Here is a 68,948-nt window from a genome sequence, read left to right on the forward strand (position 1 = left end):
AGTCGGGGGCATGTGCCTGGGTTGCGGGCACATCCCCAATAGGAGATGTGTAGGAGGCAGCTGATCGATGTTTCTCTCTCATCGATGTTTCTGGTTCTCTATCTCGCTCCCTTCTTCTCTGTAAAAAATCAATAAAATATATTAAAAAGAAAAAAAAAAAAGAAAAGCAATTCTAGGCCTCTCAGCCTGGGATAGCCAAAAAAAATCCTAGAAAGGGTAGGGGCAGGACTGAAACCCATCCTTCCCTAACATTCATATTGTTTCTTTAAAGTCACTGAAGCCTACAACATAAGCTGTCAAACAGAATGGCTTGTTTTTTTTTTTTGTTTGTTTGTTTTTTAATTAAATCTTTATTGTTCAGATTATTACATTTGTTCCTCTTCCCCCCCCCCCCCATAACTCCCCTCCTCCCAGCTCCCGCCCCACCCTCCGCCCTCACTGCCCACCCACTGTCCTCATCCATAGGTGCACGATTTTTGTCCAGTCTCTTTCCGCATCTCCCACACCCCTTTCCCCCCCAAGAATAGTCAGTCCATTCCCTTTCTATGTCCCTGATTCTATTATGATCACCAGATTATTTATTCACTTGATTCTTAGATTCACTTGTTGATAGATGCATATTTGTTGTTCATAATTTGTATCTTTACCTTTTTTTTCTTCTTCCTCTTCTTAAAGGATACCTTTCAACATTTCATATAATACTGGTTTGGTGGTGATGAACTCCTTTAGCTTTTCCTTATCTGTGAAGCTCTTTATCTGACCTTCCGTTCTGAATGATAGCTTTGCTGGATAAAGTAATCTTGGTTGTAGGTTCTTGGTATTCATCACTTTGAATATTTCTTGAGAATGGCTTGTTTTTATCTCTATTTCTGCATCTAGGAAGAGGTAGTGGCTAGATTTTATTTTATTTATTTATTTTATTATTTTTAAAAAATATATATTTTATTGATTTTTTTACAGAGAGGAAGGGAGAGGGATAGAGAGTTAGAAACATCGATCAGCTGCCTCCTGCACACTCCCCACTGGGGATGTGCCCGCAACCGAGGTACATGCCCTTGACCGGAATCGAACCCGGGACCCTTGAGTCCGCAAGCCGATGCTCTATCCACTGAGCCAAACCAGGGTGTGGCTAGATTTTAAAGTTGAGGAGTTAGGCTTATGGAATTCATGGCTAGGGTTCCTATAGGGCCTTTATAACCATCAGCACAATCAAGGCCTGGGGGACAGTGTCAAGTTTTCAGCTCTAACACTTACTGTGTGCCAAGCTATCTTAACCTCCTTAAAACAACAAAACAGAAAACAAAAAGCTTTTATTATAGAAATGTTCATATATGTACATAAATAAAGAGAATATTATAGTAAACCCCGTGTACCCATCACCCAGCTTCAACAGTAATCCACATTTGGCTAATCTGGTTTCTTCAAAACTCACACTCACGTATTGCCCTTATTCCCTTAAAAATTGATTTTTAGAGAGAGAAGGGAAAGAGAGAAACATTGATTTTTGTTGTTCCACTTATTCATTCATTAGTTGATTCTTTTAATCCTCACCTGAGGATACTTTTTTTTCTTTTCTTTTTTAGAGAGAGTGGAAGGAAGACAGAGAGAAACATCGATGTGAGAGATACATCGATCAGTTGCCTCCTGTACACGCCCTGACCAGGAATTGAACCAGCAACCTAGGTATGTGTCCTGACCAAGAATCGAACCTGCAACCTTTTGGTGTACGGGACAATGCTCCAACCAACTGACCAACTCAATTAGGGCCATGGGTAGATTCCTGTATGTGCCCTGATGGGATCAAACCTGCAACTTTGGTGTATCAGGACCATATTCTAACCCAGCGGTCACCAACCTTTCGGACCTCATGGACCATCAGTGGTCCGAGGACCACCGGTTGGCAACCGCTGCAGGGCAACATTATTTTTAATTAAAATTTTTATTGAGATCATTGTAGATTCACATGGACTTACAAAACATAATACAGACAGATCACTTAAACACTCCCCAGTTTTCCCCAATGGTAATTGCTATAGACTGAATGTGTTCTCCCAAAATTCATATATTGAAAGCTAATCCTCAAAGTGTTGGTATTTGGAGATAGGGCCTTTGGGAGGTGTTTAGTGTCATTATAAAGAGACTCCAGAGAGCGCCCTTGCCCGCTTCCACCAGGTGAGGACACAGCCATCCATGGGCCAGGAGGAAGTAGGTTCTCCTCAGACAGTGACTCTGCTAATGCCTTGATCTTGGACTTCCCAGCCTTCAGAACTGTGAGGAATAAACTTCCGTTGCTTATAGCCACCCAGTCTACGGCATTCTGTCATAGCAACAGGAATAGACTAAAACAGTAATATTTTGCAAACTATCTTATATACTGTCACAACCAGGATATTGACATTCATATAATCCACCAATGTGATTCATATTTCCCAGTTTTGTACTGATTTTTGCATATGTATGTATTAAGTTCTGTAAAATGTTATAACCTGTGTAGGGTCCTATATCCACAAGAGTAAAGGACATAAACAGCTCCAATACCAAAAGGTCCTTGGTATTGCCCTTTTATGACTACACCCATGTCACTCCTTCCCCCTCTTCCACTTAGTCCCTACCATTTGGCAACCACTAAATCTGTCTTCCATTACTAAACTTCTGTCACTTCTAAAATGTTATATAAATGAAACCACACAGAAAATAAGCTTTTGGACTGGATTTATTTTTTCAGTATAACCTGGCAACTCATCCATGTTGTTGTATGTATCAACAGTTTGCTCCTGCTGCCTAGCAGTATTCTATAATATAGAAGTACCATAGTCTATACCTGTTCACGGACATTTGAATTATTTCCAGTTTTTGGCTATTATGAATTAAGCTGCTATGAACATTTGTGTATAGATATTAAAATGCCTATATGGAATTAGCTACCACAAACTGGGGGCTAGGAGTGCTTATTGAGTCCATCATTGTTTCTAAGGGCTTTTCAGTGGAATTAGGATATGCTTTAAAAAAAATCCTCACCAAAAAAAAAAAAAAAAAAAAATCCTCACTTGAGGATATGTTCATTGATTTATTTATTTTTAAACATGATAAACTCATTTTTTAAAGTATTTTTTTTATTGATTTCAGAGAGGAAGGGAGAGGGAGAGATAGAAACATCAATGATGAGAGAGAATCATTGATTGCCTGCTTCCTACACGCCCCCAACTGGGGACTGAGCCTGCAACCCCGGCATGTGCCCTTGACTAGAACTGAACCTGGGACCTTTCAGTCCGCAAGCCGACACTCTATCCATTGAACCAAACCAGCTAGGGCTGTTCACTGATTTCAGAGAAAGAGGAGGAGAGAGAAACATCAATGGGCTGACTGTTGTACACACCTCGACTGGGAGTTGAACCTGAAACTTAAGTATGTGTCCTAACTGGGAATCAAACCCGCAACCTTTTGGTGCATGGGACGATTCTCCAACCAATTGAACCACGCTGTCAGGGCAGGACATGCTTTTTATTTTTATTTTTTATTTCAGTGAGGAAGGGAGAGGGAGAGAGAGATAGAAATATCAATGATGAGAGAGAAGCATTGATCGGCTGCCTCCTGCATGCCCACTACTGGGGATCGAGCCCACAACCCGGGCATGTGCCCTTGACTGGAATCGAACCTGGGACTTTTCAGTCCGTAGGCCGACACTCTATCCATTGAGCCAAACTGGCTAGGGCAGGATATGCTTTTTAATTTAAGCTAAAATATGCCATGACTTCATACAGTTACTTCCTAATTAAATCAAGACTACAGGGAATTGCATAAATCACTGATTTTAGATTTGCATCTTTTTTCCTGTTATAATACAAATCTACATAATTATTTCTTCCCATTTTTTATTATGGTAAAATATGCATAAAATTTAACATCTTAACCATTTTTAAGTATACATTTGTGTTATTAAATATATTCATAATGTTGTGCAACTATCACCACAATCCATCTCCATAACTTTTTTTTTTAAATCCTCACTCGATATTTTTCCATTGATTTTTAGAGAGAGTGAAAGAGAGAAGGAAAGACAGAAAGAAATATTGATTGCACACACCCTGACCATGGCCCAGGCTGGGGAAGAGCATGCAACCCAGTACGTGCCCTTGATTGGAATTGAACCAGGGACCGTTAGGTCCACAGGTCAACGCTCTATCCACGGTACCAAACTGACTAGGGCTCCATAACTCTTTTCATCTTGTAAAATTGAAACTCTATACCAGCAATTTTCAACTAGTATGCCACAATAATTTTTAAAACATGCAATACCTACTTAGTCAGGGGCACTGACCTCTTTTCCCTTATATTGTCAAATTAAAAGAAATGGCAATAGCTGTCCAATGTGAGTGAATCAAAATTATACCTACTTTTTTGTCAGACTGGCAAAAAATATATATTTTGGCATGCTGCAGAATTTTAGTAATTAACTTGGGTGTCATGAGATGAAAAATGCTGAAAATCACTGTTCTATACTCATTAAATAACTTCCCATTTCTCCCTCTTCCTCCCCATCCCTTGGTAACCACCATTCTACTGTCTGTCTTTATGGTTTTAACTAGTCTAAATACCTTATAAAAGGTATTTAGTTGTCTTTTTTTGACATTCAATATTATTTTATATTAGTCTCAGGTGTACAGCATAGTAGTTGATTATATATTTATGAAGTGATCCCAACGTAATTGTTTTAGCCTACACACTTTCACCTATTCTCCACAATATGACTACTGAATACAATTTAAGATTTTATGGCAGTTTTTTGTTGTTAATCCTCACCCAAGGGTATTTTTCCATTGTCTTCTAGAGTGGAAAAGAGAGGGAAAAACAGAGAAACATTGATATGAAAGAAACACATCGTTTGGTTGCCTCCTGCATGGGCCCTGACCAGGGCCTGAGATGGGAGAAGCCTGCAACTAAAGGATGTGCCCTTGACCAGAACAGAAAACGGGACCCTTTGGTCCACAGGCCGACGCTCTATCCACTGAGCCAGTGATGACGAACGTTTTGAGCTCGGCGTGTCAGCATTTTGAAAAACCCTAACTTAACTCTGGTGCCCTGTCACATGTAGAAATTTTTTGATATTTGCAACCATAGTAAAACAAAGACTTATATTTTTGATATTTATTTTATATATTTAAATGCCATTTAACAAAGAAAAATCAACCAAAAAAATGAGTTCGCGTGTCACCTCTGACACGCGTGTCATAGGTTCGCCATCACTGCACTGAGCCAAGCCAGCTAGGGCTGGCAATTAATTTTGTCTTTTAGGTAGATCTTCAGATGTATAGTTAAATCAGTGTGTTTTGAAGTCATTCAGTTCCCTTCTGTGCAGTTAGGCCACCAACTAGATACACATTTAGGTTCATTTTACTTTTGACTTTCAGGGATTGATTTTTTTTTTAAAATATATATTTTATTGATTTTTTACAGAGAGGAAGGGAGAGAGATAGAGAGCCAGAAACATCGATTAGCTGCCTCCGGCACATCTCCTACTGGGGATGTGCCCGCAACCCAGGTACATGCCCTTGACCGGAATCGAACCTGGGACCCCCCAGTCCGCAGGCCGACGCTCCATCCACTGAGCCAAACCGGTTTCGGCCAGGGATTGATTTTTTTAAAATTAATTTTTATCATACAATCATGTAAAACATAGATTTCTGAAGTCAAATGCACAAAACAAAGTATATTCAAAAGTCTTGCTTTTTCCCTTCATTCTATTCTCTCCTTTCCAAGCTAAATAACCATTAAAAATTTTAAATGTATACTTCTACTTTAAAAAAATGTAAGTATTCATTTATTTACATTTGTACCTCCCTACTTCCTCTTACAAATAAAGAGTAGAGGGAGCCCTAGCTGGTTTGGCCTGCGGACTGGAGGGTCCCAGGTTCAATTCTGGTTAAGGGCACATGCCTGGGTTGCAGGCTTGATCCCCAATGGGGTGTGTGCAGGAGGCAACCGATCAATGATTCTCTTTCATCATTGATGTTTCTGTCTCTCTCTCCCTCTCCTTTCCTTTCTGAAACCAATAAAAATATCTTTTAAAAAAGAGTAGAGGAAATGGGCATACTTTCTTATTCCCAACTTTAACAGGTAAGCTCTTGGTGTTACGCCATTGAGATCCTCAAAAACTTTTTTTTGTAAAATGAAGGCAACACTATCCATTCTATCTGATCTTCCACACCATTTCTTGGGAAGATGAAGGATGTGAAAAGTGGTACACAAACATACCTGTTTACTTATATTGAACCATTTTTGGGAGAACCTTGAGTCCTGGATCCAATTTAGTACGTTTAACACAAGAACAAACAGAGGCTCACAGAGTCCAGAGGCCCTGCCCAAGGTACGCAGGGAATAAGAGAGAGCTCGTCATCTGCCTTGCAGCCCAGGGGTCCGATACATCCACCAAGCTCTTCTTTTTTAAAACTGTATGTACTCAAGCCTTCTCTCTCTTTCTCCACCACCGAGGTGCGTGCAGTTCGCTTCTCCTTTGCCATGTCTTCCCACAGGACTTTCAGATCAAGAGGTTCCTGGCCAAGAAACAAAAGCAGAATCGGCCCATCCCAAAGGATTCTGATGAAAACTAGTAATAAAATCAGGTACAACTTGAGGAGGAGACAGTGGAGAAGAACCAAACTGGGTCTATGAGGAATCACACATGAGAGATGGCTCACATATTTATGCTGTATCCAGGTTGCCTGCACCCTTAAATGATTGAAAAGATCACTACTGTCGGGATAGTTGGGGCATTTTAATAGGGAAATTACTGGACTCATGATTTTGCTCTGTTGATTTTATTTTCTGCGGTAGGTTGATTCAGTAATAAACGTGAGACCTTTTAAACTGCAAAAAAGAAAAACTGTAATCCACATATAAATACCTATTTTTATAGAAAGGAGTATTTTAGGAGACCCTCGAAAAGGAAAAAGTAATAAAAAGCCTCAAGGCTGAGTGAGGCAGTTGATGCTCAAGCAAACACTAGCGCCCGGAGTCGCAGGCGGGAGCGGGCGGCTGGTGAGCGAGCGCTGCCCTCACTCAATGGCAGCTCCGGCCGGAGCGCGGAGGCGACGAGGAACCTGGAGACGCAGTGACGGCGCCGCGTAGGGGGCCCAATGCGAGGACGCTGGGCAGTGAAGTTAAAGTTGCCCCATTGGCACCGGGACAGGAGGGCTGACATCCTCCGGACTCCAGGGGAAGAGTCCGCCGGGAAAGGACGCCATGTCGGAGCTTCCGAAAGGAGAAATGGCACTGATGAGGATCCGTAGGGCTTCCACGGCTCCGGCTCTAACATCCCGGCCTAGGGGCGGGGCGGGGCGGGGAGGGGCGGGGCTGGGCGGAGTCGGCCCGCAGGGGCCGCCGGGAAACCAGGGGAGGAGCAACAAGGATGACGCTAGGGAGCGTAACAGGGCGGGGCGAGGGCTTGCCTCCCCGCCCGCCTGGGTCGGGCTAACGGCTTCCGGTCGCGATGTCTGGGAGGGGCCGGGGAGAGGCGGTGCCCCGCAGCCGCTCCAAGATGATGGGCTGCGAGGAATCAGAGCTGAAGTCGGGGGAAGGGCAGGCGGCCGTAGCGGCCCCGGGGCCACCCCCGGAACCCCGCGCCCCGGAGCCCGGAGCCCCCGTGCCCGAGCCTGGCCTGGATCTCAGCCTGAGCCTGAGCCCGCGGTCCCAGAGCCCCGAGCCGCCGAACTGCAGCCCGGGGCGGGGGAAGGGGCGGGCAAACCGGCGGGGCGGGGCCCGCAAGGAGCGGCAGGTGAGCTGGCGGAAGGCCTGGCCGGCGGCCCGCCGACCGCCCCGCTCCCCCTTCCTCACCGCCCTGCTCTCTGCCCCCAGGTCCGTTTCCGCCTGGCGCCACCCTCCCCGGTCCGGGCCCAGCCGCTGGCCGTCCCTGCCGCCCCGGGCGAGAAGCCCGCGGCGTCGCAGGACCTGGGTGCGCCCGCGCCGCACAGCAGCCTGGCTCTGAGCCTCGAGCTGCAGGCCGCGCGGGCCGCAGCCGCGGGCCAGTTCGATGCCGCGAAGGCCGTGGAGGAACAGCTGAGAAAATCGTTCCAGACCCGCTGTGCCCTGGAGGAGAGCGTGGCCGAGGGTGAGGGGGGGCAGCTGGCAGGCCGGGCGCGGGAGTTGGGGTGAGAGGCGCGGCTCACCCCCGCTCCCCCTGCGGTCTCAGGACTGAACGTGCCGCGCTCCAAGCGGCTTTTCCGCGACCTGGTGAGCCTGCAGGTGCCCGAGGAGCAGGTTCTGAGCGCGGCGCTGAGGGAGAGGTTGGCGCTCCTGCCCCCGCAGGCCCGAGCCCCGCCTCCAAAGGTGAGGGCCTGGGCCGGGGTCCCCTCCCGCGCCCCCTGCCCTTGGCCGCCGCGGCTTCTTCCCTCTCCTCGTGTAACTGGCTTTGGACTTCATTTCCGACAGGAGCCCCCTGGGCCAGGGCCGGACATGACTGTGCTGTGTGACCCAGAAACGTTATTTTATGAGTTTCCACACCTGACCCTGGACAGTCTGCCCGCTCTCCGCCTTCAGCTCCGGCCCCGCCCTTCAGAGGATACCTTCCTCATGCATCGAACACTAAGGCGATGGGAAGTGTAGCCCAGGAGGCGCCCAGAATTGCTTGTATTTTTGTGTTGAAAGTAACATAATAAAGTGGTTTTGCTAACAAATGGGACTTTTCTCGGAAGGCTTAAGTTGGAAAGCTGTAGGTTAGAAGCTGCCTGGAAGCCAAGTGTTTTGGCCCCTTCTTTAAGGAACTCCGTAATGACCAGTAGAAAACACTGGTCCAAGTAAGAGGTTTAGTTTTCATTCTTTTAATCCTCACCTTAGGATGTTTATTGCTTTTTAGAGAGGATAGGAGGAACATTCGACTGGTTGCCTCTAGTAAGCGCCAGACTGGGAGTGAACTCACCACCTTTCAGTGTAGGAGTCCCCAACCCCGTGAGCCACACTAGCTGGAGCCCAGTCAGGGGTTTGGGTACCCTCCCCACATCGTCCTGATTGCAGTCACACCCACCACCTTTGTTTTGTATGACACCACACTTGTTTCTTTGCACCACTTATTTCTGATCACTTCATGTGGATCTCAGCCTGCATGTTACCTGACTCAGGGAACCTGGTAAGGCAGCTACCGGCATTTATTTAAATTATCTCCTTGTTTTGCCTTCAAGGGCCTTGCCCATCTTTACACCTGACCAGAGTAAATACTTGACAAGCCACTGAATAGCTACATGTTAAGTTAAACTGCCTATTAGCTGGTTCCTCAGCATCAAAAAAGGAGGGTGGATGGTAGGGAGGTCCTAGAGCAGGGAGTCTGTCCGGTCCAAAGTGTCTTTTTCTAGCTCCACTTCAATTCTACTGTTAAATCCCAAAGTTAGCCTTCTGCCAAAGCTTCCACAAAAAAACCTGTGTCAGTGGTTTTTGTTGTTGTTTTTTTTGGGGGGGGTGGGGGGGTGGGATGGGAGATAGATGGGCTCTTCAAGTTTCACATCAAAATTTGCATCATACCCCTTCTTCCTGACTAGGGTCCTATATAGTTGTGTGTAGATGTAGCAATCCACAATCTTCCCAATCATTGAAAAACCTTGAGAGTAGTTTAGAGGAAGCACAGGTTGTGCTGGGAGGCACCATCCCTTCCCACCAGTTAAAAAGTGCCAGACAGCCTGGCCTGTGGGGCCCCGTGGTTGAGCATCGAACTGTGAACCAAGAGGTCACAGATCGATTCCCGGTCAGGGCATATGCCTGGGTTGCAGGATTCCCTATGTAGGGTGTGCAGGAAGCAAGTCAATCAATGATTCTCATCATTGATGTTTCTCTCCCTTCCTCTCTCTGAAATAATATACACAAAAGTGCCAGACATAGGTGTGGGGGCCATTGCCCTAAACATCAAGTTTATTGTGCTGTTCTTACATTCCAAACCCAACCCCCTCTCCCAATGGGGGACAGCAGAGGGATTTTCACAGTACCTGCATGCCTCCCCATCAAGCTTCCCCCTCTTAAGCCTCAGTCCCTCTATCATGTGGTCCACTGAAATGAAGGCAGGGACAAGGGCTGAGGAGAATGGGAATTTCTCCTTGGAAGGACAGGAGGAAGAGCCCAGAGAACTTGATAACTCCCCACCTCCTGTGCCCTAGGAGAACAGAGATCAGCAAACAGTCCATGCCATCCAGCCAGTGGGCTGGGGGAAGAGGAAGATGGCGGTAACTCCAGAACAGCTGGGCTTGCTGCTTAGGTACCAGAGGTATAGGGAGGAGGCTGGGGCAGCAACACAGGAAAAGCTTTCTATGCAGATCCAAGAAAGGAAACTTTTGGAGCCAGAAAGGAAAGACTGCGGGATATTTTCTTTCCCCAGGTCCTTAAGAGCAGCGGGCAGCTTCTTCACACTTTCTGTTCAAGGGGCCACTCAGTGGCTGGGGGAACGGGCCTTGTGGAACAGGTACACAGGACGCTGGAAGCCTAAGAGGAGAGTGCAATCAGGAGGGATGGGCAGGACCTCAAGACTCCACAGGGTCTGTACCTTGTCCCTCAGGGCTGGTCTCCCTCCCCCACCAAAATAAGCCAGACTTACCTTTGAAGGTGCTGTGGGGTGTGGCCACAAGCTCATAGCTGGAAAAGCCCACTTCTGGGGATGTCAGGTAGGAACTGAACTGCTCTGGCTTCAGCTGGATTCGATAATAGTTCTTGTAGGTTGTTTCCTAGGGAGAAGAGCAGGGACCACTTCAGCTTGCTGCCTTCTCCCTGCCAGAGAATGATGCCCACCCAGGAGATCTTTTCACCTTGTTCAGAAAGTCCTCTTTCCACTTCTTTGGGGTCTTTCTTGCCTTAACTAAAGGACATACCAATTTCCACTTAAATACCAACTCACTGTGAGAGTCTTTCTCTTGGCGTAGGTTGACCAAGGTTGGGGTTCGAGGATCAAGATGCCCCCAGGGTGTAGGTGCCGGTAGATCCGTCGAAACATGCGCTTCAGTCCCTCGTCTCCCCAGTTCAGATGTACCCACTTGGTAAGGCTGAGGCAGAGCACCACATCATACTCAGGTGTTTGGGCGTCCACCAGCTCATCTCGATCCAGCACATAGTTACCCTGAGGGAGAGGGCAACAGCGGCATTAAAAGAACTATGAACCCACACATTCAATCTGCAGCCTCACTTTATAGCCCTTGGCCACAATCATCTTTGATACCGTCAGTATCACTTTTTTGCATGCTATTGGTGGTAAACCAAACAAAAAGAAGCCTCACAAGATCTCCAAAGTTGGGGTGAAAGTGCCGAGAAAGAATGCTAGAGTTCCTCTAAGATGCTGTCCATTAAGCCGAGCGACCCAACAGGACCTAACCCAGATTTGAAAGGGAGACCTGTGGTTCCTTCTCAGTAGTTGGGGCTGGCAAAGTTTTAGGATTGTTCTTTCCAGAGAAGTGAAGAGACCATCCCTCAGGAAATTTTTTTCTAGATAAGCTAGAAAAAAGTCCATTTTCCAACACTACTCCTGCAGATGGCGAATTGGAGTGTTTCATGAGGAGCTATGTGCAGGCAGTCTGGACAGACGCTGAAGGCATGTTACCCTCCCCTCCTGCAGAGGACTCTGACTCTTCTCCATCCTATTATCTAGTGTCAATGTGGAGATGATCCAAGGCCAAGCACTTGAGTTCCTGACCACGGACACTCTTCAACTCTATATCATATGCAAACTAAGTCCCTATCAATGGAGAGAAACTGCAAATATTAGCCACTATCCTAATCCTCCCTCCCCCCTGAGACATTCCATGTCTGATACCCATCCCTTCATGCACCTTCAGTAGGTTAGAAGACAAGTTTCCATGTGGATCAGATCCCCAAGTGAGCATCAGCAGTAGCCCCCTAGAGAAGGTGGACTGGCCTGGATTACAGTCCAGGTAGGGAGGAGGGCAAAAGGGGTCAGATCCCATTTTGGGGCCAGGAGTCACAAGAAAGGAACCCAGGTAGAGCTTCCTTCCACCTTTCCAGGTTATAGGAAGGGACACCCAGTGGATTCAGACCCTTCTCTCGAGGACCTGGTTCTCCCGGTGTGGACTGCATACACAGAAATCCCTCTGGCTCATAGCCTCCCTGTCACATTATTTAACCTCATCCTCAGACTTGGGCCCTATCCCAAGACCCTCTTACCGTAACGAAGACAACATTGTTGGGGAAGACTGATGTGTCTGCTCCATCCAAGGGCACTTGGGGTGCAGCAATGGGACCCCGGCTTGCTGTCAGTGAGGCTGGGAAGCAGCTCCTCTTTCGAACGGTTTTGATCCCTTCCTCACTCTCTGCCCCTGGGTCCCCCTCAGCAGTCTGGGGTTGCAGACGCAGCTCCTCTGACAGGTAGTGTCGGATGTTTTGGCGGGCCGAGTGGATGAGTCGGGCATCAATATCCAGGCCTACCATGCGGGATGGGCCCCACTTACAGGCAATGCTCAGGGTCACATGGCCCACATTGCAGCCCAGATCTAGGACGTCCCGACCCTTAAACCACTCAGGCTTCAACACCCGAAGGCGCCCATCCTCACAGGAGGGATTTCGGTACCCATAGTACTTGCAGTAATTCCCATACTGGAACTTGCGCTGTTGCTTTTTGAAACCTGCTGCAGGTAGTGGGTGGAGGTGGTGGCGGCCTCCCCCACTCCCTCGGCCCTTTTCCTTGGGACCCTGGCTTCCTCCACTCCTAGCCCCTGCCTCTGACTTGCTGGAAGTCCTGCGACGTTTTCGATGTCGTGAGGAGGAAGACGGGGGTGCAGAGGTAACTGAGGCAGCTGAAGAGGCTGAGAGGGAGCCTGAGGGACCCGGTAGGGCAGACGGAAGGGGAGACACGACCTCATCCCTGCAGTTGATGGCCGTGTTGAGTTCATAGGGCTGGGGGGCATCACGGTTTTGGTTCTGGCCCCTATGCCGTTGCTGCTGTGTGGTGCCCTCCCCATGGAGTGAGGGAGTGGGGGGAGCTGTGGGCAGCACAGAGTGGCTATCAATCCCTCCAGTTGCCTGCTGCTGCTGGTGGTGCTGTCCCCGGTGTCTATGTCGCTTCCGACCAGTCTTGAGTGGTGAAGCAAGAACTACTTGGGCCTCATCAGTGCAAGTATTGAGACTCAGTGGGTCAGTAATATCTTTGGGGATGAGAATCTCCACTGGATCTCGCCCCTTGGCCGGAAGCGGGGATGACTTAGGGGTCTCGGCATTGAGTGCGCGGCTCACTTCCTCATCCAGGAGACTATTCAGGTTCAGTGGATCAAAGATATTGCCCCCCAGGAGGAAGTTGGAAGGTAACACAGAGTCACAGTCCGAATTAACCCGCCTGCGCCTCTTGAAGGCCGGATGTTTGAAGCCTCCACCACCTCCCCCTACATTGCAGCTATTTCTCCTCTTGCCCCCACCTCCCCCAGGGGGCCGGTGGGGCTGATAGCCGTTCCGGGGTCGAGGCGGGGCAGGGGGTCCCAGTTCTGTTCCACCCCCTCCCCGTCGCTCCTCCCCCAGGTCCGGGGGAGCGGCTCGCCCGTGGGGATCCGACAAGCGGGCCTCCCCGGGCGTGTGGAGGCCGCCCCCTCGTTGCTGCTGCGACTGGCTGACCCGAGGCTGGGCAGTAGCCCCGGGGCTCTCCTTGCCCGCTCCAGAAGCCAAGACCCCGGCTGGGTGTGCTCGCGGGCCAGGCCCACGCTGCGTACCGCCGCGGAGCTCCCCGGAGGCGGGCTCTTGGTGCGGCTGCACCGAGGGGCTGCCCCCTCCGCCTGACTCCTCTTTGAGCGGCGGCGGCGGGGCAGGTACCAGAAACGGCTCCTTCTCCGCCGCCATCTCTATCATTTCCTCCCCTTATTCCGTCCCAGTCGAGGGCTAAGGGGGCTTACCCCCCCCTCCCTACACCCGCTCCCTTCCCCCCTTTCCTGGGCGCGCGCGCAGCTGCTCTCGCTAGTCTCGCGCCCTAGCGCCTCCCCCGAAGCGCGGCCCCTTCGCCTACGAGACCAAAACAAGATGCCCGCGAGACCCGAACTCCAGGAACCAACCGCGCGTGCGCCGACCCTTCTCCTCCACCACTACCGCTTTGCCGCGAGCGCGCACAGCCCAAGCGCGTTCCTCTCGTCCCAGAATCACGCATGCGCACTCCGCCGCCACCCTGGTCGCGCGCGCATCCGAGTACGAACCAACTTAACGGCTCCGGGAGTTTAAATATAGCTCCCTGTAATCCCCCCAAAAGCCCACCACCCCAAACTGACACCCTACTTCCCTTCGCAGCTATGTTCGTCCCTACTGATATCCTTTGTCTCTGCCGCGCGAACCCACCCACCGTAGGCGGGGACGGGGAGCTGGTGTGAAAAGGTCTCCTTGACACCCGACCCTTGTTCCTGAGGAATGAGTCTCAGCGGTCTCCGCCCGGCTCTAAACCCAACAAGCTCCCTACCCCGCCTCCTTCCTCCCCCTAGCGGGGAGCGCCTGCGCACATCCTTTTGGGCTTGCGCGGGTTGCTGCAGCACGTGCTGAGGGTGGTGCCCCGCCCTCCGTCCTAGGGGCGGGGACTGTTACGTCGCTTCCCCAGGTTTGGTACACGTAACGTGCGTTAGCACGATTGGGAGGGGCGTGGCTAAGGAACGTAGGCCCTCATGAATTATTCATGACTGGTCTCCGTTTGCCCACCTACTTAGAAGGGCGGGGGGGAACAAGAGGGGGGAATCTTAAAAGTAGATGAAGGAGCGAGTGTACTGACCGTCTTCCTACGAGCTGTTCTCAATAAAATACGATAAGTCATTTTAACTCACCCCCCTGGGAAATATTCACTGCTGAACTGAAAAAAAAAAAAGTCACCAAAACAGCTGATGCCCAACTTCCTCTTCCAACGAAATGGCCGAGTAGTCCTCTCGCTCCTCAGCCTTCCCCTAATCGCGATCACCTGAGGACACCACGCCCTTCCCTCCGTCTCCCAAAGCCCCGATACCAACGTCCCCGTAACCCACCGGACTCCTGCGCGCTCGATCCCCTAGCCCGAGGACTGCGACCCTATGCCCACCACAGCCACCAAAAGCAATACATTCACCACTACCACCAGCTCACACGCAGGCCTTCCCGAGCGCACGCTGCGGCTTCTCGCCGCCTTATAGATAAACGAGTGTGGGTGGGGAAGAGGTTTAGGCTTGGTTGCCCCTGCCTCGGCCAATGAGGAGGAAGCTATTCGACGCCCATTCTACTGGGTGCAAGGCGGCCCGTTCTCCCAACAGTGCTGGGGTGCGGGCCCTGTTGCACCCCAGAGGGTGGGGAGAGTCGAGAATGGGGAGGAGAGTCTCAAACAAAATATTAAAATACGGGTGCGAAGGAGACTAAAAGGAATAATAGGAATCAGGGAACGAAAAGGAAAAGACAGCTTGGGGCAGAGAAAAATTAGTAAAAGAAAGATGTGGTTCATTAACGATCAGGCACTGCTGTGGACGCCTAAAGGAAAAAGTGAGGCCATCTAGGATTGTGGGATTTGTAGTTTTACAGGGCGTTAGCGTGGAAGATGGCGACATTCACCTGCGCAAGCGCAAACGCATCTTCTGGCTGCGCATGCGCCTCAGCACTGAGAGTTCGCCGCTGGAGGGAACTGTGGAGCTTACGCGTGGCCTCGCGCCTTTTCTTGGTGGCGGGAAAAGTGGGTCGAGGTTGGAGGGGCTGTTGCAGTAGTTCTATCTGTTCCTCGCTCCAGAAGGTAGCTGTCTCTAATCTGGTTGCAGATGAAGGTGTTAGGCGCAGCTAATCCTGGGATCTTCCGTCTGAGTTTCCTCGTCAGGGTGACAACTCTTACCCCTGCTCCTTAGAACCTCTAACCTCAAACTCAACCCCAGCCGACAAACAAAAGTAACCCCATTCTTTCTTACTGGCGGGCAATGACGGTCCGAGCGAGAATGAGGATTCTGGTGTCTCCGCGGGAGGGGCAGCGGAGGGGGAATTCTCTCATGATGGGGTTCTCGATGCGGGAAGAGAATCTAGAAAGACGCCGTTTTCCTCTTGGAGGGGCGTCAAGAACTTTTGTCTGTGATACCTCCGATCTTAAGAGAGGCTTGGTGAAGGAAGAGCGAGGAAAAATGGGGATCACCAGAAAGTTCTTCCCTCAAATGTTAAAGGTGGGATTAAGGCCTTTTACTGTTCCAGACCTAGGCAGCCTGAGAGGAAAAAACGGTGCGGCGCCGTGCTGCTCTCGGCGAAAACAACACAGAACAGGCCGGTGGCGGCCGGTCGGCAGCGAGGGCCGCCGGGAGCGCCTGCGGCGGCAGGAGCAGGAGCCGGAGCGCAGCCCCGGGAGGGCGCCTTCTTGTGATAGCGGCCCTATCTCTGCGCCTCCGTGCGCTCTCTACCGAGAAGCTGTAGTTCGCCATTTACAAGATTCTGTAGGAGTTTTAGGTGAACTGTGGTAGTGATGACAGGAATGGCTTGTCAGGTAGTCTAGTGTCGGCAGCAGGGGAGCTGGAATCTTCTTTTTCCTTCTGTCTTGTTAAATGTGAATCATCCTCTCTGAGGAGAAAAGAAAAGAAAGAAAGCAGCTGTTACTGATGGAGGCATGAAAATAAGCAGATTAGACATTAAAGCCAAAAGGGAATCCAACTCCAGCTTAAAGGAGATTTTAAATAGAGTCTTTAAATACAGGTTTTTGAAACTTGCAGAGTTTAGGTTTAAAATAGAGTATTTTTGATCAATCTAAAAATGCACAAATTTTAGAGTATAATTCTAAAGGGTTGACTTTTATTTTCTTAAGACCAAGGATTCCAGAAACAATATAGAGGGAATAATTGGATAGTTAGGAGGGAGAAATTTGTGAACACATTTTAAATGGGGGGAGCAGGGAAGAGAATGAATGCTGTTTGAAAAGTATTTACAGGACTGAATTAAGTTATTTAGCTACACCAGTTCTCAAACATGTTATACTCTTTTGTATTCTTGAAAATTCTGAAGGGCTTCAAAGATTGGTTTATATCCATGGCAGAAATTAAACAGAAAAATTTAAACATTTATTAATGTTAAAATAACAATAAACTAATTACATGTTCACATTTTTATGAAAAATATATTTTCCCAAACAAAAGGAAAGTTAGTGTGAACATGTTGTTTTACATTTTTGCAATATCTTTCATGTTTGGCTTAATAGAAGACAGCTGGATTTTCATCTGTTTCTGAATTCAATCTGTTATGATACAGGCCCACCTTGTTTTATTGCATGTCCCTTTATTGTGCTTCACAGGTGTTGCATGTTTTTTTTTTTTTTCACAAATTAAAGGCAAGACCCTCCATTAGCAAAAGATTACAGCTTGCTTTATTGTGATACTCACTTTATTGTGGTGGTTTGGCACCAAATCTGCAATATATCCAAGGTATGCTTGTATCTTGTTTCGGTTGAAGTATATGAGAAAATCCAGCCTAACACAGATAAGTAGTTGGAAAAGGGAGAGGACCCCCAGGAGTCTTTGGATCACACTTTGAGAACTGCTGAGCAAGGTGATTTTTTTCTTAAAACCAATGTGATGATTTTCAGTGTTTAAGTGAAAGTCATTTATTAGCTGGTCAGATGAAAGTTGGTGGTACTTTTTTGTATATTTATTAACTATTTAGAAATATGTCTCTCTCTGAACTAGATTTCAGTATTTGTTATTGTGGGAGAAAATAATTAGTCTGGAGCAGAGGAGCAGAGACTTGAGTTGTCAGTTACTTCCTGGCTTTCCTTTCTCTGTTGATCAGGTTAGAGAGTTTCTTTAAAGGTAACGTTCTTCATCACAAACCCACTCTCGATTAAGGGGAAGTGTTACACATCATTGCTTACTAGTATAGATTTACTAGTTTGTTAACTCAATAATGATCCACAATTTTAACCAGTTGGTTGGGGCTCCAGTAACACACTTTTGCCTACAGAGGTCAGTAGAGGCTTAAATAATTATTTGAACCTAACTTGGAAAATTTGTGCATTTTTAGATTGATCAAAAATACTCTATATTTTATTTAAAGAATTTAGAATTTGAAAAAATAACTTTTGAAGTGATAATATGTGTATGCTATAACATGTTAGAGATGCATAGGGGGGTACAGTAAAAAGCTCCGTTCCATACAGTTCTACTCTCCAGGGGCACATTATAAAGAGAGACATTTTTAAATTTTATTTATTTATTTTTCTTTTAAAAGATAGACATTTAAAAAAAGAAATGTTGTCATCTCAAATCTACTACTTTTCATTTTTCATTTAGTATAGCTCTTCTTGAAATTTATATTACCTTCATAGGGACTTCTAATGATTATTTTTGGGATTCTGGAATCTGAGAGAAGGTGTTTGTCATTTGTGGTCAAATTAGTATTCCTTTTGCAACCAATTTGATTCAGTTTCTAGCTTCTGCTTAGGATTATCATAAAGAAAGAGACCAATTTGCTGTAGTGTTTCTCCCCCAATTTCCCATTTGCCCTTTTCCTTAGAGCAAATACATCTGGGGGTTGGTAGTGGTGAGTTATGATGCAAAAGTGAGAAAATGTGCTCCTTAATATGAAAGGAAAGGTAGTTATTGCAGAACAACACATCAGAATTATCCACATTCAGAAATTAAGAAATAGAACAGAAAAATACCAAAAGATAACTTGAAAATACTTTACACCCAATCATGCTGTAGCCACACTAAGTCAAATCCCAACACCTTTTGAATTCATCTTAGGAACCAGGGAGAGGAACTTTACACCCCAGACAACTGAGTGTTTACTATAATTTGGCCGTTTGAAGGTCTTAAAATTTTTATATCCTTTAAAGGGAACTGTATATAAACTTAAAGATCCATTTTATGCTGCTTTGTGGGTTTTTTCTAAGTGGGAGATGGCAGAGTTGGAAGATTGAATTGCAAGTCTGGGGCCTTCAAAGTACTCAAAACCAGCAGTCAGAAATAAGATCACTGAGAAGAATAGATGTTGTATTAGTAGAATTTGAAAGCAAAGGCCTGGGTTCAACTTGGCTCTCCCAATTATTAACACTGAAATTTGCGGCAAACCACTTAACCTCCCTGCATATTTTTCATCTGTAAAAAGGGCAAATGATAGTTTATGACCTCTAATAACACTACCTGAGTTACAGTGTTTATTATAACTGTTACAAAAATAAGAGTGAATTATATTCTTTAAACCTAAGAAAACTGGGTAGAGGGTTATAAATTTAGGCTGATAAAAAAGCAGTTCTCTTCTAACAAGTGGATAGAAGTAATATCAATAGTGGAAAGAATAAATTGGAAAAATGTACAAATTATTGGAACATCACCCACAAATTGAGTCTCAGCATTCTGCTGTGCCACAGATGGCTTATAGATGTATGAATATGTTAAACTCTTCAGCACTTAAAACACTAAGAATTATTGCTAATCTTTAAAACAATAACTCTAATTATCCCCTGGCATGTAATTGGCATTGCTCAGAAGGCAGAAGTATAGTCAAGAAGGCAGAACATGTAGTTCAGGGGTTCCAGGAAAAGAAATCCTGAACCCAAGAAGACAGGAAGAGAAGAAAGTTTAAACTCATGTTCAATCAGAGCTTTAGCAGTTAATTTCTTTTTTCTAACAGAGCACAAAAGTGTAGCTTCTGAGCTGAATGATGACAACATTGCAGAGTAAAGAAGGTGAGTCAAGAGTGAGGGAGGTTCATTTTATACATATCTTTCATTTTTCCCTTCTCAGATTCCTACCAAAGAGAAGCTCAATTTACATATTTTTTATTTCTACTTTGTTAAAGTTACTACATTTCTAGACACTTTGAGTAAAATATATATCTTAGAAATAGTCCTGCTCAAGGAATATATGAACTCATAAATATCTATAACATAAATTTGAGTGGGGTGAATGTCACCCGGCAGGTACAGAGTATTATGGAAGCTCAGAAGAAAGAGATATTACTTACACCTGGGAGGATCACTACAATTTTCATTGTATCATCTGTAGATTTTAACTATATTTTTTTCATTTTCTCTTAATTTCCCATAAAATTTTGTCCAAAGTTAAAATAGACAAATTTTTAAATTTTTATACTTAAATAATTCAGTTTCCCAAATGCTTATATTTATCATATTTATCACCTTTCAATTACTCAGTGATTCCTAAGCCTGAAAGTACATCAGAATCATCTAGATAGTCTTGTAAAATTTCAGATTCTCTGGCCTCACTTCAAAATATTTCATCAGAAACTCAGGGCAGGGGAAATGAGGGTGGGTGAGTAGAGACCTAGAAATATTAATTTATTAAAATATTTCTCCAGATAATTCTTTTTTTTTTTTTTTAAATATATTTTATTGACTTTTTACAGAGAGGAAGGGAGAGGGATAGAGAGTTAGAAACATCGATAAGAGAGAATCATTGATCAGCTGCCTCCTGCACACCCCCTACTGGGGATGTGCCCACAACCAAGGTACATGCCTTTGACCGGAATCGAACCTGGGACCTTTCAGTCCGCAGGCCGACGCTCTATCCACTGAGCCAAACCGGTTAGGGCTCTCCAGATAATTCTGATATGGTCAGTCAGTTGGCAGTGTTTGGCAGTCTCTGTGTTAGACTCTATGTTTCATAAATTCCATTTGATGATCAAATTTCTTTCAGAATATCGGAAAGGATCAAAAAAACCCTTTATCCCACCTGCACAAAAATTGCATAGCCTGATGCCCTATAACCCTAACTCACACAAAGAGGAGACTCCGGGGATCAGTTCCCTGGAGGCAGAGGCCGGACCAAACCTGCTAAAGGCCAAGTTAGAGAAGAAGGAGGAGGAAGCAACCACAGTGAATGGACCATGCAGTGACCAGGAGAAAAAAGTAAAGGTTCAAGACAACAAGCAAGCAGAGAAGAAAGAAAAGGTATCAGTCATACTGATGGGCTCTAGTGGGACAGTTTCTTCTAGTCATTCATCCTGGACAAATAGAATCTTTCCATGTTGGGGAAATTCATCTTGTAGTTTCAGTTTTTTATTCCTTTTTTGGGACTTCCATTTTTTTTTCTTAAAAAGATAAAAAAATGTTTTGATGACAGTACTTAGCAGGAAATAATGATAGGTATGTAGGGGCTGAGGTGGTTTGGATATGAAAGTAGAGGTGGACAGAAATTTAATCAACTTTTTCCATTTTTTGACTCCTTTATTCCCAGGAGATCTGGGATAGAGTTTATGGAGTCCTTATACATGATCGACTTCATGCTCTCAGCCTTGTGAGTTTACTGCCTCATCTAACGGAGGCTTTTCTGACTGGCCAGAGAGGAGAACTGGGAAAGGACGAGCAGTTTTCCTTCTCTGCCCTTGTCTATGCAGGAAAAATCAAATCTTACCAATGAAGAGTTTGAGGAGATTTTCCAGATTGTGATACAGAAGTCCCTCCAGGAGTGCTTGGGTATGGCTCATGGTGAGAGAAAAAGAGTTTCAGGCAGAGAAACTGTTACCTGAGATGTTGAGTAAACTGACAGCTTCCTTTCTTGCCTCCATCCTCTTAAGTAAGAAAATATTAGATGGGACTTTGACATACTTTAAAATACTTCATCTTCTATCAAGGACTATAGCTAAACCACCTTAGATAGCGGGTGCAGACTTTTAGAAAAGTAGATTACATTGACTTCAGAATGTAAATACAGTTTCATCTAAATTTTTTAAAATGTAAGTTAAATTCTTTTCTATATGTTCAGAATTTACTTAGAAAAGATAAATTATTTTTCCCAGGTTTGAAGAATTTAGTTTCCATCTACCCTTGTATATTTTCTCTTTCCCATACTGTTTCAACATGCTAAAGGATTTTATTTTTTAGAACAAAGGACTCTATAGCATAGGCCCCAAGACCCTATCAATAAGGTCATGGGGCTAAGGAAAATGATCTGATATTTTCAGCTATTCTTAGATATAATTCTATTCCTAGAGGAAAGTTTAAGGAAAAATTATATAAGACACAGTAAATAAAATAAAATTAACATTTCCTGGCTATCCTGGAATGAGGCAGGTCAATCTGGAAAGGCTTTTAGAAGGACATAAATTTGTATTTTTTCCTGAAATTTTAAAGACTTAAAATTTTATGATATGACAAAAGTCCAAGAGTAGACTCTTTCAGGCAACAGGTGGATGACATTTTGATGAAAGATTATAATTTAAAAATAATGGAGTGGTTATTTCTTAACATTACTTCTTTGCTTATAGTGTTTTGTTTTGGAAGAGATAGAATCTAGCCTTGATTTTGCAGAGACTTCCTGTGCCCAGCCCATAAGACATACCCAGTTAGACAAGGAACCAGGAATTGCTTCTTCTACTACTGATAATGATAATGCTGATAGGTAAGTTTATTCCTGTTAGGTGAGTTGATTACATTGTGGACTTAATATTTATAAAAGGTTGTCTATCTACCTACCTACCAACCTACCTATCTGGTCATTTTTTTTTTCTGGTCATTTTTTTATATCTCTGTAAATTTGTCTCAGCTTAGGAAAGCTACCTATTTGAATTGGGAAAAATAGGCAGGTAGGTAGGTAAAATGACATCAGGAGGCCTTAGAGAGCCTAGGATTCTTCTATCCTCTTAAAATTTATTTTTGGATTCTTTTACCTTTTCATTTAAAAATATCTTATTTTCAGAGAGAGGGTAACGGTACCTCATATTCTAGAGATTTCAGCCTCTCAGGAAGATGGAACAATCCCATCTAAGCCAGGCCAGCCAGATCTTGCATCATCTGAGAAGAAATTCAGTAAACTCTCCTTAAGGAGAAGAAAGAAAAAAGCTCGTAAGTATAGTCAGATATACTTTGACATCTGGCTCAAATACTTAATCCATAAAATTAGGGAATGGGACAGTGGGCAGGCTAAGAATTTCCAACCTAAGGCTTGAAACTATCATGCTATGATTTTTCTTCCTTCACCCTTCTTTCTGCATTACTATCTACAAAGAATCTCTCCCACATAACCCCACCCTACAATTATTTTATGTTCCCAGAAGATGAGAAAATGAAGAAAGCCCAGCGAGGACATGAGCATAAACAGAAAGACCAACTGAAGAAAATGGTTCAGGATCATGCTCAGATCAGGGACCAACAAAAAGGAGAGGAAAGTGGTTTTGGTAAGTTCAGCCATGGTTTGGAAAACTACTTGGGCTTGAAAACTGGAGATGAAGGAGAGAGGCAAGGGTTAGAATGTTAGAGGGAATTCTGCAAAGATTATAATTAATTTCTCATTGCTACTTGTTAGAGGATATGCTGCTGAAGAAGAGAGAGAAAGATTTAATTCATTGAATTTATTTGTTCATATAATCTATAGTTTTGGGGTACCTATTATATACCAGGCATTTTAGGAGGGCTGGATAAGTGCAGAAGAAATGAGTATAAGCCTGTCACAAGGGAGATAGGCTTCTAAGGAAGGTAGATAAGAAAGCTATAAGTTGGGAGTAGAATTGGAAAACTTTCTAAGACAAGATACTGCTTGAGCCAGAACTTGAAGTATAATTTAGTCAGATGAACCAAGGTAGAAATGGGGGTGGATCAGAGTGATAATTTTCAGAGTTATGGAGGAGGACTAATGTTGGTAGCTTTTGGTTGTGCTTTGGGGTAGGAGGTTACAGGGGTAGGGGAGATAAGGCTAGAGACATGCAAGGGCCAGGCCATAAAGGGCCTTGCATGTGAAGTTAATGGGTTTTGGGTTTTATTTTATAGATAAAGAGGAACCATTGACATTAAGTAGGGGAAAATTGATAAGATTTCTATTTAGAAAGCTCACTTTGGCAATAGCATGAAAGATGAATTCCTGTGAACAAGACTAGACTCAGAAATAGTGATCCAAGCAAGGAAGATAGACAATATAGACAATAGCAGTGATGAGGAAGAGACAAATTTGAGATCTTTAAGAGACAGGATCACCATGATATGGTTACCAGTTGGATATGAGAGCTGAAGAAGAGTGAGGCGTGAGTGAATGAGTGGCTAAAAGGATTATGATCTAAAATGGAGAGTATAGAAGAAAAAGTTTAAGGTGGTGAATTCATCTGTGAGCAAGTTATGGGGTCTTTGATGAGATTCAGAGCTCAAGAAAGAGGTCTGGGTTGGAGATAGAAATTTCGGAGTCATCTACATCAGTAGGAATAGATGAAATTTTTCTAAGAAGAAGGTAGGGAGTGAGAAGAGAAAAACACTGAGTAAAAAACCCTGGGGGACATAATGTTTAGGATTGAACAGAAGAAGAGCTGCCCAGGGAAAAAACTAAGAAGAACTAAGAGAAATTAGAAAGGTAGAAGGAAAATTAGGAGAATGTGGTATCACAGATGCTAGGGGAGGAGAGAATTTCATAAAAGGGAGTATTTAGCCTTGTCAAATGCTACTATAGAGACATCAAAGGGGATAAAGACTTGAAAATGCTTAACCGATATCACAATTAGTAAGTCATTATGGTCTTGATTAGAGCAATTATATGGGTTGGTAAGGGTGAATGGCAGATTATAGTTGGTTGAAGAATAAATACTTTTTAAATTAGTTTAGATGAGAAAACTAGGAAGGAGAAAATGGTAAATAAAAGGAGGAGTAGGTATAGAGTTAAGGGAAAGTTATTTTGAGCGTTCTTTAAAAAGAAATAGTCTTGACCTGTGTTATCAGCATATTTATGTGCTCAGGGAAAATTGTTTAGAGAGGGAGAGATTGAAGGGAATGAGAAGAAAACCAGAAGAATTATTCTTAGAAAGGACAGTTTAGCCTTTGAGATTGGATGGATGGAAGATAAGGATGGATATAGATGTATTTCTTATTTTAACAATAGTTATTAATGCCTTATATTGTTTGCCAGGCATTGTGCTAGGTGCTGGAAATATGTTGGTGAACAAAATAGATAATCCCTGACTTTATGTAATTTGCAGTTTTAGTGTATTGGACAGATAATAAACAAATATTTTATATGAAGTAATCTTGAGAAATTTTAGGATAAGAAATAAAATAGATCATATAACATATTAGTATTTTTAAAACTTTGAATATAAATACTTATAAATATAAGTAAATATAAATACTTATAAATATAAATAAAATGAACAATATGGAGGAAAACAGGCTTGTGCCCTCCCCCCCCCAAAAAAAGACAGGACCCAAAGTGTAAGGAACAATGGAATAAACAGTCAGCTAGTGTTTAACATGTATATGTGTGTCTATATAATTTTAATTATAGAAGCATAATATGGTTTGTACATACTTGAAAGAAAATTCTAGCAAGACTATGCAGTCACCAAACAAGGTAGTCCAGGGCAATAAACCACTCCTCATGTTATTATGACATGGTAATATAAGGAACTGGAGCTATTAGCCTAATTTGGGTACTTGGATGGTCTGGGTGGTACTGATCTTCTCCTGAACCTCTCAGTATTAGGGAAAGTATTGCACTTTATTTTATTTTTTGTCAGAGATTTCTTTTTATATAGCTTGCCAAAAAGGGCATGCTTTAAGGTAAAGGATGGCCAAGATTCTTCTTCAGACTCATAGTTACAACCAGAACCAAACTTATATAAATGCAGCCAGACAAGAAAACCAGTCATTATATGGAATGATTTGGGGGTGTCCCTTCTCCTCGCTCTGGTTGCTACTGCAATTCCACCATTGCTCTCCTGCATTTTAATTCAAGGTTTTCAAGCCAGGTGGAAGGTAGATTTTCCTTGGAGAGAATTTACACATTAGCATTAATGATGAATGTGAACACAGTTTTTATATATAAACTGAAAATTGGAAGAGGTAGCACTTTCCAGAGAGAAGGATGTGGGGATAGGAGTGGGTGTTCACACACCACAGTTCTGGCTGCTCCCATCAGGATTGCACTTTAGACTGAAAGATGGAAGTTCACCCTTTAGGCAGTGCTTGTGAGTCAGGTTTTGATTGTAGTGAATGTGTAAGCCTCTTATTATAAAAGAACTACGCTTCCTGTTTCTTATAGTTGCCAAGGAGAGGTGAGTCCTCCTAGAGTAGGAAGTTAAAAGGGAAGTATCTGATAAATACAACCAATTTCTGTTAAGTACTGTGAATGAAAAAAATGGAGTGTCATTAAAGGAAATAATGGAGACCCAATTAAAATGGGTCAGTCAGCCCTAGCTGGTTTGGTTCAATGGATGGAGCATCGGCCTGTGGACTAAAGGGTCCCGGGTTCGATTCCGGTCGGGGGCACATGCCTGGGTTGTGGGCTTGATCCCCAGTAGGGGGCATGCAGGAGGCAACCAATCAATGATTCTCATCATTGATGTTTCTGTCTCTCTCTCTCCCTCTCCCTTCCTCTCTGAAATCAATAAAAATATATTTAAAAAAATAAAAAAAGAAATAAAATGGGTCAGTCAGGGAATTCATTTGTAAGGAAATAACATTTAAGCTGAAACCTGAAGGAATAGTAGAAGTAAGAGAGAGAGTTTTAGGTAGGGTGAAGTTTGGCAAATTCCAGGTACTAAAAGAAAGCTGGTGTGATTGGAGTTCAGAGAGCAAGGGGAAGCAAGGCAGGAAAGTAGCTCTGGTTAAATATAAAGAAGTAGGTAGTAACTAAATCAAAGACCATGTTACAAAGTGAGAATTTTTTCCGAAGTGCGGTGGGAAGCCACTGGTGAATTTTAACCAGGAGAACAACATCATTGAGTTAATGTTTTAGAAGAATCCAATTAGAGAATGAAGTATGAGGGGACAAGAGTGGAGAAGAAGTTAGTACTAGATTAGATTTTTGGTGGCTTGGATTAGGATGATGAAATTGGAGACAGAGAAATGGATGATTTCAAGATATGTGTTAGAGGTAACTGTCAGAACTTGGTAATGAATTGGATATGGAGGGGGGGATGAAAGAGGAGAGAGTATGTTAAAGATGATTGGTTCCTAGCTTGAACATGTACATGAAAGGAGGTGGGGAAAGGTGGAGGAAGAACAGATTTGTGGGATAAGATTAAGCGTTTGGGTTTTAGGTCCATTAGATTTGAGATCATTGTGAGACATTCAAATAGAGTTACAAAAGAGCAAGATGGCTATAGATATCTGGAGCTCAGAACAGAGACTGTTAGTATATACATCTCTGTGTTATCAGGTATGAAAGTGTATTTCGAAGCTATGGGAATGGGAAAGTTTGCCTCAGGAGGAAGTGTAACATGGGAGCAAACATCCATGATTGGACTTTGGAACGCCAACATTTAAAGCTTTAATGGAGAAAAATGAGAACCCAGTAAAGAAGGAAGCTGCCAGAAAGATGGAGAGAGGGAACAGGAGAATAAGTGATCACAGAATCCAAGGAAACTAGTATTTCAAGAGTGAGAGGTCAACTGAAATGCTCTTAATGTGTGCTTGACATCAGTCTTCATTATCATAGAGCCATGTTGAGAGCCTCAAGCTCCATTTTCAGACACATCATCTTCTCTTCCTACACTGTTTGAAAGGGAACTTTAAAGAACTGTTTATTGTTGTCTTTGAAGATTTCATACCAAGCCATAAATATCTAGTTCTATGTCATTAGGATGATTTCCCCCCCTCACTCATTTCCTCATGAATATTCATTATTTTCACAACCAACCACTTATTTTATTGATCTATGTTTACTTTTATAGTCCCCAACCCCTTCTCACATTCTTTTTTTCTAGTCTTGCTAGGGCATCTCTATAAACATCCAAAAATATCATTAGCAACTATCTTTTCAGACTAATACATCATTCCCAACCAGTACCTTGTTCTTCAAAATTAATTAATCAAGAATGTGATCCATAATATGCTTTTCTGAGGATGGTTTCAATAGGATAGAGGGCATTCCTTATGTTCAGGTATTTAAAGTAAGATTTGACAGTGGGAGAGTGAACTTACTAGGGAAACATTGTGAATATATAGTGTACCCATGTGCCTAGTTATGTGATTTTTTTCTAGTAACACTCAATTTAATGAATATGGGCACAGAAAAGGTAGAGTGGGTTCATTAAGAGTTGTGTTTTACCAGCTGGGTAGGAGGAAGGACAGAGGGAAATGAAGATGCCTGCAAGAGGATCTAAGGAATCAAACCTGAGTAAGTACAGAGTAAAGAAAAGAGGTTGCTTCTGGATTGAGGGGAGGGTAAAAGATCTAGATAAAGTGAAAGTTGCTCTAGGGGTCCTCTGAGCAAGTGAAGTGGGAGGACAGGGAATTTTTATCAGAGAGGGATATTTGGATAAGTGGTTCAAGGGAGTATGCAGTCCCTGCAGATGACCGGTGGGGCATACAAGGGTAGGAGTGGGTTACTGAAGTGAAGTGGGTTATTGAGATAGCATGGAAGAAAAGGTCAAAGAACTCAGAGAATGGGATTCTTTGTGAGTTACCCCTATGGAAATAGTGATCATTTGGAATGAGGCCAGGAGGTAGAGAGGAGAAGGCTGAACCAGATGTCAGTATCTTTTCAAGGGAGATGAGAGGGTGGTATAGTTCCATCACCTGGACCTCAAGGGAGGAAGGTTTTTATAGAAGAAGATGGTAATGGTCTGGAAATGGCAATAGGGAATAAGGATGATACTGAATCCATTTTCTGGCCTGAGAGACATGAGATGCACGAGAAGGAACCAATTCGATTTAGAGAGCTGCGGGTGGGGTGGGGTCAGGTAGAGGCAACGTCAGTGTATCACCAGGTTTCAAAAATGAGATAGAGGTTCAGAGAAGAGGTTAAAGATATGTGGACTTTTGTTGCTTTTGTCTGGAATTCTAAAAATAACAGTGGAAGGGTTTAGGAAGGAAAGAGGAGAGGCTGTGTCGGGTACAGGAACAACTCAGAAAATGTGGGGATAGAGAAAGGTGGGATGATGGTTTGGCAGGTAAGTGATAAAAGGAATGCTTTGCCCAGCCGCGGTGGCTTAGTGGTTGAGTGCCGACCTATGAACCAAGAGGTTATGGTTTGATTTCTGATCAGGACACATGCCTGGGTTGTGGGCTCGACCCCCCAGTGATAGGTGTATAGGAGACAGCCAGTCAATGATTCTCTCATCATTGATGTTTCTGTCTCTCTCTCCCTCTTCCTTCTTTGAAATCAATAAAAAATATATATATTTAAAAGGAATGCTTTGTCTTTCAGCAGGGCCTGAAGTAAATAGTTGATTGAGAAATGATGGACTTAGACCCGTGTTTTTGGAGGGGGGTGAACTTGGGGCTCTTGGTCCCAAAGGTTGCAACTTGATGATTTGGTGACAAATAAATCTGCTGAGATTCAGATGGAACTCTGGATGTTGTACACAAAAGATGCTGGGTAGCCTTTCAAAAGAATTTTTCAGCATTGACATGCTAGCAGAGAACAAGGAACTAGCCAGAAGGATGGAAACCAAACTTTTTAAAGAACTGTCAATATAGGAAACACTTCTTTCTGCCCTGGGTGGAGGAGAAATGATGGCATGGTATGGTAAAAGACTGAAATGTGAGACCTGGGTTGTAAATTTAGCTCTGCCACAAATTTAGACTAATCTTCAGCAAGTCAATTATCTTCTCTGAGCCTTTCTTTTCCCATTTATAAGTAAGGATTGGACTAGGTGATCTCTAAGGCTATGTGATTCTGGTGAGGATTATATTGATTTTAAATGAGTTGAAGAAGGAAGAGCACATTTTTGAGTCTCATTTCAGTTTTTTCCCCCTGTCACAGGTCAGTGTCTAGTCTGGGTCCAGTGTTCCTCCCCAAACTGTGGGAAATGGAGGCGGCTTCATGGGAACGCTGACCCCTCAGTCCTTCCAGATAATTGGTCCTGTGACCAGAATACAGGTAGAATGTAGTGGAAATGTTTATGGTGTTTTTTGTTGTTGTTGTTGTTCCACCTTTCTTTCCCTGCATATATCCTTTAAATTAATTATGTTGTAGGTGTAGTTTCAACTCCAGGGGTCCTTATAGTGTCTAGAGAAAGAAAACGATCTTCTTGTCATATCAAGATGAATATGGCATAACGGGCTAGAAGAAGACAACCTAAAGAGTTATGTTGTCGGGAGGGGCATGGAATCTGAACATATTTTCTGAGCTCAGCCAATGTAGTTCAGTGGTTGAGCATTGACCTATAAACCAGGAAGTCATGGTTGGATTCCTGGTCAGGGCAAATGCCTGGGTTGCAGGCTCGATCTCCTGTGGGGGGTGGGGAGGGCGTGTGTGAGGCAGCTGATCAATGATTCTCTCTCATCGTTGATGTTTCTATCTCTCTCTTCCTCTCCCTTCCTCTCTGAAATAAATAAAAACATATAGAAAAGCACTCGTATGTTCTGAGAGAATTCCATCTTTTTCAGCATTGGTCTGACCCTGGAAATACTGATTAGATTATTGGTATTGGGTTGGATAGGAAGGGATATGAAATATACAGGGAAAAGCAGGTAAGAAAGATACAATGGCATAGAATTCTAGAATGTTTGAAACTACTCGAAAGACATTATGATGCTCTAATTCAGCCCAATTACTTTACAGATGAGAAAACAGTGTCTCAGAGAAATTATAGTCATAATGTTACATAGAAGGGTCAAACAATGTGGGATATAGAAGCCTGGAATCTCTTTCTCTAGAGCAGCGGTTCTCAACCTGTGGGTCGCGACCCTTTGGGGGTCGAACGACCCTTTCACAGGGGTCGCCTAAGACCATCGGAAAACACATATATAATCACATATTGTTTTTGTGACTAATCACTATGCTTTAATATGTTCAATTTGTAACAATGAAAATACATCCTGCATATCAGATATTTACATTGCGATTCATAATAGTAGCAAAATTACGGTTATGAAGTAGCAACGAGAGTATAAGGAGGCAGCACTCCTACTTCTAGGTTGCATTTCCTCCAAGGGTCTTTGTTCTTCTTCCTCCATGCCCATCTCCCAGGTGCCCTTTTGGTCATACCTGCTGCCTATACCTGTTTCCTGTCCTATCTCCTGCCCTCATCCAGGCTATTTTCCTTCTTTTTTTTGGCAGACTTGGAGTACAATCACTGTGATATCCCTGAGGAGACCTGGATAGGGCATGAGAGTGATGTGGCCTATGCCTCCTACATCCCAGGATCCATCATCTGGGCCAAGCAATATGGTTACCCCTGGTAGGGCACCATGGCATACTTGGAACAGCCTTCATGAACTTGAGAGTGGTAGATTCAAATAGAGAAGGAAGGAAATGGGAAACATTTACAATGGAAATGGTACCTGCCTTAGCCATGGCTGGGTGCCTCAGTTGGAGCATTGTCTGGTACACTGAAAGGTTGTGGGTTTGATTCCTGGTCAGGGCACATACCTCGATTGTGGGTTCAGTCCCCATGGCGGGGTGCATACAGGAGGCAACCGATTGATGTTTCTCTCTCTTTCTCCCTCAAATAATTTAAAAATCCACAACATATCCTCAGGTAAGGATTAAAAAAAAAGAAAAGACATGGTACCTGCCTTAGAAAGAGCATGGGGTGGGGGAGAATATAAAGTACTAAGCTTGGAGGCTTTGAAAGAGCATGTTCTCTAGAATTTCATAGTGGATGTTGTATTTCCCTGGAAAAAAGAGTCTGACAATTCTATCCTGAATGGGTAGAAAGAGGAGAGTGGCTCTACAGCATTTTTAAAACATTGAGATATTAGGGATAAAGTAAGAGACCCAGGGAGGGTAGGATGGGTAATTTCTTCATTGGAGCTGTCCCTAGTCAGAAGACTTTGTTCTCAGACTTGCTGGAAGGCCTAAGGATAAGATACTTTTACACGGAAGATCTTAAGCTTCTTTGTACATTGATGACAGTTACTTCAGTCTTCCGTCATTTTGTAGTGACCACTGGGAGGGATTGACGGGGGTGGTGGTGTCTGACTTTGGTTACAAAACATATTGCTCCTTTCTTTACATGTATATTAATGAGCTTGTGTTCTATTCATCTAAACCCATCTCTTCCGTCTCCTATATCCATCTATCTTCTTCAGGTGGCCAGGCATGGTAGAATCTGACCCTGACCTGGGGGAATATTTTCTTTTTGCTTCTCATCTTGATTCCCTGCCGGTGAGTTTTCCTGATTCAGGTAGGTGGTCAAGCCAAAGTAATGACCAAAGTCATCCTAACAGATGCACAGAGTTAGAACATAGGCATAGCCAGCAGACATGAGCAGAATCAGACACTTAGCTGGAGTGACAAACAGAAATAAATTCTCACACATAGAAACAAACTTGTATCTAATTAAATATTTATTAGGACATGTATGTTTTGATAAATTTGCATTGGTTAGGATTACTGAGGTCATGGAAGAACAATGAAGTAAGTGGGTCAGGTGGGTCAGTATAAAGGAGCAGAAGAGGCCCAGCATCTCCTTCGTTGTGACTCCACAGTTCTTCCCCTCCTTTTCTGGCTGGAGGGCCAAAGCAAGGAGAAAGACAAGAGGCCATAACATAACCATCTTTTATTTCAGTCTAAGTACCATGTGACATTTTTTGGAGAAATAGTCTCTCGTGCTTGGATCCCAGTCAACATGCTAAAGAACTTTCAGGAGCTGTCTCTGGAGCTAGCTGGAGTGGTGAGCAACCCTTGGGGGTCAGTTGTGATACAGCAAACTTGAAAACGAAATTTTCCCTTTATTAAACCTGATACTCTCCAAGGGGAAGCTGTATCAGGAGAAAGTCTCATGACTGACCAAGTGTGCAAGGGTGAGGTTATTCATGAGGGACTCTTCTATCTACCAGGATTGTAACAAGATAGTCATTTTTCTTAATCCTTTTCCCTGCCTTCAGATGGGAGGCCTTCCTGAAGACTAGTTTTCTACAGTTTAGCCAAAGCAGGTGTGGTGGAAATGAGGGCATAGATTAACTCAGGGTTTCTCAGTCTGGAGACGATTGACATTTTGAGCCAGATAATTGTTTCTTGTGGAGGGCTGTGCTGTGCATTGTAGGATGTTTAGCAGCATCCCTGGGCAACTAGCCAGTAGGAATCCTCCACCCCTGGTTGTGACAACCAAAGAGTTGTCTCTAGAATTGCCAAATGTCCTCTCGGGGGGCAAAACCTCCCCTGGCTGAGAATCACTGCATTAGCTATAAATGAGCAGAGGTCCGGCAGCTTAGGGGCCTTAGAAAATTAGGTAGTGAGTATTAAATCAAACAGCTGGATCTAAAGAAACTTACGAAAAGCTTAAAAGTATAATCATCTGAAGTCCTTTAATCTTGCCTTTTCAAATTTCCATGGGAATTACTTTGGAGAGGACATCAAATGTTGGTTGAAAACATTGCTAGGAATTGGTGAGGGTTTTTTGTTGGGGGCTAAACGAGAATTGTGTCTCTGAGCTCAAAAGATTAATAAGAGTATCATGTCAATACCAGGAGCTGGAAATAAATGTAGTTAAAGATAATATCTGGGCCTGGCCAGCATGGCTGAGTGGTTGAGCATCAACCTATGAACCAGGAGGTTACGGTTCGATTCCTAGTCAGGGCACATGCCTGGGTTGCAGGCTCGATCCCCAGTATGGGGTGTGCAGCGCTCAGCCAGTCAATGATTTTATCTAATCATTGATGTTTCTATCACTCTTTCCCTCTCCCTTCCTCTCTGAAATCAATAAAAAAATATTTTAAATATTTTAAAAAAAGATATCTGGTGAGCAGTATGTTGGGGTCACGCCTCTAATATTTATCATGACTCTACTCTTCTTCCATTTCAGAAAAAGTGCAGAAACAAGGACTGCAGCCAGAAACTGGGGGCAGCCATGATAATGGCTCAGGAGGCAGAACAGATCGGTATTCAGGTGGGAAAGTGTTCAGACAACATACCAGTTCCTCTTTGGGACTTGAGACCCAAAGCAAACCATGTGTTCGCTGCTGCAAAAAATTGGTTTGTACTTCTCTGTTATACAGTCTTAGTCTTAGAACTACATAGTCTTTTCTTCCCAGGCCAAATTCCCTCAATTCCTTAACTCATCCATTCTTTTCCTTACCCTTGGATAAATGGGATCTTCTCTCAGTCCAGACAGAGACAGTTTGTGGTAGGGGGCTAAGATATAAAGTCAACTCTCAGATATATGTACCTTAACATCTCTTTTATGCAGAGTCAGTGTTTACCCTCAATTTCTGCCTTTAGGGGTGGGTGGAGAATGACAAACAGTGAATTTATCTTTCCCAGTTACTTATTGAATTATAAACTGGAAAAGAGATGATAATATGATTATATATTGCTTTACTACAATATGTTATAATAGTTAATCTCCACAAAAATCTAGGTAAATCTAATGTGAAATTTCAAGTGAAAATGGTATGGAATATAAATTCAAATTCTATAACTAAAATCTTGAAGACAGAGGGCAACAATAGTCCCTGGGAGAGTAGTAGATGATGCTTTTGTTTCTTGGTTCCCTCAGGAGCGGGTTAAATTGTTTGGTTTCTGGAGCAGATACAGTGGATCTGACAATAATGGGGAAGGAAAAGGTAGGATATGTAGGAGGCAAAGACTAAAGAGGGAGAGGAGGGATTCCTTCATGAGGACAGCAACTGAAGCTTTTCTTTGTTTTATATCTGACTAGAGGACTGGTGCACAAAATTTGTGCACGGGTGGGGGGCAGCGGGAAAGGGGGGTCCCTCAGCCCGGCCTGCACTCTCTCCAATCTGGGACTCCTCGGGGGATGTCCGACTGCCTCTCGCATTCTGGGACTGCTGGCTCCTAACCGCTTGCCTGTCTGCCTGCCTGATCACCCCTAACCCCTCTGCCTGCCTGCCTGATCATCCCTAACTGCTCCCCTGCTGGCTTGATTGCCCCTAACCGCCTCTGCCTCGCCCCGCACCAAGGACCCAGGATTCCCTCCTCCAGCCAGTTGCAGGCACCTGGGACCTAGGCTTCCCTCCCTCTGGCTGGCTGCAGGCACCCAGGACCCAGGCTGGCCACAGCTGCAGGGGACCATGGGTGGGCAGCTTTGCCTGGGCTGCAGCCACAGGTGCCCAGGACCGCGGGGCAGGCAGCTTGTCCCTCTCCCAGGCCACAGGCACAGGCACAGCCACTGGCGCCCGAGACCACAGGGCAGGCAGCTTGTCCCTCTCCCAAGCCGCAGCCTGGCTGGTCCCCATTCCTCTCTTGTGAACTCATTTGTGCCTGGCTGGTCTCAATTCCTCTCTTGTGAGCTCATTTGTGCCTGACTGGTCCCCATTCCTCTCTCCCCAGTGTTGAGTGTCTGAGCCGTTAAGGCATGAGGGTATGACAACCATTTGCATATTAGCTCTTTATTATATAGGATATCAGCCTAGTTCTAGATTTTTATAATAGGAGGTTTTCCATGAATACCATTGGGCCAGTGTTGGGGATGAATAGATGAATGGATGAGTGGAGAGAGGAATGGAGAAAAAAAGGGGGCAGGGAAGGAGGGTGCACATTAAATAGTGATGAGACTTTGAAAAGGGTTGAACTGTGATAATCTCCTATAGGATCATGATTTATGGAGAAAATACTACTTGGACATGAAGGGTAGAGTTAGAAGACTGATTCTCTGGGATCAGCTCCATTAACTCATCACCTATTTTATTGACTAAATGATTTAGCTTTCCTTCCTATTCCTGTTCTAGACTTAATGCTCACTGGGGCTAAGAGCCCAGATTCCTTCTTGGAGAAAGAAGAGGAAGAGTCAGACTTGGAGAAGGAGGAGGAAAAGGAGGGAGAGAAAAAAGTAAGATTGATCTTTGGGGCTCCTTTTAGGAGAGTCCTATAGGGCATCTGTTGGCATGGGTTATATTTACTAAGGAAGTATCCTGTCTCTGCCTCAGGAAACCCTAACAATCCTGTCTCTTAGGGTCTCCAAGGAATTTCCTTGATTATTCTCTATAATATATCACATCCCTAGGAACTTATTTCTTTTTTAAAGATTTTATTTATTGATTGACTTTAGAGAGGGAGGAAGGGGGAGAGAGAGAAACATCAATTTGTTGTTTTACTTATTTATGCATTCAGTGGTTGATTCTTGTATGTGCCCTGATTGGAGATCAAATCCCCAACCTGGCATATCAGGACAATGCTCAAACTAACTGAGCTACCCAATCAGGGTTAGAACTTCTTTCTTTTTTTAAAAAAATGTATGTATGTGTGTGTGTATGTATGTATGTATTTATTCTTCACCAAGAATATTTTTTCCATTGATTTTTAGAGAGAGTAGAAGGGAGAAAGGAAGGGAGAAGGGGGGCAGAGGGAGGGAGGGGATAGAGAGAGAGATAAACGTGGATGTGAGAGAGACACATTAATTGGTTGCCTCCCGTACATGCCCTGACCAGGGCGGGGTTCGAACCTGCAACCCAGGTACATGCCCTTGACTGGGAATCGAACCTGTGATTCTTCGGTGCACAGACCAAAGCTCTGATCACTGAATTGCACCTGCCAGGGCTCTTTTCTTTTTTAAATTTATTGATTTTAGAGAGAAAGAAAGAGGAAGGGGGGGGGGAGAGAGAGAGAGAGAGAGAGAGAGAGAAGAGAGAGAGAGAGATATTTGTTGTAACACTTATTTATGCATTCATTGGTTGCTTCTTGTATGTGCCCTGACTGAAGATTGAACCTGCAACTTTGGTATATTGGGAGGACATGCTAACCAACTGAGTTGCCCAGTCAAGGCAACTTCTTTCTTTCTTTCTTTTTTTAGGGCAACTTATTTCTTGATTACCATCTCAATTCCTACCGTAGTTCTTTGGTTCTGTCTGGAGCAGTTTCAGAGAACACCAGTTTGCCTCTATTCTCTCTTCCCACTATGTGGACAATTAGGCTATTCATTGTCTTGTTTCCTTAGTCTCTTTTCAGGCACATGAAATAAAGATTTTTTTTCATATTTGAAGAGACTTTTTAGAGTGGTGTTAGGTTCACAGCAAAATTGTGAGGAAGGTACAGAGAGTTCCCATTTACCCCTTCCTTAAACATACATAGCCTCCCCCATTATCAATATCCCCCAACAGAGTGGTGTATTTGTTATAATCAATAAACCTACATTGACATACCCTAACCATTCAAAGTTCATAGTTTATATTACCGTTCACTTGTAGTGTTGCACATTCTATGGGTTTGTACAAATGTGTTATGACATGTATCAATCACTATAATATTGTACAGAGTATTTTCACTGTCCTAAAAATCCTGTGTGTTCTACCTGTTCCTTTCTTCTCCCTCCCCAAGTATGCCTCAACCTTTGACAACCTTAAAGGTTGTCAAAGGATCTTTTCATTGTCTCTGTAGTTTGCCTTCTCCGGAATGTCAAATAGTTGGAATCACAGTATGTAGCCTTTTCAGACTGTCTTCTTTCACTTAGAATTATGCATTTAAGGTTCTTTCATTTTCTTTCATGTCTTGATGCCTCTTTTTTTCCTGAGTAATGTTCCATTTTCTGTATGTTCCACAATTTATTTACCCATTCACCTACTGAAGGATATCTTGGTTGCTTCCAAGTTTGAGCAATTATGAATAAAGTTGCTATAAACATTGTATACAGGTTTTTATGGGAACTTAAGTTTTCAGCTTCTTTGGATAAATACCAAGGAGCTTAGTTGCTGGATCATATGGTAAGAGTCTGTTTAGTTTTGTAAGAAACTACCAAACTGTCTTCTAAAGTGGCTATATCATTTTACATTCCCATCCCACTAGCAACGAATGAGAGTTCCTGTTGCCTCACATCCTTGCCAGCATTTGATGTTGTTAGTGTTTTGAATTTTGGACATTCTAATAGATGCATAGTACTATCTCGTTGTTTTAATTTGCATTTCCCTTATGACTTATGATGTTTAACATCTTTTCATGTGCTTACTCGCTATCTGTATATTTGGGTAAGGTTTCCATTAAGGTGTTTGGTCCATTTGTAAATGGGGTGTTTTCTTTTTAAAAAATTTTTTATTGATTTTTAGAGACAGAGGAAGGGTGTGTGAGAGAGACACATCGATGTGGAAGTGAAACATCAATTGGCTGCTCCCTGCATGCTCCCTACTGGGGATCAAGCCTACAACCTGGGCATGTGCCCTGACCAGGAATCCAACTGGCAACCTTTTGGTGCACGGGAGGATGCCCAACCACTGGACCACACTGGCCAGGATGGGTTATTTGTTTTCCTGATGAGTTTTATGAGTTCTTTATATTTAGATAACAGTCCTTCATCAGATATGCCTTTTGCAAATATTTTTTCTCAGTCTGTGGCTGTTTTCATCCTTTCTGTAGCATCCTACTCTATTAAAAACACAATTATGTAACTTCATTTATCTTTTCTTATTTTTCTCTCCCATACTTAGGACCCAACTTTGCCCAGTCCCAAGCCAGCCAAAATTCAGAAAAAAACCCCCAAGGCAAGAGGTAAGCAAGCCAGCTGGAATGGGACATGTGTTACAGGTAAGGCAGGGAGAAAGCACAGAGTGTAAGGGGCCTGCAGGTAGCTGGAACTTAATCTCAGATCTAGAACCTGAGAAAACATGGCAGAACTCATGCTAGTGTCATTGCAGAATCTGTAGCGTCCTCATTTCTGAATATTGAATTATAAAATCTTAGAAATGAATGTTTTAAATTCTTAGCAAGAAGGATAACTTTCTAGAGAAGAACCATGAGGAGAACCATGAGGAGAAGATGATGGGGGTGGGGGAGAGGGGAGAAATATTGGGGAGGAAAGAGGAACTGAAGGAATTTACTAGATTAAGATTAGCAGAAGATGCAGGGCAGAGACTTAAATGTGGGGAATCAATGGACCTTTGACAAGTTGTTATTTAGGGAGAAATAAATGTTCTTCATGGTGGGGGTGTGGGGTGATGCAGGCATAGCAGATGGACGAGATGGGACTCAGCAAGGGAAGTCAGTGAAGAGATCTCTTGGAAATGAACCTGCAGCTGCTCCTGTACCCAAAAAAGTGCATGGGAATTCAGATCCTGACCAGCCAGGTAAGGCTCTCCACTGGTTCTCAACCTTCCTAATGCCGCGACCCTTTAATACAGTTCCTCATGTTGTGGTGACCCCCAACCGTAAAATTATTTTCGTTGCTACTTCATAACTGTAATTTTGCTACTGTTATGAATCTTAATGTAAATATCTGATATGCAGGATGTATTTTCATTGTTCGCGACCCACAGGTTGAGAACCGCTGCTAGACTTTGGAAAAAGTTTGGGGAAATAGGGTTCATGTCTCTATCTCCTCTCCCTGGATATTTTAAAACAATTCTACACTTTTTAATTACTTTAAAAAGAACAAAAACTGGCCAAAATGGCATCTCTCAGATTGTAGAATGCAGTACACACTATCTTATCTAATAAAAGAGACACATGCAAATTGACCATGTCTCTGCTATACTCACAAGCCATGCCCACAAGCCAATCAGGAGTGAGTATGCAAATAAACCCAACCAAGATGGCAGTGGCCACAGAGCTGGAGTGAACAGGCTTGGGTTGCCCCTGGCGATGGAGGAAGCCAAGCTTCCCACCTGCCCTGGCCAGCTGTGGGCTCCGCTCAAGGCTACAAAGTTTCAATTATGGAAGATAAATAAATCCCAGATACCTGCTTCCAGCCACTGTGGCCTCTGCTCAAGGAGGGTCTGGGAGCCTGGGTTGCCCGGGGCCATGGCCAGCCTGCAAACAGCTCTCAGCCCCTCACCCAGGCTGTCCACGCCCCCCAGCGGGGACATTCCCCCTCCTGAAGGGGCTGTGGGCAGCCTGAAAATGGCCCTCAGCCACTCACCCAGGCTGGCCACGCCCCCCAACAGGGACCCCCACCCTGATGGGGCTGTGGCCAGCTTGAAAACAGCCCTCAGCCCCTCACCCAGGCTGGCCACGCCCCCCTAGCGGGGACCCTCACCCTCAGACCCTCACCCACAGGCCCCTTGCCCAGGCTGCCCCATGCCTTAAGGGAACCCCCACCCTGATCCAGGACACCCTTCAGGGCAAACCAGCCGGCCCCCACCCATGCACCAGGTCTCTATGTATACTAATAAAAGGGTAATATGCTAATTAGACTAGCAGACCTTCCAGGAGACCTTCTGGACGTTCTTCTGGACAAAGCCATGGTGGCGGGGCCAAGGTAGAGGCAGTTAGAGGCCAAGAGGGGAGGGCAGTTGTGGGTGATCAGGCTGGTGGGGGGCGGGGCCATTGGGGGTAAGCATACCAGCAGGGGGGGCAGTTGGGGGCAAGCAGGTCATCAGTGGGGGTCAGTTGGAGGTGATCAGGACAGCGGGGGGCGCAGTTTGGAGTGAGCAGCCCAGCAGGGGGGCAGTTGGGGGCAAGCAGGCCAGTGGGGAGGGGAAGTGGGGGCAAGTAGGCCAGCAGGGGGGGCAGTGGGGGTAATCAGGCTGGCGGGGGGCATTTGGGGGCAAGCAGGCCAGCGGCGGGGGGCAGTTGGGGCCGAGCAGGCTGGCAGGCACAGTGGTTGGGGGCAATCAGGCAGGCAGGCAGGTGAGTGGTTAGGAGCCAGCAGTCCCGGATTGCGAGAGGGATATCCGACTGCCGGTTTAGGTCTGATCCCTGTAAACTGGCAGTAGGACATCCTTCGAGGGGTCCCAGATTGGAGAGGGTGCAGGCCGGGCTGAGGAACACCCCCTCCCCTGTGCACGAATTTCGTGCACTGGGCCACTAGTCTATAATAATAAAAGCATAATATGCTAATTAGACTGGACATCCTTCCAGACAACCTTCTGGAGGAAGCCGGGGCTGTGAGAGAAGCCCGGGTCCTGGGTGCTGGAGGGAAGCCTGGGTCCCAGGTGCCAGAGGGAAGCCAGTGCTGGTAGCTGGGGGAAGGAAGGCCTACTCTTGCACAAATTCCGTGCATCGGGCCTCCAGTAGAAACATAATGGTTGTGGATTTGATTTCATCCAGAGACCCCAAAATGGTGAGGAAGGAACTAACATTTATTGAGTATTGTCATGCAATGGTTAGATAGATATGTCTATGTTGCTCCCTTTCGTTTTTTCAATATCTCTATGGCTGGATATTTACCATTTCAATTATAAGGAGACTGAGGCTCAAAGAGTTTAAAATTTGCTTGTCTCATGTCTCTGTCATACGGTTAATCCATGGCTTGAATCCAGGTCTTTCTGACTCCAAAGCCTATTTCTTCCTATTGAGAAAGGTAATCTTTTCCAGAGGTTTTTTTTTTTTTTTAATATAAATTTTGGAGTTTGATTTGTAAAAGGTAAGGACAGATGACTTAATAAGATTCTCAGTTCTTTCACTTTTTCATTTAGGTCCTGAGAAAAAATTTAAAGCTCCCCAAAGCAAGGCTTTGGTAACCAGCTTGTCTGAAGAAAAAGAGATTCTAATGGTGTCAGAGGGCCTGATCCTACCAGCTCATCACAGGGCCTGTCCTGCCACGGGGAAAGAAGAGCCTGGACCTCAAGAGCTGCAGGAGGCTGGAAGCTTCCCTCCTGACGATGAAGCCTCCAGTGACCTGGACCTTGAGCAACTCATGGAAGATGTTGGAGAAAAGCCAGAGCAGAGGGTGGAGCTGCAGCATAGAGATGACACGGAGGAGTTCACCTTCTTTGAGGAGTAGTTCTGTGCTCTCGTGTTCTCTTCCCTCTTCCCTGAGAGTAGGAGGGAGAGCCTCTCAAAGGGCCCCAGAGAATTATTGGGATTGGCCATTGACTACAAGATTAATTCGCTAAAGTCAGGGTTGTATGGTTTATGTGTTAATAAAATAGGTTACTGGCATAATTGGTTTGGTTTGTCTCTAACTACATTCTTCCTTTTGGCTTCTCTCCCTCCTCCATGTCACTAACATCATTGTTTCTGGTGGGAGGCCTGCATAGCATAGGAATCTGGGAAGGCAATGATACTTGAGTTCTGGGAGAAGGACATAGAAAAGGACAAGTCTGTGTTCAAATCCTGGCTCACCATTTACTAACTGCGTGGCCTGAGGAAAAGCACTGTAGCCGTTCTGGTTCTTTGTTTCACGTCTCAAATGAGTACATCCAATACCATATAGGGTTGTTAATGTTTAAATGAGGTAATGCATAACACAATACATGCCAGTTATTATTATAAGGGAAGTAGAGTGGTTAGACTGAGGGGCAGACCTTGGGTTCCAGGCTGCCTACCAGTGTTTGGTAACTTATTGTTTCCAGGCCTGAGGCAGTGAGCTATCTATTATAGTTCGTTTTTTGTGAGAAGGAGAGAAGTTGAAGGTGACATCATTTTTTTCTTAGATGCATGCAGGCAAATCCTACAGGTACTTTTATTTTTGTGGGCAAGGGAACGAGACGAAGAGGGAACTGGAGCAGATGGCTATTTTTCTTCGGTCCTTGGTGGCCTTTGACCCCTGCTGACTTCTGAGTCATCGGTGTCTGGCTGGGATTGTTATGGGAAGTGGTGATCCTTCTGTGCAGCTTACTCTAAGGAGGTCGTCACTCAGTCACACTCCTTAGGTCTTTAACATAGAGTATAGGGTCTCTTCCTGGGGGCTCTCGTGGAGAAGGTGGCTGGGAGGTGCTGTCGGTGAGGGTGAGGTTGAGTTGGAGAGGGTAAGGGAGGCATAGAGGATGCTGTCAACCTGTGAGAGAACAGAGAAAAGGGGTTAGAAGTTGAGGGGGAGCTGACCTCATCTTACATCAGTGATCTCATACCTGAGTGCCCTGCTGATACCACAGTCCCTCTATTCTTTCCACCCCTACTTCTCCAAGCTTCTCTCTAATTCTTTCAGGCTCTAGTCTGAGCTACTTACTTTTGGGTCCGGCTTGGAGTCTCTATGTAGTCCTAGAAAAAAAAAATGTGCCAGGATCAGAGGCATGGCAGCCAAGGTAGAGAAATGGGCAGAGGGCTCAGTAGTGCGGTCATCTGCTAGGTCAGGACCAGGGTCCATGGGAGGGATGGGTGAGGCATGGGAAAGAGGAAAACGCTGAGGGGCACGTGTGTGGGGAGAGAGTGTGTAAGGAAGAAGGAAGGGCCAAGGTGGAGAGTGGGAAGTGATGGTGGTAGAACTGACCTTTATGCCCCATGTTCTCGTGCTTCTCCTCAGTGTTATGGAAGGATCCCCTGCGTGGGAAGGAAAGGGGAATTGTGTCAGAGGCTGGGCAGAAAGGAGTCAAAACCCGCATCAGGCTGGTTCTCTTCGAGGCTCTGCGACCTGCTTGGACCTACTCAGAAGATGTAGGCAATGGTGTGAGGCTCTCAGAAGGAGGCTGCCTGGAAGAGCTTTGAGAGGCAGTTTGTGGTGCAGCCCAGGAGAGGCCCCTGAGTGCACCTGAAGGAGGGCTGTTCTAGGGAACCGCTGTTGTAGGAAGGGGCACAGGAGGAGAAACCAGAGCGGTGAATTCCTGTCCTCTCTGCTGGCACTGCCTCGGTTAAAACTGAGAAGGAAAACCAGCGACGCTCATCTCACAGCCTCGGGGTGGGTGCTCAGGCCTCGGTCCCCAGGAGGAGACACCATCCTGGGATGGGTGAGTAAGGCAGCTGGCAAAAGTCAGGGAGGGAGAGAGGGTGGGCGGGGGTTTAGGGAAGGGAAAGTGTAGAAATGGGAAGAAGGATGGAGAAAAGGAAACTGGTGGGAGGGTGAGGAGGACCAGTGCTCAGGGCAGGAAGGAGATCCCAGCACAGAGGAGAGGAGGCCAGGCTGGGGGCTGAGGGGGGAAGGTGCTCTGAGAAAAGGCAGACGGCAGAGATGATGGAGGCGGATGATTCTGTGGCCACTGTGGGTGCATCACCAGGGGAAAGGCAGATTGGACAATGAGCAAGAAAAAGGAAAAAATGGGGAACAGGAAGATGTGGGAAGGATGATGTTCAAGGTGGAAAGAAAACAGGGTGAACAGAAGGAAAAGCTGAGAAATGGCCATGAAAGGAGGAGAAGGGGGTTACCAAAGAAAGAGAAAAGGGAAGCATTCTGGGAAAGAATTAAAGAAACTGCTGGAACCCCTAGGTCCACCGTTCTTGATTTTTTAAAAACTTTTTGGCTTGTTTGCTTTTTAGTAGCCAGAGTTTCAGGAAATGTAGAGCCTAACCTGTTGGGGACATATAAGGATGTGGATGTTAATGTGAAAGCAGAGGATGAGAGTAGCTGTGAAAGACTCCCTCACACTGTTCTCAAGGACACTTCCTGTTTCCCAAACCAGCACCCCCATTGGAGGGCAAGCACTCACCTGTCTGGGGCTCTTGCTTTCTTTCCACCTTGAACATCATGCTTCCCACATTTAGTCTGCAGACCTGTAGAGGAACCAACAGCATGTCAGTGTGCCTTCCACGAACAGCATCTCTCCTGCCTTTCTGCCTCATCCTACTCTGAGGCCATCCTTGGATAAACCAGGGCAGCAAAGCAGCTCTGCTGAAACCCCTGCTGGAAGGGCCTAGGACTCAGAGTGGCACCAGCTGGCATCCTGAGGCTGCCCACACCTCTCCTGCTTTTGTCCTCAACACCAAGTCAGGAGAGCAGCTCTTCTCTGCACCCTGTGCCCCCTTCACCCTGCCCTCGCTCCCTAACGTTCCCTCTGCTTCCTTCCTCTTTCCTTCAACTCCTTGCAATCCCTCAACCTTCTCCTTCCACTGCTGAGCCTGGCCCACCTCCCCCCCCCCCCCCCCCCCCCCCCCCCCCCGCCAGGCACCATCGCTCCTCCTGCTGTGACAAACCAGCTTCTTATGCTTTCCTTTGAGTGGTGGCTGTTTCTCTCTCCTACCTCTGAACCTCAGGGCTGGGATCTGTGTTTACACTGCAGCCTGTTCCTCTCTTCCACCGAGGACTCTGTTGTTCCTCCCCACCTCCCTGCACTCTCCCCCCCAGCCTCCTTCTCAAGTCTCTCCACAGCATTTCCCAAGCATTTGGCCCCAGTTCACACACATCCTCTCCACCACTGCCCACCTTCCTGTGGGGTCTCATCATCCACAGGGACAATCCTCGCAGACACTGGACTCACCCATCCCCCAACTCCAGTGACCTCCACTCCACTCTGCCATACCCTGGACATTATTTTTTTTAATCACTGGGAATGAAAACTCTGAAATATTAAATGCTAGTATTATTTTTATGCTGTAGCTCTTTTTCCTCCCAGCTCTCTTTTGTCATCATCCCCTCCCCGTACACCTGTGCTTTGACCTCCCTGAACTCTTGTCCCCTGATAATCCACTTTCTTTCAGGTTATCCAGGCTGACTCAGAGTCCTCCACTCTCCATTTGTGCCCTTTCACCAGCTTCTTTTTTTTTTTTTTTTTTTTTTAAATATATATTTTATTGATTTTTTACAGAGAGGAAGGGAGAGAGATAGAGAGTTAGAAACATCGATGAGAGAGAAACATCGATCAGCTGCCTCCTGCACATCTCCTACTGGGGATGTGCCCACAACCAAGGTACATGCCCTTGACCGGAATCGAACCTGGGACCTTTCAGTCCGCAGGCCGACGCTCTATCCACTGAGCCAAACCGGTTCCGGCCTTTCACCAGCTTCTTAACCTCCTGAGTTCCCCTGTCCTGCCACACTGAGCTGACAAATCGCCAATCCTTCATGTGTCTATTGCACGGAATGCTGCTTGCTTACCCAATATCCATTCACCACCTCTTACTCAGTTACAGAAAATTGATTTTATTTGGAGTGGCAGTGTGCTCCCCTATGGATAGACGTGGGACATATTATATTCTGGCCAGTAAGTTATAAGGGGAAATATGGGTAGGACTTCCAAGAAGGCTTCTGGACTATATCACATTTTTTCTTCATCTCTGACCCTTATCCTTACTGTCAGGAGAACAGATAACTGGGGTATAGTCTTTTGTAGTTTCCGTCTTCCTTCTGTTTCCCATTTAGATTCAGAAATAATGGCTGGAATCTTTGCAGCCACCTTGGACCATGAGGCAGCCCTCAGGGTAGAATCCTGTATCCAGGACAGTTAGCAGAAAGGTAGGAACCTGAGTGCCTAAGGACTGATTTCCTGTGCTGTCTGCTTCCAGTTCCATTCATTCATTCATTCATTCATTTATTTAATATGTTTTTATTTATTTCATAGAGAGAGGGACAGGGAGAGATAGAAACATTAGTGATGAGAGAGAATCATTGATTGGCTGCCTTCTGCACGCACCCCACTGGGGACCGAGCCCACAATCTGGGCATGTGCCCTGACTGGGGATGTGCCAATGACCTCCTGGGTCATAGGTCCAGATTCTGGAAAAGGTTAAGAGGGAGCCACGCCAGCTGGGATTTTTTTATATGAGAGAGAAAAAAATCTCTCGTATCTAAACCACGGCTACTTGTGGTCTCTGGAGCTAGCAGGTGAACACAACTCCTAACCAATGTGTCTTAAAGGTTTCTAAGCTGCCTGGCTGAATACTGGTGGGGAAAAACACAAGCATGTGCAATGATGCTTTCACAGATTTATGGCTTCATGCCTAATCAAATCCTTAAATACTATCTTCCATTTCCTCAGTGACTATATTACATTTTCTCTTCATCTCTGACCTTCATCCTCACTCTCAGGAGTAGCCACTGTGGTATTTTCCTTGCTGAATGAAAAAAAATCCCTATTTTTATGCAGTTGAATTTATCAATATTTTTGTTTATTACTTTTTGACTTTGTATCATACTTAGGGAGGTCATCTCCACTCCATGCTTCCAGCACTATGTATTGAATTACTCAGTTTTCCCCATTGATTACCTTTTAATTTACTAAATTCTTGCATATATTTGAGTCTATTTTTATCCTGCCTATATTTTGAGTTTTTCATTTTCTTCCATTACTTTTTTATTTTATTTTATTTTATTTTCTTTTTTTTATTGCTTAAAGTATTACAAAGGGTATTACATATGTATCCATTTTATCCCCCCGCCCTAGACAGTCCCCTAGCCTCCCCTACCCCCCAGTGTCTTATGTCCATTGGTTATGCTTATATGCATGCATACAAGTCCTTTGGTTGATCTCTTACCCCCCTACCTCCTGCCCCCCATTCTTCCATTACTTTATCTTTTATCTGTTTGTTTATTATGTGCTAGTATTGCAGCTACTCTAAATGCATTATGCTTAATTGTCATGACAATCCTGGGGTAATTACTAATATTATCCCCATTTTACTGATGAGTAAGTTGAAGTACAGAGTAATAGTACCACTGTGACAGAGTTGACCCAGCCAGGATTGATTGCAGGCAGTCAGATTTTATGCTCTTTAGCTTTGTGCTTTAATATCTAAGAGGGCAGCCTGGCCAGTGTGGGTCAGTGGTCGACCTATGAACCAGGAGGCCATGGTTCAATTCCTGGTAAGGGTTGTGAGCTCCATCCCCAGCGTGGGGTGTGCAGGAGGCAGCCAATCAATGATTCTTTCATCATTGATGCTTCTCTCTCCCTCTCCATTCCTCTCTGAAATAAATAAAAATATAATAGAATAACTAAGAGGGGAAATCTTGTTGCAAATTTTTAAAATGTAATTTAAAATCAATTTTGGATGCTGTTGGGGCATAAATAATTAATGCCTCAACCCTGCCCTCTCTTTGAGCTATAAGTGCAAACATCCAAATTTCTGATGGACATCTCTACTCACCTGCCCATACAGGCATCTCAAATATAACATATCCCAAATTAGAGGAATCATTTTTCTCCCCCAAATCAGGCTTTTGACTTGCTATAGTCCCTAATTCACTTGGTGGTTTCATTACAGCCTCACTCACCCAAGTTGCAAACATGGGACTTCTTCCTGCTCCCTTGCTGCTACATCAATCTAATCATCAAGTCTTACTGGCTCCCTCTTAACCTTTTCCAGAATCTGACTCTCTCCACAGACCTATGTATCTGCAAGGTGAAGTGTGTAGTTGCCTCTTGGCTGCTTCATGTTGCTTCTGGAATTTTGGATGTGATTTATGAGGTCTTCTTTTCCATAGCACTGAGCTGTACACTTAAATATGGTTAAAATGGAAAATTTTATAGTGTGTGTCTTTTGCCACAATAAATTTTTTGTTGCCTCCTCCATAGCACTGAGCTACTTTCAGTTCCCAGAATGGTTTCCTGTGCTTGGAAGAACAGTGATCTCTATACCACCCTCACCGCTTCCCCGGCTAATTCTTTTTTATTCTTTGAGACTTTTTTGCAGATGTTGCTTCTGGAAAGTCCTCCCTGGTTCCTCTCCTTCCTCCCAATCTACCATAGTTCTTTCCAAGTGAGGCAATTAGCCTTTGAAGTACCTCCTGCTCTCTCTGAGTTCCTTGAAAGCAAGGAACTGCATGGCTGAATACTGGTTGGGAAAAACACAAGCATGTGCAATGATGCTTTGTGCATGAGTAGGGTCCCTAGGCCTGGTGGGCGATCAGGGCTGATCAGGGCCTTCCGGCTACCAGCCAGGGCCTTCCTTCATTCTGCGCCACACCCTGATGGTCAGTGCACGTCATAGTGAGTGATAGAACTCCCAAGGGGACACTTTGCATATTAGCCTTTTATATATATATACTAGGGGCCCGGTGCACGAAATTCGTGCACTGGGTGGCGGGGAGGGGGGAGTGTCCCTCAGCCCAGCCTGCCCCCTCTCACATACTGGCAGCCCTCAGGCGTTGACCCCCATCACCCTCCAATCACAGGATCAGCCCCTTGCCCAGGCCTGACGCCTCTGGCCTAGGCGTCCGGCCCGGGCAGCAGGTACCTGCAGTGGCAGCGGGGGGTGCCGCGATGGGCAGGCTCCGCCCCTGCCCCTGCAGGACGCCTCTGGCTGAGGTGTCCGGCTCGGGCAGCGGGGACCCACAGCTGCAGCAGCCCCACGATCGTGGGCTTCGCTTTAGGCCCAGGCAAGGGACCCCTAGCTCCTGGGACTGCCAGCTTCGACCGTGCCCCGCTCCCATCGCTGGCTCCACCCCTACTTCCTGCTATCACTGGCCAGGGCAGAAAAGGCACCTGATTCTCAGATCATGGCTGGGAGGCAGGGCAAAGGCGGCCCCAGGGCCGCCTTTGCCCTGCCCCCCAGCTCTTAGCTCCCCCCTGGGTTTCCGATCACTGTCAGTGGCAGGGGGCTTCTTCCTGCTTTCCCTTCCGCCTCCCTGCATTGTGCCTACATATGCAAATTAACCGCCATCTTGTTGGCAGTTAACCGCCATCTTGTTGGCAGTTAACTGCCAATCTTAGTTGGCAGTTAATTTGCATATAGCCCTGATTAGCCAATGAAAAGGGTATCGTCGTACGCCAATTACCATTTTTCTCTTTTATTAGTGTTGATACTAGAGGCCCGGTGCACAAAGATTTGTGCACTCGGGGGGTGGGGGGGGGGGTCCCTCAGCCCGGCCTGTACCCTCTCGTAGTCTGGGACCCCTCGGGAGATAACGACCTGCTGGCTTAGGCCTGCTCCCGGGTGGCAGAGGGCAGGCCCAATCCCTAGGTGCAGCCCCTGGTCGGGCTCAGAGCAGGGCCGATTGGGGAGTTGGGGCGCCACCCCCTGTCATGCACAGAGCAGGGCGGATTGGGAGGTTGTGATGCCACCCTCAGTCACGCTCAGGGTAGGGCCGTTGGGGGGTTGGGACACGGCCCCTTGTCACACTCAAGGCAGGGTCGATGGGGAGGTTGTGGCGCCACCCCCTGTCACGCACAGAGCAGGGTCAATCAGGGGGTTGGGGCACTACCCCCTGTCACACACAGAGCAGGGCCCATCAGGGGTGTTGGGGCTCTGTACCCTGTCACACACAGAGCAGGGTCAATCAGGGGGTTGGGGAGCTCTGCCCTGTCACTTACAGAGTAGGGCCAATAGGGGAGTTGGGGCACCGCCCCCTGTCACACACAGAGCAGGGCGGATCAGGGGGTTGGGGCGCCGCCTTCTATCACCCACAGAGCAGGGCCGATCAGGGGGTTGGGGCACCGCCACTCTCACACTCAGGGCAGGGCCGATGGGGAGGTTATGGCTCTACCCAATCACACACAGAGCCGCAGGGCGATCAGGGGGTTTGGGCGCTGCCCCCTGTCACACTGATCCCGGTGCTGGGAGGCATATTACCCTTTTACTATATAGGATAGAGGCCTGGTGCATGGGTGGGGCTGGCTGGTTTGCCCTGAAGGGTGTCCTGGATCAGGGTGGGGGTCCCCACTGGGGTGCCTGGCCAGCCTGGGTGAGGGGATGATGGCTGTTTGCAGCTGGTCACACACCCTTCAGGGATCGGGCCTAAACAGGCAGTCAGACATACCTCTTGCAATGCAGGACCACTGGCTCCTAACCACTCACCTGCCTGCCTGCCTAATGCCCCCAACTGCCCTCCCCTGCCGGCCTGATCATCCCTAACTCCTTGCCAGCCTGATCTTGCCCCTAATTGCTCTCCCCTGCCAGCCTGATCACCCCTAACTGCCTCTGCCTTGGCCCCCACCACCATGGCTTTATCCGGAAGGAAGTCAGATGTCGGAAGATGTCTGGTCGACCTGATCTAATTAGCATATTACCCTTTTATTAGTATAAATTATTAGTATAGATAGATTATATAGGACTAGTAGTCCTTCACACAAATCCAAGCGCCAGTAGGTCACTGCTGCCCTCCTGTAGCTCTCCACCCGCTGCCCTGCCTTCCTGTAGCTCTCTGCCTGCTGCCCTGCCCTCCTGTAGCTCCCCCCGCCCCCCTTCATAGCTTGTTGCCCTGCCCTCTCCTGTAGCTCTCCACCTCCTGCTTGCTTGCTGCCCTTCCCCATCCTGTAACTCTCTGCCACCCACTTGTAGCCAGTAGGTCACTGCTGCCCTCCTGTAGCTCCCCCACCCTCCCCTGCCCCCTCCTATAGCTCTCTGCAGCCCTCTTGTACCTCACTGGCCCACCCTCCTGCTGATCCGTGATCGTGCTTGGTCGTTATGCCTCAGGGTGTAACGGCTAATTAGCATATTCCTCTCTTATTATATAGGATAGGATTGTTTAAAAGGTGGGGGGAGCCTTTTTCAGCAGGAGGAGATGCTCTTGGCAGACAAAAATACATAACCCCTATATCTGGACTGATAGCCAGCCATATGCGCTATACTGCCAAACCGGTTATTTAAAAAGTGAACCGCTTTCTTACACCTTACACCAAACAGCTGTTGCCCTTAAAACCCCTCCTCAACCCCCACCTTAGGTTCTGTCTTCACAGTTCACCCAGATTAAGTTCTGATTGGTTGGTTTCTATGCCAGTCAGCGTCAAAAGCTCTGCCTCCTAGGAAGCCATTGGCTCCTCTGGGAAATCCAGAATGGCCCCGCTTTCACCTTGGCGCCAGCCCTTCAGTCACGCTCCCAGTCCACTACCGGGTGTATCTCTGGCTGCTCTGAGAAGCAGCAACTCAGGTCTGTGCTGGTGGCAATTTTGAATTCTCATCCCTGACCTAACCTTCTTACAGTGCGAGCTGCATGAAGGCAAGCATTTGTCTTGTACATTCGTACATTCTTAGTTCACTCATAGACTTTACCTGTGTCTATGCATCCATGCTAGCACCGCATGGTGACTGGTTGGACAGTCGTTTCAGTCATCATGGTCACTGCCTTTATATATATATATATAGATAGATTACTCCAATTACAAGCCAGGCCCTGGAAAAGGTGCACCCACTAATGTTTGCTGAGCTGAGCCAACTTTCTGTCCCATCTGCTCTCTCCTTACTTTTCTCAGGGCAGATCCTCCCCTCCCCATGAACCAAAAGGTGAGGACTAATGATAAATTATTAAGTCAAGAACCAAGACCTGGAAAAATGATCAGATTTGTGGAGAGGGGTTTGTCTGCAGTGGTGATTGCTCACAGACACCACTTGAGGAGAATGTTAATACCACTTGAAGTCCAGACCTCACCCCAGTAAGATTTTGCAATTTTAACAGGCTCCTGTGTTCATTCTGATGCAGGTGGATTCAGAGAAACATCTGGTTGGGAAGATTGGAGAGTGGGGTCTGTGACCACTTACCTCTGCTTCTCCTACACCTGAGGTAGACTACCAATCCCAAAATTGTGATTATGAGCACGGCACCCGCCAGTGCCACTCCAACTATCGCTCCTGGAGTCAGGGGCCTAGACCCTGATGTCCATTTGTCCCCCAAGACACCGAGGCCATCTGTGGTGGTGGTGGTGCTGGTGGTGCTGGTGGTGCTGGTGGTGCTGGTGTTGCTGGTGGGATCCTTGGTGGTTTTCTCGGTGGCTGAGAAGACATGAGAAACAAGCAAATTCTTCCTTAGGGGACTGGAAGTATCTGGGTGAAACTGTCACATCCTGTTCCCTAGTTTGGGGAACACTGGGGGTGGGGAGCAACCCTCTGAAGCTCTCACAACAGGGGAGGAGTAACAAGGTGAAATGCTGAAGGCTTATCACATACATCATTCAGTTCAAATCCTGAATCTACCACTGATCAGTGGTGTGACCTCAGAACCTCATTTCATCACCTACAAATAGAGATAACTAGATCACAGGATTTAAAAAAAAATTTATTGTGGCAAAAGACACTATAAAATTTACCATTTTAACCATATTTTAAAAAATATTTTTTATTGATTTTACAGAGAGGAAGGGAGAGGGATAGAGAGTTAGAAACATCGATCAGCTGCCTCCTGCATGCCCCCTACTGGGAATCGAGCCCACAACCAAGATACATTCCCTTGACTGAAATCGAACCTGGGACCTTTCAGTCCACAGGCCGACGCTCTATCCACTGAGCCAAACTGGTTATGGCACCATTTTAACCATATTTAAGTGTACAGTTCAGTGGCAGTAAGTACATTCACATTGTTGTGCAGCTCTCACCATCAGCCATCTCCAGATCTTTGTCATCTTCCCAAACTGAAAATCTGTCCCCATTAAACAACTTCTCATTACCCTCACCCCAGCCCTGGTACCCACCATTCTACTGTCTGCGTCTATGAATTTGACTACTCTAGATGCCTCATATAAGTAGAATCGAAGAGTATTGTCTTCTGCAGGATTGTTTTAATAAGTGAGAAAACATCTGTAGAACACTAGTATATACTAGAAATATGTTTTTAAAGTTACATTAATATATATTGAACTTTAGTTTCTACAAACAGATTGTACCTTTGTAGATGTTTAATGTACCATCAAAAAACTGATATAGTACTAAGCCACAGAAAAAATCTAACTCTAATAAAATCTTTAGGTTAGCATGGATCAAACTCTCTGGCTACTCTTGCTAGAAATTAACACAGGAGATACAGAGAAGGTGCAGGAAGAATAAAACCAAGTCTGTTTGTGTAATTCAGATTGTGAGCCACTTTATAAATTATCTAAAACCAGCTCTGTGGCCAAGACAGGGCAGTGGATTTACCCAGGCTGGGAGGAGTGATTCATCACTGAAGTAGTTAGAGCTGCCAGCACAAGTGATTATAAAAAGTAAATTGAGCCCAGCCGGGTGTGACTCGGTGGTTAGCATCAACCCAGGAACCAAGAGGTCACCAGTTCAGTTCCCGGTCCAGGCATATGCCCGGGTTGCGGGCTCGATCCCAGTGTGGGGCATGCAGGAGGCAGCCAATCAATGATTCTCTTTCATCATTGATGTTTCTATCCCTCTCTCCCTTCCTCTCTGAAATCAATAAAAATATCTACACTAATAAAAGAGAAACATGGCAATTGGCATATGACTGCTACCCTTTTCATTGGCTAATCAGCGAGATATGCAAATTAATTGTCAGCCAAGATGGCGGCCCGCAGCCAGGCAGCTTGAAACTAGCATGAGGCTTGCTTGCCTCAGTGATGGAGGATCGTTGGAGGAAACCAATGTTCCCCGCCTGCGGCTGCAGGCCTCTGAGCGGGCAGTTTAAGAAACATTGTAACAAATACCCAAATACCGCCGGACTTCAGCCAGCAGATTCGCAACATTGTAAGCAAAGGCCAGAAACCTACTTTCAGCCGCGGAGGCCTAAGAGCTGGAGCCAAGCCTCAAGCTAAAGCTGGCCCAGAATAAAAAAAGAAAAAAGAAAAAAAGGAGCGGTTGGGAACTTCAGTCACTCCCAACCTGAAAACAGCCCTCAGCCCCTCACCCAGACTGGCCAGGCATCCCAGTGGGGACCCCCACCCTGATCCAGGACACCCTTCAGGGCAAACCAGCCGGCCCCACCCATGCACCAGGCCTCTACCCTATATAGTAAAAGGGTAATATGCCTCCTGGCACCGGGATCAACATGACAGGGGGCAGCGCCCAAACCCCCTGATCGCCCTGCGGCTCTGTGTGTGACAGGGGGCAGGGTCCCAACCCCCTGAGCAGCCCTGCTCTGTGCCTGATAGGGGGGAGCTCCCCAACCCCCCCCCCCCCGACGGGCCCTGCTCTGTGTGTGACGGGGTAGAGCCATAACCTCCCCATCGGCCCTGCCCTGAGTGTGAGAGTGGCGGTGCCCCAACCCCCTGATAGGCCCTGCTCTGTGGGTGATAGAGGGCAGTGCCCCAACCCCCTGATCCGCCCTGCTCTGTGTGTGACAGGGGGCGGTGCCCCAACTCCCCTATTGGCCCTACTCTGTGCGTGACAGGGGCAGCGCCCCAACCCCCTGATTGGCCCTGCTCTGTGAGTGACAGGGGGCAGTGCCCCAACCCCCTGATTGGTCCTGCTCTGTGCGTGACAGGGGGTGGTGCCGCAACCTCCCCATCGACCCTGCCTTGAGTGTGACAGGGGACGGTGCCCCAACCCCCCAATTGGCCCTACCCTGAGTGTGACTGAAGGTGGCATCACAACCTCCCAATCTGCCCTGCTCTGTGCATGACAGGGGGCGGCGCCCCAACTCCCCAATCGGCCCTGCTCTGAGCCCGACCAGGGGCTGCACCTAGGGATTGGGCCTGCCCTCTGCCACCCGGGAGCAGGCCTAAGCCAGCAGGTCGTTATCTCCCGAGGGGTCCCAGACTGCGAGAGGGCACAGGCCGGGCTGAGGGACCCCCCCCCCCCCAGTGCACAAATTTTTGTGCACTGGGCCTCTAGTATGTATATAAAAAAAAGTAAATCGGCTTACCATGTACCCCTTTATGCTGGGGCCTGGGAGAGAGCCCCTCCCCCACTAACCTGGAGACAGATTAGCGACACCTTCCCACCTTCAAGTTCCCCCGTCCCAGTGAGTAATATAGGAAGATCTGTTAATACAGCACACCCCATAGTAGGTTAAAATAGGTCAAGACAACAAGATGACCAAGTCAGTAGGTGATCAAGATGATCAAGACCGAGTGGCTAATGGTTAAGAGAGGAGGCTCTGGGGTTAAACTGGGTTCAAATTCCACCTGCACCATGAAGGTGACTTTGTGTAGGTGTAAGCCTCAGTTTCCCCATCTGGAACAGGAAGGTGATAGTGGTTCCTACTATGATTTCGGGGTCGTGGTGCAGGGTAACTAGGGCGATGCATGCCAAAGTGTTCAGTTGGGACAAGGGCACATAGCTGGGAGCTGCCTTGTTGCTGAGGCAGAGGGGCCTCTGACGACCAGGGCAGAGAGAGAAGGGGCCAACACAGGGCTTTGTGTGGTGGGAGTGAGGACTTAGGGGGGTTGCTGTGAGAAACAAAAAGGGTTCAGAGGATGAAGATGGGAAGAAGAGATGGGGAAGGAGAGAAAAGAGATGGAACTGGGGAGGGAGCATTGAGGGCCATGTTCTGGGGAGCAGAGTGAGAAAAGAAAGCAGAGAAATTGGGACAACAGGTGCTGGGGTGTTACCAGGGGTGGAGGGAGGGGTGGGAATTCCTATGGGGTCCCTCCTGTGTGTGCCAGGCTGAGCTCATGGCTGTGGGGGGACACAGACGTGGGGCTAGCTGGGGCTCCACCTGCAGACACAGGACAAAGGAAAGCCAGGCCACATCCTGTAAAAGTCAAGTCCGCCTGGAGGACATGGGGTGAAGGCAGGAGGCCGGGCTGGAGCCCCAACGTGGAGCAAGAAGGCGGATAACCGGGGAGCCTGGACGGTCTGAAGCCTGGGGATGGGGTGGGGCTGGATCTACGGGGCAGTGAGGGAGGGGCAAGGAAGGCAGCCCACGTTGGGGGAGATCACGGTGAAAAAGGTAGAGCTGGCAGAGGCTGGGAAGCAGCCAGGGGCAGGGAGAGGCGTTTGAGAGAAAGGTCAGGAAGAGAGGCGCCTGGACCGGTCCTGGGGGACGAGGGCACCGTGGCCGGGGCAGCGGGACTCACCTCTGGTGATGGTGAGTTTGGTCCCTGGGATGGACTGCCACACCTTCTCGCCTTTGTTCCGTGTGGTCAACCGGACTCGGCAGAAGTAGCTACATTCATCCTCTCTCCGCAGGTTGGAGATCCGGAGGGAGCCGCTCCTCTGGCCCTTTGCCCAGTTCAGGGAGAGGCGGTTTTTAAAATCCTTATGGATGAACGGTGAGGTGGTGAACGGCGGGGTTGTGTTGTAGATGAACTCTCCATGGAAGTCTTTCCATCTCCAGGATATACGCACGTTGGGGTCGCTGGCTAACTCCCAGGGGTAACAGAAGGAGAAGGGGATGTCGATGGAGCCACCCTCAGGGGCTGAGAGGTGCTCTGGTTGGTGGACTTCATAATTAAGGTTTGAAGTGCATTTTGCTGAGCCACCTGGAGGAGGGAGGGAGAGGGAGGGACTTTGAAGCCACTTGGAGGGAGCGAGAAGATAACCCCGGACCATCTGGCACCCTCACCTACGGGCGGAAGTGTGGCAGAGAATAGGACTGGCCCTCTGGCTGGGCGCCCCCTCTCCAGGGCGGGTAGAAAGGCGGGTGAGGGATGTGGGGGACCCAGCACTGTGGGACCAGCCCAGCCCACTGCTGTGGCAGGTGGGAAGCCTGGCTGGCCACAGCCCCTCCCTGGGGCTCCCCTGGGGCCCTGGTCAGAGCCAGGGGGTCCTGGCCACTCACCAGCCCGCAGAGCTGCTGGCGGCAGCAGGGGCAGCAGCAGGAGCAGCAGCAGGGGCAGACCCATGGCCTCGCTCTCCGCTCTCCTCGGGAGGATGAGAAAACAAGCAGCGCCTCTAGGCCAGAGGGGAGGCTGTGTGGAGGGGCTGCCTCAGGCTAATCTGACCACCGGAGAGGCAGGACCAGGCTCCTTCCGAGGACTGGGAGGTGGGAGCCCTCCCCAAACATGCCTGCCCAGGATGGGCCGCACTTCCGTTTACAATCTGGCTTCTTCTTTTCTGATATTGCCAAAGAGCTTCCCCTGTGGTCAGTGACCAAGAGCCATGATATCGGCCCCCCAGTCCCCACCTTCATGCTGATGGGTGTGGTCCTGACCAGGGCTGCCTGGGGCCTCTCCCCTCCCACCTCAACGCCCTGTCTCTGCCAGGGACTTTCCCATCTCCTTAGGGGTCAGTCCCGTCTCTGTCTCTCACCCGCTCTCCTTTTCTCTGCTTCTCTGAGTGCCTCTCAGCCTCTGTTTCTCTCATTGCAGGGGAAGGGGCAGCAGCAGGACCAGCTCAGGCTCTTTCAAGAGAGGGAAGGCAGCCAGGAGTCTCTGTCCAGCTACAGCCCCTGGAAAAGGAGGCGGGAGGCGCTGGTGGAGATGCCCCCAGCCCCAGCCCCAGCCCCACCCAGCTGCATCCAGCTGGCTCTTGGCCCCTCGCCCTCCCCTGTAGTTCACAGGCAGAAACAAGACCCACAGGCCCATTCTGTTCCCTCTGCACCTCCCCCGCGCTGGGATAAGAGGTGAGTGTGGTCTGACCCTTCCATCTCCCCAGAGAGTGGCTTTCTGGAGGCCATGCCTTTACCCACAGAATTCAAGTGTGGATCTGCAGGGCCCTCTGTTCTCACCCTTCGCTTATGAGACAACCAAGGCTCGGAGAGGGTGTGCCCAAGTCCGTGACTCTCAAGTGATGGGTCCAGGACTGGAACTCCACTCTTGCTGAAGCCACAGAGCCTTCTGGATGCTTCCACCTGGCTGCACCACAGAGTCTCCAGGCCTCAGCACCAGAGTGCAGAGCTCTGGGCTGAGCCGCAGGAGGCTGTATTTTTATAACGCTCCTTAGATGGTCCCATCCACCGCGGTGGGAGCCCTGGCTAATCCAGAGTCTTCCCTGGACAGAGGGGCTTAAGGCTCAGAGCAGTAATGGGTCACCCCAGGGACAGTCCCTGGGACCATCCCTACTGGAGGGCACTGCCCGCCTGTGACGTGGTGAACGGGGTGAGAGGTCGGGAACTGGGACCTTTGGTGACTCGCAGGAGGCTCTGCCCATTGCCTCCCCGAATGAGGTTCCCATCAACTTACTGAGTAGACTGTGGGAGTGGGTGGGCATGATTTCATCAGAGGAAGTGGCCTTTGCCTTCTGGAGATGGAAGCAGCAGACCAACTTCCTTTTCAATCCGTTTCTTCCCCAATCCTAACAGGTTTCTTCTCCATTTCTCCCACAGCCAGCCAGGCAGCCCCCGCCGCTCTCTGTGTCTGCTTTTCACACCCTTCCTGCTAGGCCTGAGAAGAGAAGTTTCAAATTTTTATGGAAGTCTCTTATCTGACTCAGCCACAAAACATCCATTGCCTCATTTCAGCTTTACAACATTCTGTGGTGGGTGTATTATAATCTCCATTTTACAGTTGAGAAGGGAAGTTGAGGCCCAGAGCTTAATGTCATCCAGTCCTCTGGGCTGTGAAAGACGCTTGGGTGGCCTGGCCAGCGTGGCTCAGTGGTTGAGCGTTGACCTATGAACCAGGAGGTTTCGGTTTGATTCCCAGTCAGGGCACATGCCTAGGTTGCTGGCTCAATCCCCAGTGTGGGGCATGCAGGAGGCAGCCGATCAATGATTCTCTGTCATCATTGATGTTTCTATCTCTCTCTCCCTCTCCTTTTCTCTCTGAATTCAATAAAAATGTATTTTAAAAAAATAAAATCTCAATTTAAAAATTGAGCTAAATATTTGAATAGATATTTTGTCAAAGCAGATATATGGGTAACTAATACGCATGAGAAGATGTGTAATATCATCAGTCGTTGGGGAAATGCCACAACGAGGGGTCATTAAACATCTATTAAATGACTAAAATTAAAAGACCGACCAGACTGCCTGCCAGCGAGGATGTGGAGCACCTGGAGCTCTCAGACACCACAGGGGGGAATGTGAAATGGCACAAGCACTTTGGCCGTGACCTAGTCACACCGCTCACAGGTATCGCAGTGCTGACCCGCAACGCCAGCAGCGCCTGGGAGCTTGTAAGACATGCTAATTCTCAGGTCCCACCTTGACCGCTGAAGTTGAGGACCACTGCTCTCGGAGCTTGATCGAGGGCCTGCCTTGTGCGTCCCTTTAATTTTCACAGCAGTTCTGTGAGATGCAGGGTTTTATGCTCACCTTACAGAGAAAGAAACACAGACTCCAAGAGTTACCTCACTCCAATTTCCTCTATTCCTCTGGAGTTTGAACCACCCTCAGGTCTCTGTGCCTCGTGAGCTAGATGCTTAACCGAATGATTGCTCCCAGACCCCTCACAGCCTCACCTCCCGCCCTCTCCTCTCCTCCCACAGCCTTTCGCAGAGAAGGCTGTTCATCTGTGCCTCGTTCAGCTGCTACTCATCAAGGTCTGGGGAAGCAAAGGAGAGGGATGCGGCCCCTGAGGTGGGGGCCGCGGGAGCCATGGCAGTGACAAGCCTTCTCTGAAGGACAGGAACGGAGGAGACACTAGCGGCAAAGTCTTGGTCCCTGGCCTTCCTCATAGACGGTGCGCCTCGGCCGACATCCCCCTCTTGACTTCATCCTGATTTCCATCAGGGCAGGGGACACGGAGAGGGTTCTCCTGGCCCTGGGTGCGCGCAAGCCTGCAGTGAGCCCTCCAGGAATTACTGTCCAGCTGGGAAGGGAAGATGCGCCACGTGAAACAAGTAGAGGGAGGCCCAGGCCCCACCAACTTAGAGCTGAAACAGGCAAGGATGACCCTCCCCCTTTCTGGGTGCTGGGAGCTTTGCAATTGTATATATTAAAGATGTTTTCTTATTCGCTATATCCTATTTTTTAATGTTTCTTTTATATTTTTAAATTTATTTTTGAAGGTATTACAGATGTCCCCTTTTATTTTGCCCCCCCCCCCCATTAGCCCCCTCCTCCCCACACCGTCCTTAGCCTTTGCCACACTATTGTCTGTGTCTATGGTCTCTGCATATGTGCATATAAATTCCCTGGTTAATCTCTCCTCCCCAACCCCACCCCCATTTTCCCTCTGAAATTCATCAGTCTGTTCATGGTTCTATGTCTCTGGATCTAGTTTCTTCATCAGTTTATTTTATTCATTAGATTCCACATAGGAGCGAGATCACGTGATACTTATCTTTCTCCTACCAGCAATACATTAAAAAGATCATACCCCATGACCTTTATTTATCCCGGGGATGCAAGGCTGGTACAATATTCACAAATCAACAAATGTGATACATCACATAAACAAATTGGAAGACAAAAATCACATGATCATATCAATTGATGTAGAAAAACATTCGACAAAATCCAACACCCTTTTTTGATAAAAACTCTCAGCAAAGTGGGAATAGAGGGATCATACCTCAACATAATAAAGGCCACATATGACAAACCTACAGCCAACATCATACTCAGTGGGCAAAAACTAAAACCAGTTCCCCTGAGAACAAAAATGTTCGCTGTGTTCTTGTGGTTTTCTTTGTTGTTTTTAAAAAATATGTTTTTATTGATTTCAGAGAGGAAGGGAGAGGGAGAGAGAGATAGAAACATCAATGATAAGAGAGAATCATTGTTGGGTTGCCTTCTGCATGCCCCACACTGGGGATCGAGCCTGCAAACCAGGCATGTGCCCTGACCAGGAATTGAACGTGACTTTCGGGTTCAAAGGTTGATGCTCAACCAGCTGGGCTATTTGCTGTATTCTTGATGCTCTGACATCCAGGGCCTCACTGATCCGGAAGAGATTGCTCCTCCCAGGGCCACCTAATTCTCAGACATAGCAATGGACTTGCCCAGGAGCATGCCTTTCATATGCGAGCCTACCAGTCCAGAACTCAGACTTCCATGCACCTCCTCTATTTGGCTCTTGGGCTCCTGGAGGCTAATATTCGTCTACTTTAGTCACCCATGGCCAACCAGATACCAGGCAACGCGGGACAGCCCTAATCCCCAGAGCCTGCAGAAAGTATTCAAACTAGCCACTCCTAACCCTGACCACCCTGCCTCGTCTTCCCTTTCTCACGGAAACGACGACAAAGCCTGCTGTCCATGTTTCCCCTTAGCTCCCTCTGCCTCCTGACCGACCCTGGTGCCCAGGCTGTGCCTCTTGTTTTTAGGGATCTGTGAGTATAAACTTCTTTCCTTGTGAGTTTTATTTTATGTCTGTGAGTCTTACCATAACATGATTAAAACAAATCTAGGGTATATTTTTGAAAGATCAGACAGAGGCCGAAAACCAGGACTACAGGCTTTATTAGAGGAGAAGGACCTGCTGGGCTGTCTCGTCAGGGGAGGACAGCAGCACGTGCAGGGGTGAGCACGCCTTTTGCAGGACGGAATGGGAAGGAATGGGGGCTTAGTGTACTCGGCGCACGCTGATTGGTGGCTTAATGTATGGTCCTTATAGGACAAGGGCTTAGGGCATTTGGCAGGTGTGGATTGGTGGTCCAATGTATAGTCCATATAAGGTACATGGTTAGTTGCTCAGGTATTTCTGGGCTGCAGGTTACGTCATACGCCGCCCACCTGTTGGGGGAAGGGAGGATCTATCAATTTTCAAAAAACACAACTCTCCCAGCAGCCTTGGGAGCTAGGCAGGGTCTAGACCAGTGGTTCTCAACCTTCTGGCCCTTCAAATACAGTTCCTCATGTTTTCGTTGCTACTTCATAACTGTAATGTTGCTACTGTTATGAATCGTAATGTAAATATCTGATATGCAGGATGGTCTTAGGCGACCCCTGTGAAAGGGTCGTTCGACCGCCAAAGGGGTCGCGACCCACAGGTTGAGAACCGCTGGTCTAGACGTTAATGGTTCTCGTTTACACAGGAGGAACCGGAGGTCCTGAGTGAAATTATGAATCTCAACTGAGGCCACATGGCCCGTAGTTGTCTGCTGTGGTGCTGGGGCTGAGCCCAGAGTCCACGTTCTCCACTGCTTTCCCACCAGTGACAAGAGTCACCTGGGCCATAAAACAACCAAGGGTTCCCTTTTCTGTGTTGTATTCCTGCTGCACAGAGATGTTTGAGGACTGCCTGGGGTACGGCTCATGGAGCATTGGGTCCTTGTCGCCTGGCACAGGTGTGGGGCACTCAGTGCTGACCAGTGTGTGGGAGGAACGGAGAGGCCTTCAAAGGGTGGGCGTCAGGTGCTAATGACCCATGCAGCCTCCCAGGCAGCGGGCAGTGCTTTCTGAGCTCCCTCATTCTGTCCCCACGCAGACCCTGTAAGGGAGATACTGTTATTATGTCCACTTTACAGATGAGAACACAGGCCAGGAAGGCAAGTCATTCGCTCCAGCTGCCTGACTCAGAGCCCGCCATCTGTAGTTTCTGCCTCTGTCATAGTCACAAGTTTCCTTTGTCATGTGACTGAGACTTTCTCGCATTTCAGCCTCCTTCTCATGCCACGGGGCTGAATTTCAGCTCCAGTTCAGTCTGACAAATGCGGAGTGAGGTTCTAGGAGGTGAGATTAGAGGGCTGAGAGCCAGCAAGCAAAGGGTGACTCCTGACTTTGCTGAGCTCCCAGACTGGAGAAGGAGACTCACAAAGAAGGGAAGAGGAGATCGCTGTCTCCCTGCCTCTCAGAGCTGTGCGGTGCTGGTCAGTATGCAACAAACAGCTTTCCAGAAAGAAGTGCTGACTTGTAACATCTGCCAATTTCCATGGTGTAGAAACTTCCTCAGTACCGGTTTAAGTCCTGCATGGACTGTTTTTGTGTCCCCCACCTCCAATCCCCACCCCCCCCCACACACACTCCCACCCCTAAATTCATATGTTGAAGCTTTAACCCCCAGGATGGCTATATTTGGAGATAATTAAGGTTAAATGAAGTCATGAGGGGGCGGGGTACTGGCTGATCCAGTAGGAATAGGTCCTCATATGAAGTGACACCAGTATGCTCCTGATCCAATAGAATTAGGGTTCGCACAAGAAACTGCTTTCACTCTTTCTCTGTTTGAGGATAAATCATGTGAGCACATTGCGCACCTTCAAGCCAGCGAGCGGCCTCAGAGTGAACCCTACCCTGCTGGCCCGCTGACCTTGGGCTTCCCACCCACGTGAGAGCATAAGCCACCCCATTTGTGGTGTTGTTATGAAAGCCAAAACAGGCTAATGTAACTACCAGTGTGAAGTCGTTGAATGTGGAGCTGGAAGGAAATGCACAGTAGTTACTATACAGTATTCCCACCAGGCAGATATAATAGCATAATTAACCTCAAGTGCATAGATAATACTAAAATATGATAAAATAAGTAGGAAGTGATGAGCTTCCTTCATTTTTGATATAATTTATCTGTAATTTTATATTTCATTTTTCTTTAACTATCTTAAAGTGTACAGTTCACTGGCATTAAGCACTTTCACATTGTCGTGTGCATATTATTTAATTTAATAATGGCTGTGTTTGACAACAGGCTCACCATAGTCTTCTATGTCAGCAAGGGCATATCCCCCAGAGCTTTATGGCAGTTGGGCCCAGTCCCCTTGGGGCAGGCTGTGGGGAAAAGCTCTCTGTGGGGTCAGAAGGGTGTTAGTGATGAGATCCCTCCTTACAGGTTAGGAGTGTCACTGGTGTTGAGTTGTATGAGTTATTTTTTAAAACATATTTTTTTTATTGATTTCAGAGAGAGAAAGGGAGAGGGAGAGAGATATAGAAACAACAATGATGAGAGAGAATCATTGATCAACTGCATCCTGCACCCCCCCCCTCCCCACCGGGGATTAAGCCCGCAACCCCGGCATGTGCTCTGATCAGGAACTGAACCATGACCTCCTGGTTCATGGGACTCTCAACCACTGAGCCACATTGACCAGGTTGTCTAAGTAAGTTTTTTTATACATTTTGGATATTAACCCCTTGTTGGGGCTGCTGTTTGCAAAGATCTTCCATACAGTTGGTTGCCTTTTTGTTTTGATGGTGACTTTTTTGCTATGCAGAAACTTTTTAGCTTAATATAATCCTATCCATTTGTTTTTGCCTTTACTTCCCTTGCCTTTAGTATCCTTCAATGGATGATTGGATAAGGAAGATGTTGTACATATCCATATATATAAAAGCCTAAGTGACCGAATGACCGAATTGGTCGACTGGTCGCTATGATGTACACTGACCACCAGGGGGCAGACACTCAATGCAGGAGCTGCCCCCTGGTGTTCAGTGCACTCCCACAGCCAACCTCCCATGGCCGGCCAACCTCCTGCAGTCTCTCCCCACTGCCCCCCTGGCTGCCCCCTATTGGCCCCTATGGGGACTGGGCAAGACGGCCCCAATTGGCCCCCGATTGCCGGCCAAGCCGAGGAACCCCACCCTGCATGGATTCGTGCACCAGGCCTCTAGTGTATACAATAGAATACTACTCAGCCATAAAAAAAGATGAAATGCTTCCCCTTGTGACAATATGGGTGGATCCTGAGAATATGCTAAACGAAACAAATCAGACAAAAAAGTAAAGAACTGTATGATTTCACACATACGTGGAATATAAAACTGAAAGCAACAAATGAACAAACAAGACAAACAAAAACTCATAGACACAGGCTACAGTATGGTGGTTACCAGAAGGAAAGGGAAGTGGGTAGGTAGTAAAGGGTAATGGGCTCAACTATATCGTGATGGGAGAAGATTTGACTTTGGGTGGTAGGCACACAATGCAATATATATGATGTATCATAGATGATATACACTTGAAATCTATATCATCTTACTAACCAATGTCACCCTAATAAATTTAATGAACAACAACAACAAAAGACTTACTAGAGCCTGGGGTCAGGATAGGACCCCTCTTTCCTGACTCTAGGGATGGTGCAGATCCCAGTGCCTGTTAAGGACCCCTCCCTGCACAGATCTCTCCTCTCCTCTGTGTCTGGATTCTGGTAACTACTCCCTAGGCTGTGAGGTGGAAGAGCAGACTTGTTGGACTGGCCTTGGGCCACCATAGTGTCTCTTCGAATGTTCCCGCACCCTGCCCACCCCTTCCTTTATAACGATCCCCCTTCTTAGGATGTCTTCTAATTGCCTTTGTCTGGGAGAGCCAGGCACAGTCAGGGCCTGCCCTGCTTCCAGACTGGATAAAGGACAGTGGAGTGTGAATTCGATGTTGGCAAAAGTGTGGTGTATACAAAGGGAAACGGGTTCAGCGGCCCTTTTTTTTTTTTTTATTCCAGAAAACCCAGCTATTGGAGAGGAGAGCCACCATGTAGCCTGGGAAATTAGACAGGAAGAAAAGGGGTTTATAGTCAACCAAAGAAATTGTGTATTATATTTTTTCACTCTTGGACCTGAGGTGCACGGGATAAAACAATCTGCTGTAACAAACAACCGCCCATGCCCGTGTTTAATACGATGCAAGTTCAGTCCTGGGTTGTGCAACATTCCAGTGTGGCTTTCCTGGTCCAGGGCTTCTGGAGCATCTCTCTTCCAGTTGGTGATTCAAGGACCCAGGCTCCTTCTGCTTTGCAGCTTCATGTCCTTTAGTTCCGTAGGGAAATGGGGATACAGATAGCGTGGAGGATTGCACACAGGGGCTAGGTCACTTCCTCTGGAGGTAATATGGATCACTTCCTCTCACACTGCACTGGCTGAAAACCCATTGTCCGACCCCACCTATCTGTAAGAGAGGCTAGGAAATGTATTTAGATGTGGAACCAGGGACAGGGTGAGGCAAGGGAAGCACTCACCTCAGATTGAAGCCATAAAGCAGTGGTTGGCAAACTCATTAGTCAACAGAGCCAAATATCAACAGTACAACGATTGAAATTTCTTTTGAGAGCCAAATTTTTTAAACTTAAACTGTATAGGTAGGTACATTGTTATTAACTTAATTAGGGCACTCCTAAGCTGGCCTTTGCTAAAAACGTCCTCAATCTGAGGTGTCGACCTCAGCGAACGTACCCCCACTTCTTCTAACACCACTTCTTCAAAATAGACTCACCCAGGCCAAAAACCAACTTCTGCGCATGGGCCACGAAGTTTCAATCGCACTGTACGTGCCCGCCTGCATGTGGTATTTTGTGGAAGAGCCACACTCAAGGGGCCAAAGAGCCACATGTGGCTCGTGAGCCGCGGTTTGCCGACCACTGACATAAGGGGAAGGCAAAAACTCAGTAGATTATTTTAAAGTATTATTAACAAGTTTGCCCTTTTTAAAGCCAGCAAGGTAAAATTATAATAAATTCTGATTTTGTTATAAATAAAATATTTAAACTTAAAATAGTGTTGTGAGTTTTGACTTCCTTTTCAATTTTCAACACTTTTTTCCAGCTCTTTAATGTTCTGTTAAAAATTAACCATTAGCCCTAGCTGGTTTGGCTCAGTGGATAGAGTGTCACCCTGCAGACTGAAGGGTCCTGGATTTGATTCCGGTCAAGGACACATGCCTGGGTTGCAGGCTGGATCCCCAGTAGGGGATGTGCAGGGGCAGCCGATCAATGATTCTCTCTCATCATTGATGTTTCTATCTCTCTTTCCCTCTTCCTTCCTCTCTGAAATCAATAAACATATATATTTTTAAAAATTAACCATTAAAGAATACATGAAAGCATGGACATAGGGGAACCACACTTTTGTGTGTCTGGTAGAAAAAGAATCCAGGCTTTGAGGAACACATAACAGTCTCTGCCAAATCCCCACACTTTATTGTTCATCATTTTTTGTTTGTTTGTTTTGTTAATCCTCACTGGAGAATTGATTTTTTTAGAGAGAGTGAAGGGAGGGAGGGAGAGTGTGTGAAACATCCGTGTGAGAAATGTGAGAGAGGCACATCGATTGGTTGCCTCCTGCATGTGCTGCAACTCAGACGGGCAATCAAACCTGCAATCCAGGTACGTGCCCTTGACTGAACCCCCAACCCTTCCATGCATGGGCTGATGCTTTAACTACTGAGAAAAACTGGCCAGGACCTTTCTTCTTTAAAAATTAATGCCTTTAAGACAGGATATTTTTCTCTGCATACAGCTTTCATTGTGTCCCAGGATTTTGGTATGATGTGTTTTCCTTCTTGTTAAGTGGTTTTTTACTTCCCTTTTAATTATTTTTTTGACTCAAGAGTTATTTAAGAATGTGTCTCCACCCCAGCCAGTGTGGCTCAGTGATTGAGTGTTGACCCCCAAAGGGGTCACGACCCACAGGTTGAAAACCGCTGCTCTATGCTGTCTCAAAGGGTAAGTGAGTCTTCTTTTTTACTGCTGCATAGTATCCCATGGTGTAAATGTACCACAGCTTTTTTATCCACTCATCTACTGATGGGCACTTGGGCTGTTTCCAGATCTTAGCTATTGTAAATTGTGCTGCTATGAAGATAGGGGTGCATACATTCTTTCTGGTTGGTGTCAAACTTCCTCCTTTTAAATACAGAAAGTCAGGGTTTTAGTTTTCTCATCTACTTCTTATTATGCACTTCCTGTGACTGCATTGTCCTTTTGGGGGGAAGCAGTGGGAGGAAAGGCAGAGAAATAAGTGAGGGGATTTCCCCTACTTTTTCAACCATAAGCGCTCGCTTTGCCAGTTTTTATGGTCAGAGAGAAGAATTTTTTCTTTCTCCTAGTTTTTCTGTCACTGTGGTCATGCCTGTTGCTGATGCTGCTATGCTGCCACTATTGTTGTTACATGGAGTTCGGGGTGTAGACTCTCTCTGTGGGTTCTTGTCCTATGAAGTTTGAAGAGTAAAATTCGCGGACTAAAAGATTTTTAAGCAACCATTGCAGAAGTTTATTGTAAGTTTATACAGACTCCCCCTGGGGACCTGGCTGGTTTGGCACAGTGAATGGAGCATCGGCCTGTGGACCAAACAGTCCCGGATTTGATTCTGGTCAAGGACACGTACCTTGATTGCAGGCTCCTCCCCAGCCTGGGCCCTGGTCAAGGCACATGCAGGAGGCAACCAGTAGATGTATTTTTCTCACATTGATGTTTCTGTCTTTCCCTCTCTTCCACTCCCTAAAAATCAATGGGAAAATATCCTCGGGTAAGGATTGACATCAGAAAACCAGACTCCCCCTGGGGAGGTGTCCCAAAGGAGACCCCCCCCAGGGAGGGGTCCTCAAATGGGAAAAATCTGCTCTCTCTCTCTAATGGAAAAAAAATCAGTTCAATTCCTGAGTTTGTTCTTCCAATATCTTCTTTCATTTCTTTAAACATATTTATTTAAACATATTATTTTGTGATATATGCCACATAATTTTAACATCTGCAGTTGTTTCTGCTATTCTCTTGCCTATGATCACTTGTTTTATTGTGCTTGATAATTATTTAATTGCTATTTCATCTTGCTTGGAATTTAAACTGTGAAATTCTTTGCAGCCTAGATTTAGGTGCCTTTCTCCAGAGGGGATCTGTGTTTATGTGTATTTTCCAGGTGCAGGTGTGATATCCTTTGAGGGTCACATTAAACGGCATTGTTGGCTCTGTATTTTTCAAGCCTCACAGGCACTGTGAATTCTGGCCTAAACCCTTGAGAGTGTGTTGACTGGTTAGGGATGCTCTTGGGATATATTTTTCATTCTTTCCATTCTATTACCTCCTCTTCTTTTTCTTCTAGCTCTCTATCTGAGGATCTAGTGTTTTAAGGGTCCTGGCTTTGTGCAGAGGTCTCATCTGATCTACAGCTTGCTCTGGCCCGGTTTGCCTTTTATCACTGAGGATTTTGAGGCCCATTAAAATCTTTATGTTTTGGTTCCTAGGGATTGGATGATGGATGCAAGGTATATTCCAGAATACATTTATTTGCAACTTGCCTTTTACTCTTGTGATATTGTGATTGACAAGAAATATAGATTCTGCCCATGAATGTGGCTTCTCCTGCATGCTGAAGGAGGTCAGCACCCTCAGTATATCAGGGAGAAACACTGCAGTGGGTTTGGAACTACATGAGGCTGCATCAGCACTGACAGAAGTTTGGTTTCCTGAGGACCCACTGGGGAGACACTACAAAGGGAGGAAAAGGTAACCGGGGAGACTCTGCCACTGGGCTCCACAGGACATCTACTACATAAAGCCACTCTGCCGAGACTGGGAGACACAGCAGCTCTACCTAATACGTAAAATAAAAACAGGAAGGCAGCCAGAATGAGGAGACAAAGAAACATGTCCCAACTGAAATAACAGGACAAAACTCCAGAAAAAGAACTAAATAAAATGAATACAAGCAATATATCAGATGCAGA

At 46.5% G+C, this 68,948-nt stretch overlaps 4 protein-coding genes across 10 annotated transcripts; 2 read left to right on the forward strand and 2 right to left on the reverse strand.

Moving 5' to 3' along the window:
* Positions 1 to 7,435: 7,435 nt before the first annotated feature.
* PPP1R35 (protein phosphatase 1 regulatory subunit 35) lies at positions 7,436 to 8,669 on the forward strand. 3 transcript variants are annotated; one of them, XM_059693659.1, is made up of 4 exons: positions 7,453 to 7,771; positions 7,852 to 8,104; positions 8,186 to 8,322; positions 8,425 to 8,669. In XM_059693659.1, exons 1-4 carry the CDS (start codon positions 7,487 to 7,489, stop codon positions 8,596 to 8,598), a joined length of 849 nt encoding a protein of 282 aa, XP_059549642.1. In that variant the 5' UTR covers positions 7,453 to 7,486; the 3' UTR covers positions 8,599 to 8,669. The 3 variants fall into 3 exon arrangements, with proteins under 3 accessions (XP_059549643.1, XP_059549641.1, XP_059549642.1); XM_059693660.1 differs by lacking the exon at positions 8,186 to 8,322 and having other exon boundaries at positions 7,436 to 7,771; XM_059693658.1 differs by having other exon boundaries at positions 7,447 to 7,771; positions 8,186 to 8,669.
* A 1,189-nt stretch (positions 8,670 to 9,858) lies between these two features.
* MEPCE (methylphosphate capping enzyme) lies at positions 9,859 to 15,125 on the reverse strand. The gene is made up of 4 exons (XM_059693661.1): positions 12,142 to 15,125; positions 10,865 to 11,083; positions 10,568 to 10,694; positions 9,859 to 10,455 (listed from the first exon to the last, which is right to left on the reverse strand). The coding sequence occupies exons 1-4, from the start codon at positions 13,807 to 13,809 to the stop codon at positions 10,403 to 10,405; spliced, it is 2,067 nt and encodes a 688-aa protein (XP_059549644.1). The 5' UTR covers positions 13,810 to 15,125; the 3' UTR covers positions 9,859 to 10,402.
* A 444-nt stretch (positions 15,126 to 15,569) lies between these two features.
* ZCWPW1 (zinc finger CW-type and PWWP domain containing 1) lies at positions 15,570 to 41,513 on the forward strand. Of its 3 annotated transcripts, none has more exons than XM_059693663.1 (17): positions 15,570 to 15,682; positions 19,549 to 19,603; positions 20,574 to 20,827; positions 21,274 to 21,364; positions 22,187 to 22,277; positions 22,575 to 22,720; positions 22,930 to 23,052; positions 29,562 to 29,678; positions 30,861 to 30,981; positions 31,835 to 31,910; positions 32,314 to 32,418; positions 33,550 to 33,633; positions 34,243 to 34,309; positions 35,435 to 35,535; positions 38,120 to 38,180; positions 38,633 to 38,755; positions 41,045 to 41,513. In XM_059693663.1, the coding sequence occupies exons 2-17, from the start codon at positions 19,576 to 19,578 to the stop codon at positions 41,350 to 41,352; spliced, it is 1,896 nt and encodes a 631-aa protein (XP_059549646.1). In that variant the 5' UTR covers positions 15,570 to 15,682; positions 19,549 to 19,575; the 3' UTR covers positions 41,353 to 41,513. The 3 variants fall into 3 exon arrangements, with proteins under 3 accessions (XP_059549646.1, XP_059549647.1, XP_059549648.1); XM_059693664.1 differs by having other exon boundaries at positions 22,933 to 23,052; XM_059693665.1 differs by having other exon boundaries at positions 21,274 to 21,352.
* A 144-nt stretch (positions 41,514 to 41,657) lies between these two features.
* Positions 41,658 to 58,034, reverse strand: LOC132233274 (paired immunoglobulin-like type 2 receptor alpha). 3 transcript variants are annotated; one of them, XM_059693667.1, is made up of 7 exons: positions 57,869 to 58,034; positions 55,823 to 56,227; positions 51,630 to 51,860; positions 43,931 to 43,994; positions 42,781 to 42,830; positions 42,520 to 42,551; positions 41,658 to 42,348 (listed from the first exon to the last, which is right to left on the reverse strand). In XM_059693667.1, the coding sequence occupies exons 1-7, from the start codon at positions 57,894 to 57,896 to the stop codon at positions 42,220 to 42,222; spliced, it is 939 nt and encodes a 312-aa protein (XP_059549650.1). In that variant the 5' UTR covers positions 57,897 to 58,034; the 3' UTR covers positions 41,658 to 42,219. The 3 variants fall into 3 exon arrangements, with proteins under 3 accessions (XP_059549650.1, XP_059549649.1, XP_059549651.1); XM_059693666.1 differs by lacking the exon at positions 57,869 to 58,034 and adding an exon at positions 56,527 to 56,780; XM_059693668.1 differs by lacking the exons at positions 42,520 to 42,551; positions 57,869 to 58,034 and adding an exon at positions 56,527 to 56,789 and having other exon boundaries at positions 42,226 to 42,348.
* Between the last annotated feature and the right edge of the window lie 10,914 nt (positions 58,035 to 68,948).

The sequence above is a fragment of the Myotis daubentonii genome, chromosome 4 (genome assembly GCF_963259705.1).
Source record: "Myotis daubentonii chromosome 4, mMyoDau2.1, whole genome shotgun sequence".
NCBI classification, from domain to species: domain Eukaryota; kingdom Metazoa; phylum Chordata; class Mammalia; order Chiroptera; family Vespertilionidae; genus Myotis; species Myotis daubentonii.

Excerpts from the sequence above, each read along its gene's own strand:
- PPP1R35 (XM_059693658.1), top strand. The coding sequence starts at position 7,487 with ATGTCTGGGAGGGGCCGGGGAGAGGCGGTGCCCCGCAGCCGCTCCAAG. Across the intron at positions 7,772-7,851 it reads GGGCCCGCAAGGAGCGGCAG|GTCCGTTTCCGCCTGGCGCC; the intron begins GTGAGCTGGCGG and ends CTCTGCCCCCAG. Across the intron at positions 8,105-8,185 it reads GGAGGAGAGCGTGGCCGAGG|GACTGAACGTGCCGCGCTCC; the intron begins GTGAGGGGGGGC and ends CTGCGGTCTCAG.
- MEPCE (XM_059693661.1), bottom strand. The coding sequence starts at position 13,809 with ATGATAGAGATGGCGGCGGAGAAGGAGCCGTTTCTGGTACCTGCCCCG. Across the intron at positions 11,084-12,141 it reads ACAATGTTGTCTTCGTTACG|GGTAACTATGTGCTGGATCG; the intron begins GTAAGAGGGTCT and ends CCTCTCCCTCAG. Across the intron at positions 10,695-10,864 it reads CCAAGAGAAAGACTCTCACA|GAAACAACCTACAAGAACTA; the intron begins GTGAGTTGGTAT and ends TCTTCTCCCTAG.
- ZCWPW1 (XM_059693663.1), top strand. The coding sequence starts at position 19,576 with ATGATGACAACATTGCAGAGTAAAGAAG. Across the intron at positions 29,679-30,860 it reads GTCCTGTGACCAGAATACAG|ACTTGGAGTACAATCACTGT; the intron begins GTAGAATGTAGT and ends TTTTTTTGGCAG. Across the intron at positions 38,756-41,044 it reads TTCAGATCCTGACCAGCCAG|GTCCTGAGAAAAAATTTAAA; the intron begins GTAAGGCTCTCC and ends TTTTTCATTTAG.
- LOC132233274 (XM_059693666.1), bottom strand. The coding sequence starts at position 56,590 with ATGGGTCTGCCCCTGCTGCTGCTCCTGCTGCTGCCCCTGCTGCCGCCA. Across the intron at positions 51,861-55,822 it reads CAAACTCACCATCACCAGAG|CCACCGAGAAAACCACCAAG; the intron begins GTGAGTCCCGCT and ends ATGTCTTCTCAG. Across the intron at positions 42,831-43,930 it reads AAAGCAAGAGCCCCAGACAG|GGGATCCTTCCATAACACTG; the intron begins GTGAGTGCTTGC and ends CTTCCCACGCAG.